The sequence below is a fragment of the Schistocerca serialis genome, chromosome 6 (genome assembly GCF_023864345.2).
Source record: "Schistocerca serialis cubense isolate TAMUIC-IGC-003099 chromosome 6, iqSchSeri2.2, whole genome shotgun sequence".
In the NCBI taxonomy this organism is placed as follows: Eukaryota; Metazoa; Arthropoda; class Insecta; order Orthoptera; family Acrididae; genus Schistocerca; species Schistocerca serialis.
The window spans coordinates 86,551,720-86,623,808 of NC_064643.1; the positions used below are offsets into that span (position 1 = coordinate 86,551,720).

General features: G+C 42.1%; 1 protein-coding gene across 1 annotated transcript; it reads left to right on the top strand.

The window, feature by feature from the left end:
- Positions 1–20,200: 20,200 nt before the first annotated feature.
- Positions 20,201–45,595, top strand: LOC126484099 (UDP-glycosyltransferase UGT5-like). Its single transcript, XM_050107475.1, has 3 exons — positions 20,201–20,377; positions 39,501–39,720; positions 45,092–45,595. Exons 1-3 carry the CDS (start codon positions 20,215–20,217, stop codon positions 45,381–45,383), a joined length of 675 nt encoding a protein of 224 aa, XP_049963432.1. The 5' UTR covers positions 20,201–20,214; the 3' UTR covers positions 45,384–45,595.
- Positions 45,596–72,089: the final 26,494 nt, after the last annotated feature.

Consider the following 72,089-nt stretch of genomic DNA (forward strand, 5'->3'; position numbering starts at 1 on the left):
CCACTGTTCACTCACCAATTACCTGAAGAAAGACGCGTCAGCTGATTTTCTCGTTGAAATCTACAACTTGCGTTCTGGTTTGTGAAGAATTCCTTGAGGTATGAGCATTCCAGTGAGTGTTTTTACGTAACCCTTTGTAGTATCGAGCCAACTGTGAATCCTGGAGCGTGCTGCTAAATCGTGATGAGAAGCTATCAGCTGTTGTGGATATAAGTTCGTCTGTTCAGCTATTTTGCACAAAGCATTATCCACCAAACGTTTAAAACAAGTAAACACATCACATTGTTTTTAGAGGCAGACCTGTACCACTCCTACCACTCCTTCAAATAGTGCCCACAAAGTGAACTAGCACTCACAAATGCGACAGGTACCGTTTGCTGCAGTAGTGTCTCGTCATCAGGTGTTTCTCAAGCGATGTCACTTTCACTAGCCTCAACGGCCGAAGTGGCCGAGCGGTTCTAGGCGCTGCAGTCTGGAACCGCAAGACCGCTACGGTCGCAGGTTCGAATCCTGCCTCGGGCATGGATGTTTGTGATGTCCTTAGGTTAGTTAGGTTTAACTAGTTCTAAGTTCTAGGGGACTAATGACCTCAGCAGTTAAGTCCCACAGTGCTCAGAGCCACTAGCCTCAACAGCCACATCTTGAAAGCTTTCAGAAGTCTAACTGAAATTATTGCCACTTTCTAAAAGCAGCTGCTCTTTCCTAATCTGAAAACGACTTCTTTTCGCTACTGCAAAAGATCAATCACGAACGCGGCGGTAAAAGCAGACGAAAAAGGCGTGCTCTTACGGTTGCATCATAGGGCGCATGCTGTCGACGCGCGCTTGAGTGGAAAGATAGGTAGCCCCGAATATGCTGTGTTGCCTGGAGAGAGTTGCCATATAGTGGACGAACCTAATCTAGTACCACGGTGTACCGGTAACTCGTCATTCCCACTAGCTGCTAGCTACAGCACGCAGCGGACGGATATATCCGTCCAACTTAAGGTCAATTAGCAGGGTGTGGATGAATATATCCGTCAAGCTTACTTAAAGGGTTGAAACGAAGGGGCTAACAGATGGTATAAAAATGAAATTCGGATAAAACCTAAACTGGCCAAGCCGGGCTGTACACTAGTAACGAATCGAGAAACTGGTAACCAAGAAGAGCCTTACTACGTCACAAGCAGCAAGCTGGTTGAGCGGCAGCAGGTGAGGCAGTACAAACCGCTGTGCATGATGTTTACACACGGCGTCAGAGTCGATGGGCACAAAACCGACGCTGTAGAGAGTGCAAATGGCGGAGGGCGGCTGTACATGTGCTAAACTACTTTAGAAAATAAGTCAAAAGATTGTTGTTGTTGTGGTCTTCAGTCCAGAGACTGGTTTCATGCAGCTCTCCATGCTACTCTATCCTGTGCAAGATTCTTCAGTCCGCAGCTCGTGGTCGTGCGGTAGCGTTCTCGCTTCCCGCGCCCGGGTTCCCGGGTTCGATTCCCGGCGGAGTCAGGGATTTTCTCTGCCTCGTGATGACTGGGTGTTGTGAGCTGTCATTAGGTTAGTTAGGTTTAAGTAGTTGTACGTTCTAGGGGACTGATGACCATAGATGTTAAGTCCCATAGTGCTCAGAGCCATTTGAACCATTTTGAACCAAGCTTCTTCATCTACCAGTACCTACTGCAACCTACATACTTCTGAATCTGCTTTGTGTATTCATCGCTTGGTCTCCCTCTACGATTTTTACCCTCCTGGCTGCCCTCCAATATTAAATTGGTGATCCCTTGATGCCTCAGAATATGTCCTACCAACCGATCCCTTCTTCTAGTCAAGTTGTGCCACAAATTCCACTTCTCCCCAATTTTATTCAATACCTCTTCATTATTTATTTGATCTACCCATCGATCTTCAGCATTCTTCTGTAGCACCACATTTCGAAAGCTTCTGTTCTCTACTTATCGTCCATGTTTCACTTCCATACATGGCTACACTCCATACAAATACTTTCAGAAATGACTTCCTGACACTTAAATCTATACTCGATGTTAACAAATATCTCTTCTTCAGAAACGCTTTCCTTGCCATTGCCAGTCTACATTTTATATCCTCTCTACTTCGACCATCATTAGTTATTTCGCTCCCCAAATAGCAAAACTCCTTTACTACTTTAAGTGTCTGATTTCCTAATCTTATTCCCTCAGCGTCAACGGACTTAATTCGACTACATTTCATTAACCTCGTTTTGCTTTTGTTGATGTTCAACTTATATCCTTGTTTCAAGACACTGTCCTTCCTTTCAGCTGCTCTTCCAGGTCCTTTGCTGTCTCTGACAGGATTACAATGTCATCGGAGAATCTCAAAGTTTTAATTCCTTCTCCATAGATTTTAATTCCCACTACGAATTTTTCTTTTGTTTCCTTTACTGCTTGCTCAATATACAGATTGAATAACGTTGGGGAGAGGCTACAACACTGTCTCACTCCCTTCCCAACCACTGCTTCCCTGTCATGCCCCTCAACTGCCATTTGGTTGTTGTACAAATTGTAAATAGCCTTCCGCTCCCTGTATTTTACCGCTGCCACCTTTAGAATTTGAAAGAGAGTATTCCAGTCAACATTGCCAAAAGCTTTCTCTAAGTCTACAAATGCTAGAAACGTGGGTTTGCTTTTCCTTAAGCTATTTTCTAAGATAAGTCATAGGTTCAGTACTGCCTCACATGTTACAGCATTTCTAAGGAATCCAAACTGATCTTCCGCGGCGTCTGTAAAGAATTCGTGTTAGTATTTTGCAGCCGTGGCTTATTAAACTGATAGTTCGGTATTTATCACACCTGTCAACATCTGCTTTTTTTGGGATTGGAATTATTATATTCTTCTTGAAGTCTGGTAAAAAGTTTAAATCCCATTAAAAAGTGTGGAAACTGCACAATTAAAAAGCAACGTATTAATAAAACCTGAGAGCAAACACAAATTCCCTGCTACACAAATACAATTTATACAATACTGAAAGTAGTTAGTTAAAATGTAAAATATTAATAAAGCCCGAGTGGTAGTACAAATTCCTTCTTTCACAACTACAATCCCATATAGTGGACAAACGCAACGGGCTAGTCTGAGAAAGTAAGGTTTCTTTCCGATAAAAAATAGTGGCCACCCGTTTGGACGAGCGGTTCTAGCCGCTACAGTCTGAAACCGCGCGACCACTACGGTCACAGGTTCGAATCCTGCCTCGGGCATGGAAGTGTGTGACGTCCTTAGGTTAGTTAGGTTTAAGTAGTTCTAAGTTCTACGGGACTGATGACCTCATAAGTTAAGTCCCATAGTGCTCAGAGCCATTTGAACTATCTGAAAAAATAGTGGGCTATAGGACCAATGGCACTATGTTTGAACACTCAAAATTTTCCAAAATATCTTTGTGTCGCAGATGTGTCAGCGCATTCAATGTGGAATCAGGGTATCTTTTTAGAGTACGGTAAATCTCGAACTCTTCTAAAATATTCAGGGTGTTGCTTTTGCTTTCGAAATGTAGTACCTGCACGAATGGCCATTAAAATTGCTACACCACGAAGATGACGTGCTACAGACGCGAAATTTAACCGACAGGAAGAAGATGCTGTGATATGCAAAGGATTAGCTTTTCAGAGCATTCACACAAGGCTGGCGTCGGTGGCGACACCTACAACGTGCTGACATGAGGAAAGTTTCCAAACGATTTCTCATACCCAAACAGCAGTTGACCGGCGTTGTCTGCCGGCCGCAGTGGCCCTGCGGTTCTAGGCGCTTCCGTCTGGATCCGCGCGACCGCTACGGTCGCAGGTTCGAATTCTGCCTCAGGCATGGATGTGTGTGATGTCCTTGGGTTAGTTAGGTTTAAGTAGTTCTAAGTTCTAGGGTACTGATGACCTTCGAAGTTAAGTCCCATAGTGCTCAGAGCCATTTTGCGTTGCCTGGTGAAGCGTTTTTGAGATGCCGCGTGTAAGGAGGAGAAATGCGTACCATCACGTTTCCGACTTTGATAAAGGTCGGATTGTAGCCTATTGCGATTGCGGTTTATCGTATCGCGACACTGCTGCTCGCGTTGGTCGAGATCCAATGACTGTTAGCAGAGTATGCAATCGGTGGGTTCAGGAGGGTAATACGGAACGCCGTGCTGGATCCAACGGCCTCGTATCACCAGCAGTCGAGATGACAGGCATCTTATCCGCATGGCTGTAACGGATCGTGCAGCCACGTCTCGATCCCTGAGTCAACCGATGGGGACGTTTGTAAGACAACAACCATCTGCACGAACAGTTCGACGACGTTTGCAGCAGCATGGAGTATCTGCTCGGAGACCATGGCTGCGGTTACCCTTGACGCTCCATCACAGACAGGAGCGCCTGCGATGATGTTCTCAACGACGAACCCGGGTGCACGAATAGCAAAACGTTATTTTTTCGGATGAATCCAGATTCTGTTTACAGCATCATGATGGTCGCATCCGTGTTTGGCAGCATCGCAGTGAACGCACATTGGAAGCGTGTATTCGTCATCGCCATATTGGCGTATCACCCGGCTGGATGGTATGGGGTGCCATTGGTTACACGTTCCGTCACCTCTTGTTCGCATTGACGGCACTTTGATCAGTGGACGTTACATTTCAGATGTGTTACGACCCGTGGCTCTACCTTTCTTTCGATCCGTGCGAAATCCTATATTTCAGCAGGATAATGCACGACCGCATGTTGCAGGTCCTGTACGGGCCTTTCTGGATACATAAAATGTTCAACTGCTGCCCTGGCCAGCACATTCTCCAGATCTCTCTCCAACTGAAAACGTTTGGTCAATGGTGGCCGAGCAACTGGCTCGTCACAATACGCCAGCCACTACTCTTGATGAACTGTGGTATCGTGTTGAAGCTGCATGGGCAGCTGTGCCTGTGCACGCCATCCAAGCTTCTTTTGAATCAATGCCCAGGAGTATGAAGACCGTTATTACGGCCAGAGGTGTTTGTTCTGGGTACTGATTTCTCAGGATCTATGCATCCAAATTGCGTGAAAATGTAATCAAATGTCAGTTCTAGTATAATATATTTGTCCAATGAATACCCAATTATCATCTGCATTTCTCATTGGTGTAGCAATTTTAATGGCCATTAGTGTATATAGTCTTTCGGATGTCGGTAATAAGGTGACCAGTTTCCCACTAATGTGTGCTTATCACCGACTTTGAACTGGAATCGTTGACGTGTTCTCTTAAACAGGTTGCTAAGTTTCTCCCCGTCTGATCTAAATATGTACCATTACATTAATCGCAATTTAAAATACCACGCTCACAGTTGTCTTGGTAGCATATCTGAGTGATTAACGTTGCAAGATCACAGGTTAATGTAAGCGTGAGATAAGCCATCGAAAATACGAAATTCTGGCACATTAAAAAACGTGCATCCATGGTGGTGTACAGGTGTGGCAAGCCAGTTTGTGCCACGAAGTACCGTTCCTATAGCAACCAGTGAGACTCTTACGCGACTGGTGCCAAATTTAAGTAGACATCATCTTTCAGGAGGTAGGGACCCGCCTACCAACTTTCGTTTACGTCGCACAACTCCTTCCTGTTGTGATTTTTTCTGTCAGCGTAGAAACTGTTGGGTAAAAAAAATGATTTTTGCGTTAGTTACATCTCCAAATTTTGGTAATCGTCATAGTTACCATCATATTTCGCATTTAAATAAGGCACTGCGCTAAATTCGAGAAATTTGCAATGAAAAATAGGGGTCACTATGATTTTGCATTTGGTGCACATTACATCACAACGTGGCTGCACATGACATTTAGCTGACGTATTTAATTTTTCTATAGTCTTGGGAGGATGTCTCCCCCATCATTCTCGAGAAATTGATTTTATGCAGCGAACCAAATTCCGATCGCGTGTGCCAGTGATAAAGCCAGAATTAAATATTCATAGTACCCCTCATATCTCATTACTGATCTGAGATACCAGAACGAGGTTTTAGCAAATGATGGCACGTAAAAAAGAGAGTATTTTGCCATGTGGATAATGTGTGGATAAAAAAATGGCTCTGAGCACTATGGGACTTAACACCTGTGGTCATCAGTCCCCTAGAACTTAGAACTACTTAAACCTAACTAACCTAAGGACATCACTCACATCCATGCCCGAGGCAGGATTCGAACCTGCGACCGTAGCAGTCGCGCGATTCCTGACTGAGCGCCTAGAGCCGCTAGACCACCGCGGCCGGCATGTGTGGATTTCTCTTATCTACGCAGTATAGCAGAAGCTGTGGTTTTTCATTTCTCTTTTTTCAATTTGCTATAAAATTGGAATTTTAAGCTCTGTTCTCGTGTATGCAGTAACGAATCAAAGTGTCCTCCTTTGGCAACTGAACAATTATTATTTTGCATTTATACCCAATCATACGTCACAACAGTTGTGGAGTTCTCAGTGATCTGTTTCGTTTCACTGTTCCTGAAATACATACAAACAGATTTTATGTGGCTTGTTGTTTCTTAAACTACATAGGTACGTAAAATTTATTTTAGAGTGTGTGTGCCCTGCAGCTGCCAAAGGAAATCGGCCACAGGTTTAAATTAGTACAATATGTCATCCGAAAACTTAAGGAAGTCTCAGCTGAATTTTCGTTTAGAATACAACATTTGTAATACATATCCCTATTAAAATCGTTTTTTTACTGTACGTGCTAAACGAGATTTTATTGTTATTAGTGGATTTAGAATGACCTGAGAATATCGGTAAAAATTTGTCAGGGTTTGGTTTGGAGAACTATTTGAAATGGTTTATTTGTAGATTTAATTGTGCATTTTAACAACGTTTACGTCTTGTCTTGCTCACTGTTGAATTATAGCTCTTGTTCTGTTGCTGTGGCTCGCACACAAATGTTTCACTGTACAATCTAGATGCTGACGCTTCTGACAGTCGTTTGTTCCACTGTTTTTTTAAGATTGACGGCTGTGAAATTTTAATTTGTTCCTATGTGTTTTATTTTGTTTTTGTGGTGTAAGCGTGTGTCCATTTATGTGTGTGTGTGTGTGTGTGTGTGTGTGTGTGTGTGTGTGCGTGTGTGTGAGAGAGAGAGAGAGAGAGAGAGAGAGAGAGAGAGAGAGAGCTGTGTACAGTAGAAATGTAATATAGCACTACCACAATGATGATGGCATTATCTGCTTGGCCAATTACACACATGACCAGACTCTACAGCTACGCAGTCATCAATACTGCCCACCCATGAAACCGAAACAGACAAAAAAGTACGTACATATCCTAGACATTACAACAAAAACAGAAACCACAAATAACAGCTGTCAGTATACAGAAAGCCTACACCAACCATTACGATAATTCAAACAGGTCAAAGCACCTTTCAACCCACAAACAGGCTAGCCTAAGATACCTTCTGCACAGACTATACAGAATTCAAGTGCACAAGGATACGCAATAAAACTATACATAATAAGATTGCCGCAGAAAACGGGCACAAAATAATCACAATAAACAAACTGAAGCAAAAAATTAAATCACAACTGGCACCAAACATGCAGAACAGTATTACACCAGTAAAAACCACACAAAAAAACCATACAACCGAGAAGATGAAGAAATCACAAACAACCGGTAAACGTGGTACACGCTGACATTTGACAAAAAGATAACACACAGAACAGGAAACATTACGAGAAGACAAGGAATTCGTGTGTACAGAACAAACAGTACACTGCAGAAAGGACTGAAAATACTCAACACCATCATAGATAAAATCAACGAGGCAGGTACGTCAGCAAAAGTCAAAAGACGGGGATTGACTACAGTATATAGTACTGAACACACGTGTAGAAATTTCAGAAAAGATACTCGGGACCCTTAAAAGCACTGAAAAACACATTTGGCAGGCACAGAAAAAAACACAGCCACAGCTCAGTAAAGTACAGCAATGGCAAGTCTAATAGGGACGGATGCCACGATTATACCGGAATGTGTACTTGAAAGGCTGTATTCTAAATGAAAATGCAATTCAGGCATGCCTATGTGTGCAAATGACATGGTGTATTTATTTAGACCTCTGGATGGTTTCTTTTGACAGGCCACACACAATGTAAAATAAGTCAAGTACATATGTATGCTCATGAACAACAAGATCTGATGTGACATATTTCCTGACCTATACAAAATCGGTGTGTTCGTTTCGCTGTTGCACTGCAAGCATGTTGCAACTCAATCGTTACTCTTTCGCATCTGTGCTAAAACTTGTTTAAACCAAAGAAGAAGCGTAGCCTATATTTCTAACAAGGGAATGATCAGTGCCACATATTGTGAAGAAAAAACTGCGGGTGTTGAAATGAATTGGCGATGAGGCTTTTGACATGTGGATCCGTTCATTTCGTATAAATTTGGGCTCCTCACACTAAGTACACGGCATAAATATCTTCCCCTCTTTCTTTGTGTAACAGCTCCGTTTTTACCAGTTGCTGGTTTTCTTAATTTTTAATTCCTGCAGGCGTGTCTATGCGAGGGTCGTTCAGTAAACAATGATACAAATTTATTTTTACAACCATTACTAAGTACTGGATACCTTCCTTTCGCTGGCCGGTGTGGCCGAGCGGTTTTAGGCGCTTCAGTCTGGAACTGCGCGACCGCTACGGTCGCAGGTTCGAATCCTGCCACGGGCGTGGATGTGTGTGATGTCCTTAGGTTAGTTAGGTTTAAGTAGTTCTAAGTTCTAGGGGACTGATGACTTCAAATGTTAAATCCCATAGTGCACAGAGCCATTTGAATCATTTGAACCTTCGTTTCAGACGCTTTAAATTTTATGTTTCTTCTGTACGTCTGCGAACATTCGAACAAGCCTTAGTCAACAACCAAAATGCCGTCTACGCAAGACACTCGTTACAAGCATCGTGATGTAACTGAGTTTTTGGTTGCGGAAAAATAAATATGGAGAAATCCACAGAAGTCCGTGTGCAGTGTATGGTAATTATGCAGTTGATTGTAGCAGTGTTGGGCGTCGGTTAGAGTGAGCTGAAGCGACAGGGAGCGCAGAAACTGAACTCCATGATCGTCCACGTTCTGGGCGTTCTGCCACAGCTATCGCTCCCGACATGTTGAGTCGCGTACTTGTCGATATTCTTTTAGATCTGCACATCACAACTCGACAACTGAGTCTACAGCTACCGGTGAAGAGTGGAATTTCGTGAAGGAAGAGTGAGACTCTTCAAAGGTGTGCTCCAGATGGGTTCCATGATTACTAACAACAGGACACTAGATTCAAAGAAGAGTGGTTTCGTCTGAACTGTTGGAGCAGTTTGACGCCATTGGGGCCTTTCTGTTATGCATTGTTATACAAGTAAAGAAACCTGCGGTCAACACTCTGAGCCGGAAACAGAAAGATGTCGCTGTTGTTCGACCTCCAATAGTCAGCAAAAACAGAAGAAACTCGAGGCAGCTTCCCTTGTTGCATAGTCATAATGACCGCCTTTTGGAATCGCGACGTTGTCATTCTAACGTATTCTAACCAAAAGGATCAGCCATTAATGTAAATGATTATGTTAAGTCTCTAAAACAGCTCAAGTATCGTTTCCGACACTTTCAGTCTGACGAGAACCCTAAAGAAATATGACTCCAACATGGCAATGCATACAGACACGTAAGTCTCAGAGCCTGGAAATGTATCACTAATATGATGTGAATATCATTTCCTCTTTCATCCCATAGCCCAGACCTGGCGCCATCAGATTGGGCCACTTAACCCTCGCAGTAACAAAAGGGAGGGGGTGGGGGGTGGGGGGGATGAAGTTACTGTATGCTCAGCTTTTGAAAATTTTCAAAAAAGTATTGATTGTTTCTAATGAATTGCTCTATAAGATTCCATAAATGTTTTAAAATTTTCAGTTAACATTAACACAAAAGTTTAAGTCTTAGTAGTAGATGTCACTTTCTGTGATGAATGTCATATTCAGTATTTTTCAGGTTCAGGCCCTTATTTACGCATTGGTATCTCTTTAAAAATATGTTGTGGGTGAAAGTCAACAACCATTAACGAAATCTGCATTTATAAAATTTTTTAGCCTGGGCATAAATTACCCTCGCTCTCCACGATAGTACGTGTTATTCAAAGTGTGTTGATATGTTAGTAGGAGCATGTTAAAAGATATTTTCACGTTGTGGACCGTACTTACACATCAGTACCTCTTCGGAAGGTATGTTGTTAATATAAGTTAGCAAAAATTCACGAATTTTACCTTTTTTAATTAGATTTGCCTGTTTGCAAAATGAACCCCCCCCCCCCACCCCACCCCACCACCCTGTTGGTAATGCGCGTTATGGAAACAGTGTTGTTATTGCAAGGATTAAGGATCCTTTACGTGGGACACACTTCGAACATAATGAGAACGCAACTCATGGAGTGAAAATATGAGTGAAAACACAGAACAAAAGCTTTTACTAACAGGCGATACTTTGTCTTACACAACTCTAGCGAAATGCCACAGAACTTGCTGGAGACTAGGCAGAAAAACAGTACATGTAAATAAGTTATGACTGATATCACAAAAATTTATCTCATAATAACAAATATGATGTGATACAAAAATTGTGGAGCATTATTTATTGATCGACACTCTGATGCAGTTCTGTGCTACATGTAGCTAATTCGTATTACTCTACCCTTTTCTTGTGTCGTGTATTAAACGCACCTACAGTAAAGTACTTCTGCATTGACCGCCCTGTACATTAAGCTACGAAAAGAATCCTCTTTATGAGCTTGTGAGTGGCATCACTTGTTAACAAGTGTAGCATCAATCGTTGTCACTTTCCTATAAATGCTAAAAGCATGTGCCACAAATTTTCCACGTGATGGGAACGATGCACTCACCACCATCTTGCACTCAACAAAATAAGAAAGAAAAGAAGACATGATCTGAAGAAAATGTGAAAATGGTCACTGTGATGTATTACAGAATAGCCTCGCAAAAGATAGTGACCATTTTTAAACCTCACAGCTTTAAAGCACCGTTCCACACGAATAAGTCAGATAGGTATGCGCTAAAACACGATGGTGGTGACAGTGTGAAGAAATTTGCAAAGTCTCAAGAGTATTCAATGCAATGCACATCATATGATGCAAAGCATGTAGGACGGACAGCAAGACAGTTTTCGGTGAGATACAAGCAACAGCATCCCGCTTTTTGACTGACGATTTGCGATAAGTGAGCAGTAGCTAACCATGCGCAGGAAACTGGCCACCTCTTATAGGAAAAATGGCGATGACTTAGATATCCTGCACCTGGAAAGAAACCAACATGATAGAAGATTTATAAATAGCTATGAATGAAAAAAATTCGACGAAGTTCTTAAAGTACAAATGAAAGATAAAGGAAAGCGACTTTTTAAGAACTTTTTACATTATTTTTAATGGAGGTACTTAGTTACATTTGATACCACGTTGGACGCACTGCGTGACTTGTGCAACGATACTGGTATCAGTGGCCACGTGAACATTCTTAAGCCACGTGCACACGGACCGTGAATCCGAACGTTGAGCGTGCGAGTGTCTGACGTCATAGGATGGAACAGCACGTTCGGGAGTCTTTCCGAACGTGCAGAGCAATAGCTGGCATGTCCGATATTCTGAGCGTGCGTCTGAGCGTTGGCCAATGAGATGGCACAACGCCACCTACGTCACAAGCACGCCGTCTCCCTTCAGTACAGAGGTGTGAGGCGCCATATTGGCATTCATTTCAAGCTTATACGTATATATGCCGTTTCTGAGCACCAGCAAATTGAGAATCACTGGAAAACCCGTTGTTAACTGTGTGATTCGTTCCAATAAAATAAAAAGAAACATCGTATTCGTGGCAAAAGAATTATTGGAACTTGCGTATTATGAGATGAGGCTATTTGAAGGCAGCGACACACTGAAGATCCACACAGAACGCATTGTCCTTGGTACAATTTGTTATAACTAAATTTCAGCTAGTAACATATCTACGATATGGTTTTATGCAAGGGTAACATACTATGATTAGTTAGAAGGGTTGTGTTGTTGGTTTAGCGCATTGAGTAATTGCCGGCACGGTAGCTCAGCGTGTTCGGTCAGAGAACCGGTTGGTCTCTGTAATAAAAAACTGAGTGGAAGGAACAACAAACGAACTTGGCCGGATGTCATGTGACGTCCAGAACGACAAAACATAAAGAACAAAATGCCTTCTATTGAAATGATAGTAGGAGCGGTGGTTCGCGTCTTGACTCGCCTAGATTTTATATCCTAACATTCTCGTTTTTATTAGGTTCTGATACTGTATTATTAGTTTAATATAAGTATATACTATAATATTTGATGTCATGTAAATATAGGTTCACCTTTTTCTGAGGGGTGACTTTGTTCGATTGGCTTAATCTACAGGACAGCTTGCGCTACTTGTATAAACATATTTTGCTCCTTTTTCTTTTACCCTTCGTAATTCACATGTTGCCAATATTCTGCTACTAGGTAGGAACAGTGATTATGTAAGACTGACCTTGGGGTTTTCCTAAAACGTGGGAATGACGAAATAATGTTTATCTTATGCGGAGAAGTAGTCCAAATTTGTATCTGACTGTTTGTAATGGAACTTTTATAAGCCTCTGTCCTTATTGATTGGACATGGTACTTTCCTTTTCGTGGACGATGGAGGAAATGTGCGTTTCAATAGAGCTAACGTGGGAATTTTACGCGCGCCCGCTAAGTAAACAGTGTGATTTAGGAACTAGAAACATCCGGCAACTGCCGCTGGAGTGCGTTGCGATCGCGTATACCACGTTGGGGCCCACGTACCGTATGCACAAGTCGCATCGTGGCTGAGCGATCAGCAGCACGTTGAACTTGGCACGCTCAACGTTAACGTTCGACAGCACGGTCCGTGTGCAGACGGCTTTAGGCTCACAGACGAGGTTCTGGACGTCCACACGGTACGCCGCGCGGGATTAGCCGAGCGGTAGAGGGCGCTGCAGTCATGGGCTGTGCGGCTGTTTCCGGCGGACGTTCGAGTCCTCCCTCGGGCATGGGTGTGTGTGTTTGTCCTTAGGATAATTTAGGTTATCGTCGTATTGTAAGGGCAAAAGTGGCAGATCGTACAGTTACTGAGCACAGATAGGAGGGCTTGTGAACCCATACGTGTCAACACGAACTCTTGCGGACCGATTATAAACAGTGGAATTGCAGGCACTCACACCTCTAGACCGTCTCCCATTCACGTCACAGCACAGACGCTCAGGTCTCGACCGGTGCCATCAGAGGATCACTTGGAATATGGAATTGAGCGCAGTGGTCTTCAGCGATGAATGCAGATTCTGCCTGCATGCAAGTGATGGTCGTTTGCGCGTACGACGTAGAGCTGGTGAGCGCTGTCTCCTAGAGTGCATGCGTCCAAGTCATATTGGCCCCAACCCAGGCCTTATGGGCTGGGGTGCTATAAGCTACAACTTTCATTCCCCTTTGGTGTTTCTGGGGGGACGGTAACCGGCGCTCGGTACTTGCAAAATGTTGTTAGACCTGTTCTTTTGCCCTTTTTGCAACAGGAAAGTGATGTGGGCTTCCAACAGGATAATGTCCTCTCACACACTACCTATGAAACTCAACGCGTTCTGCAAGTCGTGCTGCAACTTCCCTTGCCAGCACGATCTCCGGACTCTCTGGACTTGTCTCCAATCGAGAACGTGTGGGATATGGTGGGACGAGATACTCGAGCGGCTCGTGACCCGACAGCTCTCGCAGAACTATGTGAACAGGTGGAGTAGGCGTGGCGTAACGTATCCCAGTACAGTATACGCCATCCGTACGATCAATTGAATGCCAGAGTCAGCCCCTGCACTGCTGCCAGTGGTCACACCACGTACTAATATGGGTGTCTCAGCTTGGGTTGATACCTGGTACCTCAGAACCACTTCCGCTTTTGATCCGTAAATGTCATCGTTTCATGTATTCCTTATGCATTCTTGCAACGATAAATGTAATGGAAACGGTTTCTTTTACGAAGAACACACACCAGATGAATTTCGGCATACCATACAGCAAATAAGATCTTCGTGGTTCCATTACACTTTATTTATGTCTTACGTTTAGGTTGGTTGGTTGATTCGGAGGATGGGACCGCACAGCGAGGTCATCGCTCCCATAGGATTATTGAAGGTTGGTGGTCGTGTCCTCTCAAAGGAGCCATCCCGGCATTTGCCTGAAGCGATTTAGGGAAATCACGGATGGCCGAACGCGGCAACGCGGGTTTGAGCAATCGGCCTCCCGAATGCGAGTCCAGTGTGCTAACTACTACGCCACCTCGCTCGGTATCTTCTGATTAGTGCGCAGTTCATCAGATAAAATAGATGTACCATATAAGGCCTAGTTTTAAATAAGTAACACTGCTTGCATTTCTGAAAGTCTGAGCAGGACATGGAAGGTATCAGCACCTAATAAGCGTTCTGTTAGTGAGTACACGACGGCACTATTAACTCACTTTAGTTACTGCATTTGAGTGCTACATTGTACCAGATTCGACGGGTGTGACATTTCCATATATCTGGAGTAATTTGTAGGTAACCTAATACGTATAATTTACGCATTGAAGGGTCGTTTACTTGTCGTTATATTTTTGTAATTAAATTTACGGAATTATTGTTGGTCTGGAAGTAATCAGTAACTGAACGAGAAAAAGTAGTACGTCTCTAATAGGAGCGAAGGAAGGCAGCTAGTTTAATACATTTTTGTACTAATAAGAGTGATAAGCTTCTTTTATTTTTATGAGAATCAGATTATAGCGTCGCCTACCGTAATTAATTGTGGTTTATGTGAGATTTGGCTCCTGTGAACACACTGTTGACGAGAGATCATTACGAAGAGTAGATTTAACGACTCTAATATACGTCAGAGAAATAAATAAGCCAGAATCAATAGACCATTTGTTCCTCGTCTCAGAAAAAATGTCGTAGGTGTTAATAAGAAAGCTAAAAGGCGACGTATGTGGTACAAGATTTTATAGCGAGAGCGTTAGATGGCATAGTGGAAGCAACGAGGGTTAGAACTGTTACTAAGAATTTCCGAATCACTTGACGTACTTTATAGAATCACATTCAGAGTGGTAGCCGTGAACGGAAAGCGGGTAGAACTACCATATTAACTTCGCAACCATCGAGGAAACTTAAAAAAGATCAGTGTTCAGAATTAGCGAAATAAATAGTACTAAATCACCTTTCTGCATCTACATCAAGATGGTTACTCTGCAATTCACTATCAAGTTCTTGGCAGAGGCTTCATCGAAAAACCCTTCAAGCTATTTCTCTACCGTTCCAGCCGGAAAACGAACAAGCATCATCTCTGATATCTCTTATTCTATAATGATGATCATTTCTCCCCATGTAGATGGCCCCAACAAAATATTGTCACACTATAAAGGATAAAGTTAGCGCCGCAAATTTTATGAGAAGCTTCTGCTCCTACGAGAATCACCCTTGCTTCGATGACTACCACACCAATTTATGTATCTTCTCTTGGACGCACTATCCCCTATTTCGCAAATGGTACAAAACGAGCTGGCCTTATTTGAACTTTTACTATATCCTCCGTCAATCATATCTGATTGGGACCCCACACCGCACAGCAGTACTCCAGAAGAGGACGGACAAGTGTAGCGTAAGCAGTCTAGAGATCTGTCGCGTTTTCTAAGAGTTCAATCGGGTAATAGCAGTTTTTGGTTTGCTTCCTCCACTACATTGTCTACGTGATGGATACAACTTAAGTTATTCACAATTGTAATCCTTAAGTGTTTTGTTGAATATACAGCCTTTAGATATGTATGTTGTATCCTGCAACCGAAATTTAGGCGATTCCATTTAGTACTCATTTGGATAACTTCATACTTTTCGTTATTTAGAGTCAATTTTGACTTTCCGCACTATACAGATACTCTGTCTAAATCTTCTCATTTTGAGAGCCCTGAAGGGCGAACTGTTTAATTGTTTAAAACCTTTCAACAGCCATGACCGCATAAAATATTTTTTTTGTAAGACAACCGGTTTCAACGGACCATCTTCTGGTCTGTAACGTATTGCATACATGTGGAATATGTCTTATAAGTTAAGATGTAACATTTGATATAAAAGTTTTTGATTGGTATTATAAAAGCAAGAAGTGGGCCTATACATTTTTTACGTACCTTAAAATCTTTTTGTTGTAAAACATGTTCGTTTTACGCCCACATCAAATGTTTTAAATTTTTTGTTTTAGGTGTAAAACATGTGAGGTGGACGTAGAATGAACACGTTTTACAACAAAAAGATTTAAAGGTATGTAAATGTACAGGTCAGGTTACATCTTAACTTACGAGACATATTCCACGTGTATGCAATTTCTCACAGACCTGAAGAGGCAGCATAGCCTTTTGAAATCAGTTGTCTTAACTAAACCGAAAAAAAGTGTTTAATACGATCTGGCTGCTGAATGGTTTTTGTCTAAATAGTTTTTCAATTTGTCTTCATCATCTGATGACTTTATAAGACGGTAAATGACAGCATCATCTGCAAACAGTCTAAGATGGCTGCTCAGATTGTCTCCTAAATCGTATACGTAGATCAGAAACAGCACAGGACCTACAACACTTCCTTGCGGAACCCCAGATATTACTTCTGTTTCACGCGATGATTTCCCATTATTTACTGTGAACCCTGACTTGTCCAGTCGCGCAATTGAGAGGATACTCCAGAGGCACGCAATTTGATTAGAAGTCGCGTTTGAAGAACGGTGTCAAAAGCCATCTGGAAATCTAAAAATATGGAATCAATTTGGCGTATCCTGTCGATAGCACTCATTACTTCGTGAGAGTAAAGAGCTGGTGGTGTCTCACAAGAATGTTAGTTTCTGAGTCAGTGTTAATTGATTGTCAATAATTCGTTTTCTTCGAGGTAACTCATAATGTTCGGATACAGTACACGTTCAAAAATCCTTCCGCAATTCAACGTTACCGAAATGGGTCTGTTCTGTAGTTCAGCTGATTTCTTGCATTGCCTTTCTTTGATACTGGTGTGACTTACGTAGCTTTCCAGTCTTTAGGTTCGGATCTTTCGAAGAGCGAGCGGCTGTATATGACTGTTAAGTATGGATCTATTGTAATAGCAGACTCCACAAGGAACCTGACTGTTATAACGTCTGGACCGGAGGCCTTGCTATTATAAAGTTATTTAAGCTGCTTTGCTACACCGAGGATATCTACCTCGAAGTTATTCTTGCTGACAGTTGGTTTTGATCCGAATTCTGGTATATTTACTTAGTCTTCGTCAAAAAACTATGTTCAGTAACTCTGCTTTAGTGACACTGTCATCAACATCGCCACCATTGTTATCGCTCATTAATGGTATTGATTGCGCCTTTCCGCTGGTGTACTTTACATATGACCTGAATCTCTTCGAATTTTCTGCCAGATTTAGAGGCAGAGCTTCGTTGTGGAAAGTATTAAAAGGAAAGCGATGTAGGGATGAATGGGGTGGAAATTTACCGGCCTTTTCTTTAGATGACAGAAAAAGATTTAATGGCAACGTTTGTCAATTGGATTGAGTATTTTTCCAGACATAAGAGCACTCGCAAAAGCATCATAATTTTTGAGGGAGCTAAAGTGCGTCCGGACGCTAACATTGTTGTTGTTTCTAAAGATAAGAACACAATGCTCTGCTGCCTACCAAGCAATTGTAGACATGATGTTCAAACACTTGACAAGAGTGTTTTCAAATCGTTTTTTGTGATAATTATTTTATAAGCATTCCGATGCTGAAGTCGTCATAAGTCAGAAGAGTAGTACTGAAGTTAGACAAGTTGTGGGCCTAAGTATTAAATAAAGCTACATAACACTCCGGGACCTTAGGCGGCGGCCTAATGACGTCACGAACAGACCGTTGCGTAGATGCATACAGACAATTCGGGTTGCTGAGTTTGCTCTACTTCGTAGCTCTTTTCTGAGACGTTATAGTCTCTGAGGATTTCTCCAGCATTGGAGCACGAAACGTTACGCAGAAAAACATGTTTTGAACCACGTCCTAACACCTATAAAAGAAATATCACCTTAAAAGCAAGTACCGGCATTGAAAACCTCCATTGCACTTTTTCAAGCCATTTGAAGATGTTTGGAACTATGCTGTCCTAAATTACTGACAAATACAGGAGTCAAAACTATCATACCTTTGACGTTCTTTGAGCTGTTCGTAAGAGGCAGGCTGAGAACAATGAAAGTATAATTTTCCTTCCGGTTTGAAACGAATAGGGAACTATATGTGATGATGCAGTAGTTGGTAGTCCTCACGAAGTTATTGATGTAAAGTGAGGGAATCCTTCTGTCGTAACATTTAGAAAACACTGGCAATGAATAATGATGGAGCTAATAGCCTGTAAAAGATTTCAAGACTTTTTATTTACTCTATGCCTGTGTCAAAAAAACAGGACCATGACGCAAGGTTAGAAATACCGAGGGAGTAATTGTTTCGAAGTATTTGTTTGTGGAAAAAGGAACCCCTCAAAATATTAGTGGCTCAAAGCCAAAACCAGAACAGTGTGTTTACGAAAAAAACAAAACTTCTCATCCTAAAGGAACAAACTGCGTGGAAAACCAGTATGAGACTACTAGTATCCAAAAGAGAAAAGTAGCTCAGGAATTATGGTATTGCAAAGGGTATAGAAAGGATCAGGTCCTGTCATGCGGCTGAGCATGATGTACAACGGTGTGTCGATACAGAGTGTGGGTATATGTTCTGAATCGTTTATTTGTTCTAATTGCGAGGAAGTTGTGTAACGTGATAATTGTTCAATCCACTTGTAGTTTAACTGGAATTTTCATAATTCAATTTATATTTCTGTAAATTCCTTAACTTTTCACTTTTTAAAAGCAAGCAGCTTTGAATGCATCAATTTGAAGTAGGGAATCGTGGTCCGGAAATGACCGGTTCGAAAGCTATATGCGAAAATCGTGTATACGTGTACGGGCACTGTTGTTGCTAAGACTGTAGGTTAAGCAACTTCCAGAGATGAACCAAAACAAAAAAAGGAAAGTGTAGTAAAATGCATACATTAAGACCCCCATAGTTAATAGACTTTTAATTTTTACTTTTGTCCATACTACCTCCTGCAGAAATATAGAGGACAAAAACTAGCAGGAGAAGAGACATGTTTCACAGTATCGCCAGTGAACAAGGTTTTAAGGTGTGCGTTTTAAAGCCCCTACTTACCAAACTTCTTTTTCCTTCATTTGGTCCACCTTTGAAAGTTGCCTACCATACAATCTTAGCAACGACAGTATCGCTACATCTGATCCACTGTCAGAGGTATCAGACAAAGTTTCGCTTATAACTTACGACCCGGTCATTTCTATACCAGCGTCCCTCACCTCTGATTGATACATTTATCCTTCTGTATCATCCCTAAAAGTTTGAAACATCGTCACGGTATCATCCTGTAACGTGGCGAAGTATCCTAAGTCACTCAGCCATTAAAAGGAATTAAATTCATTTGTTTTAACTACATTCATTACATCAAGTGCAAAGAAAACGTACTCAAATTCACAAGAGAGAGAGAGAGAGATTCTCGAAGTATGTGGAGACTGTTGCAGAGAAGAATTTCTTATGAATGGTCGTTATAAAATTCAAGCACAGAATAAATGTACATCGTAGCATGTTGGTTAGTTATATCAAAGATAAAAATGAGAAATTACGATTGTAATTCAGTCAGACTGAAGCAATGGATTGGACTGTGTGACATGCTAAATGATTCAGATGGTACTCTCGTAAAGCAAATATTTGATTTCGACTCAAATGCAAAACAGGCTAAATGACATTTCTCTACGTAATGTATTACGTAGTAAGTTTGATATAGTAATTGATTTTTTTGTGCAGGGTATTTAAAACAAAAGTGTCCCGGGAGATATTTCACGCAGCGTAAGACAGACACCCCAACCGACATCGCCGGAACCCAGAGCAAATTATGTACGCTGGGTTGCCTATCGTGAGGCGCATGGAATACTTTCCGGGATCTTATTAGTTCACCCACTCTGTTCATTAGTAATTTATATGAAGTCACCACTGATCCACTAAAGTGCCAACACCCGCTGTGCTGTGGCGAGAGCTCGGCGCCTTCCCCACTCATCTTCGCGGCTGGGGCGTGTCTGCAGGATCTGAAGCAGTTCCTGGACGGCAGCCCGCAGGGCGTGGTGTACTTCAGCCTGGGCACCATGGTGCGGCCAGACACGTTCGCGCCGGAGAAGCTCCAGGCGTTGCTGGACGTCTTCGCCGAGCTGCCGCAGAGGGTGCTCTGGAAGGTGGACCCAACCAAGGTGCCGCGCCTGCCGCCCAACGTGATGGCCAGCAAGTGGATGCCGCAGAACGACGTCCCCAGTACGCCTCTGCTTGTCTCAACTCCGAGCCCATAGGCGGTGAAAACTGCTACGCTGCTATACACTTCACCTTTTTCAGTCATGAGAAACGCTGGAATGCAGTTTTAGTCCACTTCCTTGAAAATTTGGTTGTGGTTTTTAGACCGAGGACTAGATTGATGCAGTTCCTTGTGCTGCTCTATCCTACGGGAGCCCCTCCACCTTTGCGTAACTGTCGCTACCTACATCCATTTGAATCTGCTTTCTGATCTCATGCCTTGGATCCACTCTGCTTTATTCTCCACACTTTTTTCTGGTATATCTCACGCCTGAGAAACAACACGTTCCAAGTCCACAAGAGGAAGGTTTATTACAACAAAATAGGATATCAGCTAAACAAAAAACATTTGCTTACAATAATTAATACCAAACTCTCACAGACTTCTATCAGGCATTCACCTGGAAAAGTTACTTAAATATATTTAGTGTCTGTTCTTTCAGATAGACGACGCATATATATAATTAAGCCAAAGACGGCCAACGATTTCTTCATTGCGGGTGCATATCAGGCTCGGACGCTTTACGGGAATCGGCGAAATGACGCAAGCGATGAGCATAACGGGCAATGGGCGCTGCATTCTTCGTGTGTGGTTCAGTTGAGAATTTGGGACTGACGGAAGGTGAGCTAGGGAAGCCCCTAGCTCACCTTGTCAGTCATTCATGTATGACCTAAAGTTAATTAACACTAAGAGACGTAAAGACAAATTCAACGAAGTTACCCACTGGAGGGAAGTAGAGTGTACTCGGCAGCAACTGGCCGATGATACTTCTTGGAGGGGACGTTAGAGAGGTGCGAGGTCCCGCGTCCGTGGGTCCTACTGGTCTCTGACTGAAAGTATGGGTTTAGCTGGCACATCAGTTGGCTCACAGCATCGGCGGAGAACTGACGATGAGTGGAACTACAATGTTTCGTATAATTCGTCTTGATTTCAAAATATTTATTCACAAGACCGGTTTCGGTTCCTCTAGAACCATCTTCAGACCTGCAAATTTCGGTTACAGGAGTAACCTGTCCATACTCAGCAACCTTCACATGCTGCGTCACCGAAACCGGTCATGTGAATAAATATTTTGCAATCAAGACGGATTATAAGTAACATTGCATAAAAAAGAGATTGCGGTTTCCCTGCAGACATTATGTCTGTTTTTGCAGAGTGGAACTGCGCCGCGGTAAATAGCCTGTACGCGGAGCTATACTTCTACATTTATTTCCAAGCACGTGACTAGGCGTACTGAATTTGCTAATTTATGCGTGTCAATAGCGTTTTATACAAAATAGATAAAAAGAGAAAATCAGACTAAATATATAACATTAATACATACAAAGGAAATATAGATATAATTTGAAGCAATTAGAGCTATCCGAGGCACTTGTCACAGCGGTGGACAAGCTTTGAAAGACCTTCGTCGTAAAATTCTGCCGCGTGAGGCTTCAGCAAGTGAGTCACGCCCGCCTGGAGTTGCGCGTCGTCATCAAAGTGCTGCGTTGCAAGCCAGTTCTTCATCTAGGGAAACAAGTGGAAGTCGCTTGGTGCAAGATAGGGGCCGTAGAGCGGATGAGTGAAAATTTCCCATTTGAATGAATTAAGGAGTTCTTTAGTGCGGTTTGCCGTGTGAGTTCGGGAATTGTCGTGCAATACCAAAATTTTGGACGTCAGCTTTCCTCGGCGTTTGCTTTCAACTGCTCTTCGAAGGCTGTGCAAAGTTTGACAGTACCGGGCAGAATTTATAGTTGCTCCACGTTCGAGAAAATCAAAAAGAAGCACACCTTTCCTATCCTAAAACACTGCCGCCATCAACTTCCTTGCTGACAAGGTTTGCAAACATTTTCTTGGTTTTTAGGGGGATCTTGTGTGCCCCCACTCCATGGACTGTAATTTTGTCTCGCAATTGACGTGTTTCACTCACGTATCGTCACTGGTTACGATTCGATCCAGTAATGAATCACCATGTTTGTGGTAGGCTTCCAGAAATGTGAACGTTGCCCCCATTCGCTATTCTTTATGGTACTCTGTAAGCATTTTGGGCACCCATCGTGCACAAAATTTGTGGTAGCCTAGCTTCTGAGTGGCAATTTCAAACAACAAAGTCCGTGAAACTTGTGGAAAAGAAAGTGAAAGTTATTGTGAAGCGACGGTTTTCACGAATCGTATCATCAACTTTAGCGACAAAATCGTGTCACAATGCTCGGGCGTCCACTCTTCTCTTCATCATGAACGTTGGTTCGGCCATCACTCATTACCTTGTTTCTGTAGACTTTGCACAGTTCATGATAAATTTATATAGGTTTTAGGTTTTTTGCCAACAAAGACTACATCGCAAACCGCACCTCACAACTGGCGGGATTTTCGTTTGCAGCGCACATTTCAAATTCGAGTACCGAAAAAAACCAGACTCGCAGAGACGTTCCCGCTGTCACGGATGGACGCCGACTGAGCTGCCGAGCACGCACATACCAAAATATACGCGATCGGCGCGCGCCTAGCGGCGTCAGACGGAAACGTTCTCCACTGTCTGAATAGAGATAGTAGCGCCAGATCAACAGCATTGTTGACGCTATTGTGGCTGGCCTTTACTTTTAGACATCAAACAAGATTGGTGCTATGACGCTACCTCGGGGCAGAACGCTGTTTTGTATTCTCCATCTACTTTTCTTGCCATCTAGTTCGACATAAAATGTACGGTCTCGAAAGCGAATTTCTAGGAAGTCGGTAAAGTCAGGTTTTTTTCGTGAATTTTCTGAAAGATTTTTAAAAATATAGCCGTTATTTGATTGTAAAACAGGTTTTATTCCACAATTTAAATTTCACGGTATAGCCTTAGGCTATTTTCAGGTGTTACAAGTATCAAAAATCAAAATATCGTCGTTAATTGATACTATTCGTGCAACACGATATTGTGCTGCACAGTATCGTAAGCCGCGGAGATGTCCACCAGAATGCCCTCAAAATCATCCTCGATATTCTGTGTCAGATTGAGGATTTGCTCTATATAAAATCATTGTGCCAAATATTGTGGCATCAGTTGTGGTTCGGTGATAGGGCTGAGACGATTAAGCAACATTCTTCAGAAGATTTCATAAGAAAACAGCACAATAAAGGTATAGGGCTAAAGTTCTTTGGCAGCGCAAGCTGGCTTGCCGAGTTTCAGTACAGCGATGATAGTGGTCTGTGTCCAGATTTTAAGTTCAAAAATAGTTCAAATGGCTCTGAGCACTATGTAACTTTACAGCTGAGGTCATTAGTCCTCTAGAACGTAGAACTATTTGAACCTAACTAACCTAAGGACATCACACACACACCCATGCCCGAGGCAGGATTCGAACCTGCGACCATAGCGGTCGCGCGGTTTCAGATAAAATTTTAGGAATCTGCCGTCGTATTAGACAGTTATTATACAACTGCAGTAGCCAATCCATAGGCATAGGTCCAGAACACTTCGTCTGCTCCAGCAATAAATCGGCAAGTAGATCCCCAGAGAGCAGGACCTCTGGTAGCGGTATGATACTCGCCGCCGGCCCCAGTTCTGGAGGGCGACGCGTCGGAGGCGCGCACATGGGCGATGCTTCTGCGTCCGCACGATTCCCAGCCCATGAGGCGTATTGCTGGTATTTCATTACCAACTGACAATTCCTTGTTGTCTCATGGTGTGTTCTGTCAACAAAGCCTTACTCATAGTCATTATGTGCCATAAATTGATTTTTTTCCCAGTTACGTTCAGTACCTCCTCACTAGTTATTTAGGATACCCATCTAACCTTCATCATTCTTCTGTGGCACCACATTTCAAAACCTTGTGTTGTCTCTTGACTGAACTGCTTATCGTTCACCTTTCACTACCATTCAACGCTACGCTCCAGAAAAATATCTTTCCCGATAACAACGTCCTCCTGAGAACCAAATACATTTAGCCATACAGTACAGCTGCATGCTCTTGAAAAGTTTCTCGTTAGTTTCCACCATTCGCCAATGCTAGAGGGCCAGTTCAGTCAACCATCGAGATTGTTGCCTTACAGCTGCTGAAAAGGCTGCTGCCACTGTTCAGGAAACAGGTGGATGTCTGCCTCTCCACAGATATGTCGTGGCTGCACACTGCGGAAGGTTCCAAATGATTGGAAAACAGCACAGGTAGTTTCAGTTTTCAGGAAGGGTCGTGGAGCAGATGCGCAAAACTATAGGCCTATATCTCTGACGTCGATCTGTTGTAGAATTTTAGAACATGTTTTTTGCTCGCGTATCATGTAACTTCTGGAAACCCAGAATCTACTCTGTAGGAATCAACATGGATTCCGGAAACTGCGATCGTGTGAGACCCAACTCGCTTTATTTGTTCATGAGACACAGAAAATATTAGGTACAGGCTCCCAGGTAGATGCCATTTTCCTTGATTTCCGGAAGGCGTTCGATACAGTTGCGCACTGTCGCCTGATAAACAAAGTGAGAGCCTACGGAATATCAGACTAGCTGTGTGGCTGGATTGAAGAGTTTTTGGCAAACACAACACAGCACGGTGTTCTCAATGGAGAGACGTCTACAGACGTTAAAGCAACCTGTGGCGTGCCACAGGGGAGTGTTATGGGACCATTGCTTTTCACAATATATGTAAATGACATAGTAGATAGTGTCAGACGTTCCATGCGGCTTTTCGCGGATGATGCTGTAGTATACAGAGAAGTTGCAGCATTAGAAAATTGCAGCGAAATGCAGGAAGATCTGCAGTGGATAGGCACTTGGCGCAGGGAGTGGCAACTGACCCTTAACACAGACAAATGTAATGTATTGCGAATACATAGAAAGAAGGATCCTTTATTGTATGATTATCTGACAGCGGAACAAACACTGGTAGCAGTTACTTCTGTAAAACATCTGGGAGTGTGCGTACAGAACGATTTGAAGTGGAATGATCATATAAAATTAGTTGTTAGTAAGCCGGGTGCCAGGTTGAGATTCATTGGGAGAGTCCTTAGAAAATGTAGTCCATCAACAAAGGAGGTGGCTTACAAACCACTCGCTCGATCTATACTTGAGTATTGCTCATCAGTGTGGGATCCGTACAAGGTCGGGTTGACAGAGGAGATAGAGAAGATCCAAAGTAGAGCGGCGCGTTTCGTCACACGGCTATTTGGTAAGCGTGATTGCGTTACGGAGATGTTTAGCAAACTCAAGTGGCAGACTCTGCAAGAGAGGCGCTCTGCATCGCAGTATAGCTTGCCTTCCAAGTTTCTAGAGGGTGCGTTTCTGGATGAGGTATCGAATATATTGCTTCCCCCTACTTATACCTCTCGAGGAGGTCACGAATGTAAAATTAGAGAGATTTGAGAGCGCACAGAGGCTTTCCGGCAGTCGCTCTTCCCGCGAACCATACGCGACTGGAACAGGAAAGGGAGGTAATGACAGTGGCACGTAAAGTGCCCTCGTCCACACACCGTTGGTTCGCTTGCGGAGTATAAATGTAGATGTAGATGTAGTTGCGGTGACAAAAGTCAAGTAGTAAGCCCTCCTGCAGAAATACTGAGTCATACTATCTCTATAGACGTCCCCAATTACGAAAGAATAGCCGGTGCAGAAATTTGTGCACGAACTCACCTCTCCATTGTGTCCCACAATGTTCAATGGGATTCATGTTGGGGTGATCTGGGTTGGCCAAATCATTCACTCGAACTGTCGACAATGTTCTTCAAACAATTTCGACGAGTAGTGACCCAGTGACATGGCGCACAGTCATCCATAAAAATTCCATCGTTGTTTGGGGACATGAAGTCTGTGAGTCGCTACAGATGGTCACCAATTAACTACACATAACCGTTTCCAATCAATGACAGATTCAGTTGGACCAGAGGATCCAGTCCATTCCATGTAAACAGAGTTCACACCTTATGGAGCCACCACCAGCTTGCTCAGTGCCTTCTTGGCGACTTGGCTCCATGACTCCGTGGTTCCTGCGCCACACTCGAACCCCACCATCAATTCTTAATATCTGAATTTGGGACTCATCTGACCAGCCCACGATTTTTCAGTCTTCTATAATCCAATCGATATGATCACTAGCACAAGAGAGGCGCTGCAAGTTCAAATGGTTTAAATGGCTCTGAACACTGTGGGGCTTAACACCTGAGGTCATCGTTCCGCTAGAACTTAGAACTACTTAAACCTAACTAACCTAAGGACATCACACACATCCATGCCCAGGGCAGGATTCGAACCTGCGACCGTATGCAACCGAAGTCTTGGTGTTAGCAAAGGCACTCGAGTCGGTCGTCTGCTACCAAGGTGGGGTTAATGCCAGATTTCGGCGCATTTTCCTCACGCATACGCTCGTCGTACGTTCCATATTGACGTCTGCGGTAAGTTCACGGACAAGTCTACGGAAACGCCGCTGCCGTCGGTCACGTGCTGTCCGTGGTGAGAGGTAATGCCTGAAATTTGGTACACTCGGCTCTATCTTGACGCAGTGGATATTGGAGTATTGAATTTCGTACCGATTCCCGAAACTGAATGTCCCAGTCGTCTAGCTCGAAGTACCACTCCATGTTCGACGTCTGTTAATCCCAATCGTGCGACCATCACGTAGGGAACGTTTTCACATGAATCACTTCAGTGCAAATAACAATGCACTAGCCTTCTACACCCTGTGTACGGGATGCTTCTTCCACATGTATAAGTGCATATCGCTATCCCACGGCTTTCGTCATCTCAGTGTGCACAGGCCACCCAACTTGGCACGCTCCATGTTTCGTGGGGATGTTTGAAAATAGTGAATGAGAAATACCTTCGTCAAGTTATCTAAGTCCACCAACATACCCATCAATGAGTATCCCATTTTCATGATCTGGTGCCAATATTTTTCAACGATTACTGTAGAAAGTAAACGGGAAACGATAATTAATTGAAACTGTCAGCTGCCGACAGGTGTTTTTGACATACCTGGAAGGGGACAGCTGAAAACGTGTGCCCCGACGGGGACACGAACCCGGGATCTCCTGCTTACATGGCAGACGCTCTATCCATCTGAGCCACTGAGGACACAAATGAATAGCGCGACTGCAGGGACTTATCCCTTGCACGCTTCCCGTGAACAGTTCGAGAACAGTTACTATCTTCATATATAGTTAAATGGGTACCAGGCCATTGACCTTCAGCTGTGCGAGTGCGCACAGGTTGCCCGAACTCGTACGGGAATCGTCAACTTAAGTAGGCGCGAGTAACGAGTGGACAGGCTTTGCTGTTTCTCAATTGCTGAAAGCTGATGAGAATAGTTTCCCTCATATTTAAAATGTTTAAATCTGTGTGAATTCCTAAGGGACCAAACTAGACTTACACACTAGTTAAACTAATTTAAACTAACTTATACTAAGAACAACACATACACTCATGCCCTAGGGAGGACTCGAACCTCTGGCGGGAAAGGTCGCGCAGCCCGTGACATGACGCCTGAAACCGCGCGGCCACTCATATTTAAAAGTGTTGATTTGAATTAGTAAATGTCAATTTCGGAATTACTATCTAGGCGACGTCCCAAAAGGATTAGAAAGTTAATAAAAGTTTCAATTTCTAAATCTTAAACAAAAAGAGACAAATTAACATCGAATGAAATAACTCCTAACATCGACAAAATTACGAAGTGTTAAGGCTTTCGTGGCCACTCGCTAGCAAACTGCCTGTTGGCTTTCCTCACGGGTTCTTCGGCAGACGTTTGTTTGACGGTTTTTCTGACGTTTCGCCAGTTCGAATGGCTGGAATTCTGAAAACTTCACCCTCCATAGCTGGTGGTGGACTGGAGTGTAGGTCGTGGTCGCAGTTTATATGTATCTTGCGCGCCAGAGCGACTCTTTCTATGTAACGTGTGGTAGTCACAGAACCAAGTACTCGACGAAGTGACACAACGGAAAAAGATATGTTGAATGCGGCCTTTCTGCCATACATTCCCAGAGCGACTGAGGGTATCGGCCATGTATTGTGCAAACACTGCGTGAAGACTATTTATAAACCGACAAGAAATTAAAAGAGTGTCCGTGATCGGCAAAGGAGAAATGCCGGGAACATACCGCACGCCATGTACATGTTCAAAAGTCTGTGTTGATTTGACTGGACGACCAGTCAATGCCAGGATCACCGAACGTAAGCGACGTTGCAGGTTGCGGGAGGTGGAGAAATCGGCCGTGGCCGAGCACGCGCTGTTTGAGACCGACCACATAGTAAAATTTGCCGACACGGAAGTTCTTGCTGCAGAGAAGAGCTATCACACCTGTTTGCTCACGGAAGTTACGCAAACACACAAACATGACAGCAGCCTCAACATGAAAGAAGAAACCCTCAGGCGAACGGATCCTGGATTCCCGTGCTAGAGCGAAGGACCGTTGCAGGTAGCAAGGGGAGAACCACAACAGAAATGACCACGGAAAATCCCTTGGACGTTGGCGCAATCTGCGGCCACGAGCTCGACTCTTGCTCACCAACAACAGCCACTCTTGGTCAGCAATGGCAGGTGAAGTTTTAACAATGCCAAATACTCTTGCTGGCGAAGTATAAGCAGATTTAGACGAGACGTAAAGTCTACAACAAAGTTAATGAACTCGCTCAAGCCGACAATCTACTTCTGCTCATGGGCCACCAGGTTTCAGCCGCACTTTAGGTGCACGCCCTCACATGGTACTTCGTGAATGAGCCACGCTCCGTGGGCCAATGAGCCACATGCGGTTCGTGAACCGCGGACTGCCAACCACAATCCTAGCCAAATCGACAGAACGAAGATGATAAATTCAACACACTCTTTTCACTGTTTAACGTTCAGCAACATTCTTTTATTCTGTAATTTTAGTATTAACTGGTACATTATGAGATCTGTACTAACATGTATTTAATATTCATAATCATGTACTGTTGTTTCAGAACTTCTCTCCTTCCCTCCCCCCCTCCCTCTCCCCCCCCCCCTCTCTCCTCTCTCTATTTCTCTCCCTCGCCATATCTTTCTCTCTTTCTCTCTCTTGCCGGCCGAAGTGGCCGTGCGGTTCTAGGCGCTGCAGTCTGGAACCGCGAGACCGCTACGGTCTCAGGTTCGAATCCTGCCTCGGGCATGGATGTGTGTGATGTCCTTAGGTTAGTTATGTTTAACTAGTTCTAAGTTCTAGGGGACTAGTGAGCTCAGAGGTTGAGTCCCATAGTTAATAAAAAAAAATTTCTCTCTCTCTTTCTCTCTCTCTCTCTGTCTCTACCTCCAGTTTCCTCCGTCTATACGCTACCAGCCATGACTGTTGCTACACCACAAAGGAGTCACGCAAGAAAAGTCGAACTGGACGACCTTGCGTGCTACATGTTTGAATATGCAAATGATCAGTAGCTGCACGAAGTAGGTGAGAGTGACCTTGTCTACATTCTGCACGGAAGGAAACATTACGAAGCGGTTTTCGTATTCAGAAAATATTGTTTGCTTGCTAGAAGCTCGTGTTACGCCTCGTGTATGAAGGAGATGCGTCCACCAGCACGTGTTCGAATTCCACAGTGGCAGCGTCTGGACCTGTCGAGATTAAGAGCTATCGTTCCGCGATATTGCTGCTCTCGCTGATAGGGATCCGACTACATTCAAATTATCAGTCAATAAAACGGATAGAGACCCAAAATATTACGAAATAATCAGAGATTACGCAAGACCACCGACGCACAGACATACATTACTAGACTGGCTTTATCCTATAAAGTATCACTGGTGTCACCAAAGAATTAAAGTGTGGCGGCGAATGCAAAGGACGTGTAAATACCTGTTTATTTACCGATAAAACAGTCATCAAAATGGGGATAAACTGATATAACTACGTTACGTTTAGAGTTTTGACATAAGGTGTTTGGCTGTAATTTTTCGTACAGCAGACGGATGATACAAGGAAAGGAACATGTCTCAATGCAAGCATAACTAGAAATGGCTTACTATTTTTGTTTTTGTACTGTTTGTAACTGTGAATAAATACACTATAGTGTGTCTTATCTGAAATACCGGCAGTGCTGAAATAACTAGAAATGGCTTACTATTTTTGTTTTTGTACTGTTTGTAACTGTGAATAAATATACTATAGTGTGTCTTATCTGAAATACCGGCAGTGCTGAAATAATTTATAGATTTTTAAGGGGTTTAAGAAATCTAGTATTAACAGACGTAGCTCTATAGAAAGTGACGGCAATCTGAAAATTACATCTGATAACGAGTCAAATCTAGTACAATCAACCGTTATTACTCGAAGAACACTAATAGAGTGTAATTAAAATAAAGACACAGTGACGGAACCAACATAACGTATGGATGTCAAACCCATCAGAAGTATCTAAGAAATTAATGTTTCCTAGGTAGCATTTACTGGTAATGTTAGGGAATATTGTACCAGAATTATTGTACCGTTTACTTACAGATAACATGACGATTACTATTTTTCGACAGGCCTGTTGCAATGATTGAATCGATCTGACGTAGCAGCGTTTTTGGAATTGTAATTACAAATGTGGAGTCGATGGCAAGGAGAGCCATCTCAACGCCATGTAAGAACATAACGACCCCACGAGACTTGCGTACTGGGCCATGGAACTTCAACTACTTAACTACACGGCCTTTGAGAGTAATGATGGGACCAGCGGTATGCCATTATATGGTTGCCACACCATCACACTTCCCCCTCCATGCTTAACCACTGGAATCAAGCAATAAGGATAGTAGGCTTCTTTTAGCGCTCTCTAGACATAAACACGGCCCGATGTTGGAAGTAACGAAAACATTGACTCGTCGCACCATATGGTATGTTTCCACTGATCAACCGACCAGGATTTATGCTTCTGACATCATGTTTTACGCTGCTCGGTCACTAATGGTTTCGGTATAGCTGCTCGTCCATGAACATTCGCTTTATGGAGTTCTCGGCGGACAGTGTCGATAGATACTGGGTCTCGAAGATGGCTATTGAACTCTGCAATCACTTTAGCTACCGTAGTTTTGCGATGGTTTGACACAATTCGTGTTAGCGCACGACGATCTCTGACATCTGCTTTTCATTTGCGCCCACTGTTATGTTCACTCGATGATGTCTTTCCATGTTTTGTGCAGGTTGTCATGACTGTTGAAGAAGTTGCTCTTGAAACTTTCAATAAGTTGGGTGTCTCGGTTACTGATGCTCCAGCTAATCGGGCCTCCACAATCTGCCCTCTTTGAAACTTTGTTAGATCTTTCATTGTACGTCGACCTCGGCGTCTGAATACAAATACGAAGTGTGCACTACTCGTAGACAACTTGCACGAATGCCTAGTGCGCACTGAACTTGCACAGTCAAGCGCGACACATGCTTCACCTACGTTGTTGACCATCAAACACAACCATCCCATTACTACCACTGCTCACATTATTGTGCCTTCATAGAAAAACTAACACGAGTAGTTTACGGAGCAGGATTAATTTATGAGCAACAAGCTGTTACAGAAAGACAAAGCTAATGATGCGTCAGCTCCATTCAAACATTAATTGCAGACAAATAAGTTAGCCCCCATTTCATAGTGACAATAACAACCCCATAATACTGACAGGAAATATATGGCTTCAAATCGAACCCAACTCAGGACTATTCCAACACAGATTTCAGCGTGAACCTTTCAGCTACTCCCAGTCGTTCTGTATCCACACAGCACAATTTTATAATTTTGTACATAGGGCCCCATACACTCTTATTTGAAAATTTTCACTTAAGATCAGCAACTGCATTACTAAAATCTGAAACAAACAGTAGCATTACTAAAATTGAAAACCACATCTTCATACAATAATAAATTTAAAAGCACATTAATATACTCGTAGAATGTAAAGATCATCTACTATCACGTATGGTACAGTTCCACTTTAGCTGCCGTTACTTATTCGGACCTTTCCGTTTATTGTCCACACAGATAACAGGTAGATACTCTACGATATAGTTCCTGCTCCCCAGCAGGATACAGAAATATCAACGTCAGGTCCAATGACACAGTTAGCGTTAGGTTAGCGTTAGGTGAAAATGATTTGATATCGGGAAATTCACTATAACCCAGTTTAGTTTTTACATCACTGTGGACTTTATACTCACATCACAGCACATTTACTAATGCGATAGGTAAACAATTACCAATAACGTCTCATCGTTATGTGAGAGATACTTAGGGGGCGACAAGGCAAAAACCAACTGTGCCATCCATTGTGTTTGCGGTAAAACACAATGACAACAAGCAATGAGTAATGCAATTTCAGCACAGCCAATTCACTTACACATGGAATTGCTCACAAACACTACCACATAACAGTGCCTTGTATCAGGTCTTCTCTACCAGAGAACAAGACGTTGTTCTTACATGCCCCATTAACGGAAAGCAATATACCATCACGTCCATGTTGTACAGTCCTCATTCCTCTCTGAAGGCGGTGACTCAAAGTCTCCACAGATTTAATCACGGCAACCACTGCAAATTTCTTCGACAGTCACAGAAGAACGACTTCCGTAGCAACGACCTTCCCGGCTGCCGTCGCCATCCTCCCAGTGGTGCACGACATGCAGCCCTTCGACCACCACGAACCTATCGATAGGCAAAGACATGCAAAACGGCACAGTATGAGAGGACAGATAGGGTCGTCCAGTCGTGTCGCGAACTTAAAGTCGGGAAATGTTTGCAGAAAGGCGAGTAGATATCAACAGAGGCAGTGTGATGATATCCGAAGCACCACGGTGCGTTAGCATGGCGAACACTGTTGATGCTGCCCGGCACATTTATACGCTGTAGAGGGCTAGTCCATGTTACCCACAGTCGTCAGGCTTGGGAATTGGCGAAGATCTGTCAGACGCTCGAAAGCATAAAGAATATATGTATTAATCAGAAGTACACAGTGGTTTTCCCCAGTAAATCGGCACCTTACGCGTGCTTTTGGAGCACACACGCTTTGCAAGCTCGAAGTGGCAACTCTTGCGTCCCAAGTGGACTACGATCCCAGTAGTGCTACCAACAGGAAGGACGGTAGCATGCAGCTCTGTTAATTGATCTCCAGAACATTCTTGTTGAAGTCGAAGATCATTGCCCAGGTGTGGCAACCTCCAGCTGTGCTTGAAGTGTGTGTAGTTGTGCAGAGGAATGGTGCAGCCTCCCTTGAGGACAGAAATGCTGGCAGCATCGTGCCTGCTGCAGATACCAGGAAGAAATAGCTCACCCTCAAGATGACAGCTGGTTGGTGACAGTCTCAGTACCCCATCAGTCTCGGCTCAGTAGTACACACTACAGCTCTGCAACTCACAGCAGAAAACGTCCCGCCAACAGGACATGGTGCTTCAAGGAAGTCTAAATGCGACTAAAGTGCGCGTCATTTATGACGGCCGCAGAGTTTAGGTTCGTTCTGTGCATCTGACGTCACAAAACACAGTCAGCCAAAGAACAGAAAACGACGTTGCCAGAGCTTCACTGCAGTGCAGACCATGGACGAGTGTCTTCAGTTTTAGAAACGTTCAGTCATAAATAAAGTAATTGAACGAAAGCAATATCTTGATAGCAGACTTCTTTTATAGAAGTTTGGAAGAAGCATTCTTTATACCAATTGCTTCATATTCTATTAATTAATTAAACGAAACAAGCAATAACCCTCCTAATTCAGGCGATAGCAAGGAAAGGTGTTTGTATCATTCTCACGAACCGCTTTTTCGCAATAAAGAACGGCGGTAATTGTTTATTTCCTATTGTACTTCGATGAAACGTGAATAATTCATAGTCATGCCAACAGTGATTGTTGGTATTGCGCGTGATCCAGGAATTGGTATGAATGACGAGCTGTGTTAGCGTAAGGGTTAAGCTGTAGACGAGCTGCCTTAGTGTAAGGGTTAAGCTGTTTGACTGCTAAGCGAAAGGTTTTGAGTTCAAACCTTGTTAGGTGATCAATATTTTGTTTATTTAAAAACAATATCGAAGTGTCTTACTTCATGAATTTTATTCGTTTGAATGTAATTTTTTGAAATTTCTAGTTCTTTGCGTCTTCATTACAATCATAATAAGTTTTCGGTTTTTCTAATTTTGTCCTCCAATATTTCTTTACAGCAATTAAAAACAATGAAAAGGCACGCATAGCACGCATACAATATTCATGTTATCTGTTTTGTTTGTATATCTCCTCTTCTGCAGTCGCTCTTTTACTGTTCGTATTGAAATATATTCTTTGCGGCAGTATTAAAAGTATTATTTAGAGCAGAATTTCGGCTCGTACGTTGCCGAGCTACTTGATTGTCTGATGCAGTGTTTTCGTCAACTGATCTATGTTTTGGCAAGTATTTACTGTCCGTTGTGACAAACACAAATTTTTTGCGCATTGCGCCTCACTGACAATATATTTTAGTTTCTGTGTTTTATTACGTCCACAATTCAGTTTTGTGTAAAATCCCACACAGCGCGGAATCCGGAGAGCACGTCTCTGTAGCAGAGAAAGGGTTCATGCGGCCGTGGTGGCTTTATTTCATAAATTGCGAGCTCCCCCCTAAACCTGAGTTTCCTTACTATACTATGGCGCTGCTTCTCTTGGCGCTTGAGTCGTTTGCAACTGGCAACGCAGCAATATCCCGCGCCTGGGCGGGCATGCGCGAACCGCCAAGATAAAAGAATTGAACTATAGTCAAGCAGTGTCGACCAACAGAAGGCTCACCTGTTGACTGGACCTCTACAATTGAATAGAAATCCACAAGGACAGCAGTAGTGTCTATGGTGCGTGCGCTTGTGTGACCTGGTACAGTGAGGGAGCAATGATATCAGGCGTCCTGGCTTTCCCATTTGGTTAGCTCTATAGGTCGCTTCAGAATTTAAACTTTGCCTTTCAGATGTTTTTTCGCGTTGTGTCGGTAAATGAGTAGTTGCTCTTAAGATTGATCTGGGCTTTCTTGTGACACTCTGTGCATTCACCACTATGACGCTATCCTCCTGTTGCCAAGGTGTCGTGCTACATATACAAGTAAGTCACTTTTATGAAAAAGTATTTCTTGTTGTTGACATGTGCTATAGCGAATCGAAGCTCTCCCGGTGTATAAATAAAAAGAGAAGAATGTTATAGAAATACGTGTAGTACTATTAGTGACTTTCGTCAATTAGATTTCTCCTTATTCATCGTTTCTCCCTCAATGTAGTGGACTCCGCTCTTCTGGCTGCCAGTCTTCATGTGGCGCTATCTTGTTCTTCTTACGGCTGGAAACCCGCCATCTTGAGGTCAATATGAAGGGTATCTCCGCATCGTTGCTTTGGTCACCTGATACTTCGTTTACAGACGTCTTTCAGCCAAAACAAACGATTTGTTGTTGTTTCTTGATCTGCTCTAAGTGTGTGTCGATACCAATGAAGATGGTTTCCCCTTCGTTTTCAACCATAGGTACAATTCCATACCACCATGTAATTTCATCATTACTTCCATGATAATGAAATTCTTGAGCAGACATCCACCGAAGCTACTATGTTTCCACAACAGCAACACCATACTCTTCTTCTTTCGTTGAGGGCCGACATTGTGCACTGTATAAGGCAACTGGGAAGATTGTAAACTTTGGTCTGTTTGCATCTTCATATGCCAAGGCGCATGAATCATTGTCAACCCTTTAAATATATATTAGTTAGCTATTTCATTGCATGTTCGATACATGATTTGAATGACCTCTTTTATTGAAACAATATGTGATGAGTAAGTTTACAGGACATGTATACACTACTGGTATTAACACAATGAACACTTGGGGGGACGTTTTGTTTCTACTCGTGGAATTACACTTAAAGACAATATAGATTTTTGCTTATAAAGGATTTGATGGTGAAATACTGTTAATGAAGGTGGATTTGATAGTGATGTTAGTTAGTTAATTTAATTGACATTGGCTCTGAGGTGTGTACACATCACCCATAGCTCTCAAATGGATTATTTTAGTGGAATATTTAAGATAGCTTCAATGCAGATGAAATAGGTTGTAACATAATAGATGTATTGTGTCTAGGAAGAGATTCAAGACATAACTTATTAGCAAGGTACTTCACTTACACTGAAAATTTTTCTGCGCAAATCAGAATGTCTTGATTATAGATTTTATTGTACTGAGTTTTAGTTTATTTAATTATTTAAAAGAAATAGTTATATTGTATTATACTGTCTTACTATTTTTATATCATAGTTTATTGATAATGTAAGTGATTTATGAAATATTACATTAAATGTGTTAGAGTAGATTTAATTTGTTGTATCTTTTGTATCAAGATTTATCAAAATTTTAGCAAGTATTTTGCTTGACTCATTTTAGGATGATTTACAAATAACTTATAGTTTTTGTGTCATAATTATTGTTATTTGTAGAAATGATATGTTAATCGTGTCTAAGATATCTAGTTTATTAAGAAAAAATTTAATTTTTGAAAGTAGATATGTTTATACTTAATTTTTTAAATACAAATATTAACTTATTTATTTTTTGAGGGATAAGCTTTAAACTTAATAACCTATAATTCACTTATTTTAGAATATAACAGAAAGGTTTAAACCATCTATCCTTCACATTACACTTTAGTTTATTATTTTAGAATTTGATTCATTATTTAATTTAGGTGGTTTATTAAGATTTTAGATTTAATTTAATAAGCTTTGTAATACTGATAAAATTAGTGTATTTACTTGTATTGAATATCCACTGCTCTTAACGTGTTGTAAGGAACTAGGTAAAATCGATATCCACCAGTTTATAAAAAACATGTTCTTTTGATAATATTTCAAGCTTCGGCATGCTTCTTGAGTACTTTTTTAAAGATCCACAGTATTTTGACTATGCAAAGGTAGCTATTTCATCAGTCTCTTAATTAGTCAGTGGAATGAATGGCTTGATAAGAAGTCAATTGCTTCATAATAAATTTTTGAATGTAACTTTAAAGTAAAAAGGCTTAAATTTATCTTTAGGACGAAGAGACTCTATAGAGCTTAACATTTTACTTGTATATAGTTTTTGGTTGGTCTTTCTATATTCAATGATAATATTTTTCAGGTAACATGAAGAATAAATAACCTCTTCATTATTAAATCATTGATTTATATGTGTTATCATGATCGATAAGTTATGATAATAATCGTAAGTTACCTTATGGATAACAGCATATTTGTTTTCAAGAGCTCATACTGACAGATTCTTATATGATCTGAGTTAAGATTGGTGTGAGCCAGTTCGGTTTCTATCATAAGATTATTTATCCACATTCGTACGAAAGGACCATGTGGATAAAATATTTTTGTGTTACTGATTGATATTAATTGATTAATATTTGGGAGATTAATGTGTTGAATCTGGAACTCAGTTATGTAGATTTTTTCTAGTAATATTATTGATACTTATGACTTCCTTGTATTTATTTTAATTTTTCTTCTTTTAGTAAACTGCATTCTTCTGGAAATATGGTTTTAGGTTAGCTATAAAAATTTCTTTGCAACCTCCCAGACATTTTATGTTGCTGGCATACATGTTTATTGCTGGACATTGACCAGCTTTCTGAGGCATTGACACCTTCACTCCTGGATAATAAAGATCATTTTCCATAAAGTGCTGTCGGTATGGCTCTCACTATCCTTCCTAAACTGTGTTGGATTAATTATGATGAATGTAATTGTGGAATATATGGCACAGTTAAAATGCTTAGATACCTAAATGATGTCGATGGATGAACACCACACATTATTCTTAGTGCTCGCTTTTGTACAATCAGTACTTTACAAGCTATGTCACAAGATTAATTAGTGTGTTTCCGAGATCAGCAATTATGCAAAGAACAAAATTAGCTGAACTTTAATATTTCAAAAAGTTAGTAACATATTTCTTCCAGTTCAAGTTGCAATCAACATCTAAATCCAGAATTTTGGAGCATCCTACCATATTTACTGACTCCTGGTTGTATGCTACATCAGTTTTTGTATGACTGTATTGGCTGCACAGAATTGAATATAGTGTTTCTTTTTTTACAATTTGGAGAGAGTTACTTTTCTCAGAACGACTTAATAATTCTACTGTTGCTGTTCCTCCAGTGGGGTATTGTCTGCAAAAAGTATCTGTTTTTCTTGTTTAATGTTAAGTGGAAGACTGTTGACATATATAGGGTGATTTTTTCCACTGTGTACAAAGTCTAGGGATTGATCGATGAGATGGTACGGAACAAAAAAGGTCTAATGAACTTATGTCTGGAAATGCATGGTTACCATCCTAGAGACCATTTATTGAATCATACTCTGTCTCAGAAGTATCATGTATGGAGAGCCCACTGAGGTTGTGGAGACACTGGAGGAGCATATTCATGCTGCCCTTGACACTTTTGATGTGAATGTGTGAGACAGAATATGCTACAGCGAGTACATGTATGTATTGAGGCACATGGTAAACATTTTCAACACATGCTGTAACTGTGGCTGCGTAGTACAGTGCATATTAGGCCGTAGTCTCTGTAACAACGTCTGGAAAGAGCACAGAAAATAGGAACCGACGATATTTTGTTATTTATGGCTTTGATGAGTGAATGTATAAATAGCGTTCTCAGTCGAGCCACCTTCCTGGAATCTTAGCTGTGATACGCTAAGTAAATTTTTTGCTAATTGTTAGCCTACTCTTGTGTAAATTCCTTTCCCGAATTTTTTTGGAAAAAGCCGTCAGTAAGGAAACTGGGAGATAACTGTGTCTTTCTTGCCACCTTCCTATTGAAGAGGTTTAGAAATGGAATATTTCAAGGTGTCAGGAAAATTTTACTTTGCCAATGATGCATTACACGTCTTATTAAGGACATTATTTATGAAGTGTAAAGAAGTTTTCGTAATTCTGTTTGAAATTCTATCAACATCACATGAGCTTCTGGTTTTTTAGAGATTTATTAATTTCGGTGAAGGATGTTGCTGCTAGTTCCCCTTGCTTAAAGCTTTATGGAGTGACATTTTTAACATATTCTCTTGCTTCTCCAATTGCACTTTATAATATAAAACCACATTGTGTTATTAGATATAGAAAGTGTTTGTTAAAAGTCCTTGCAACTCGCTCCAGTTGGTCAGTGTACGTGTTCCCGCTTGCAGACCACCCGCACGCGCGCGTGTTCATCACGCACTCCGGCCTGATGGGCAGCCAGGAGGCGGTGGCGGCGGGCGTGCCCATGCTCGCCACGCCCATGTTCGGCGACCAGTTCCTCAACGCGGACCGCGTCGTGGCCGGCGGCAGCGGCCTCAAGCTGCTCTACCGAGACCTCAGCCGAGGGGCGCTGGCCGCCGCCCTCAACCAGCTGCTCAACGACCCGAGGTGAGCCGCCTCCAACCTGGCACGCCTTCACACTTCTCTGTAACGAAACGTTTTCTAATTCTGTACGAGTTTCCTGTTGCGAAAGTCGAGATAAGTAACACCGAGGGAACACAGAGCGAGACAAGTGATCGAACAGCGCCTAGAAAATGGGGCTTAAACGCTAACCATCCTCACAAATGCGATAACATTATGAGATCTGGATATCTACATACACCTCCATACACCCCAAGCCACCTAGCAGTCTGTGACGGATGACACTTCTGCTGCCACTGACTTTTCACTCCTTTCCTGTTCCAGTGACAGTCTGGAACCGTGCGACCGCAACGGTTGCAGGTTCGAATCCTGCCTCGGGCATGGATGTTTGTGATGCCCTTAGGTTAGTTTGGTTTAAGTAGTTCTAAGTTCTAGGGGACTGATGACCTCAGAAGTCCCATAGTGCTCAGAGCCTGTTCCAGTCGGGAATGTTGCCTGTGAAGAATGACAGTTCATAAATGCCCGTATGGCATGTAGTTGAATGATTTTCACGTCGTCATCATTTCGCGAGATGTATGTGGGAGGAAGCAGCACTCTCTCGGAATTTCAAATATAAACCTCTCCGAACTGTGCAACTCCTCCCTTGTAGCTTCTGCCACCTCAGTTTTTTGAGCATCTAAGTAATGCTCTCGGTCTATTAATCCAACTTGGTAAACCTCCAAGACTTAGGAACAATAGTCAAGAATCGGTAGAAGGAGAATTTCGTAAACCCGTTATTCAGTGGTACAACTACGTTTGAAATTCTTGCAATGAATGTCAACCTGCCATCCGTTCTTCTATGAGTTTGTTTTATGCGGTCATTTCACTTCAGATCGCTCCGAACGCTTACTCCTATGTATTTTTATGATACATGCTGGTCCCAGTGATGCATTGCTGGTGGAGTAATCGAGCGCTAGAGAATCTCTTCGTCTTTTTATGCGCAATAAGTTACATTCACTGACCTTCAGAGTCAACTGCCAGTCCTTGCACCATTTGTCAATGTTCTGCATGTCTTCCTGTATTTCACCACAATCGTCTGGAAGGGCAACGTTGATACAGACAACACCACCGCCCACAAACGGCCACTCCGACCGGCATCCATAGTTATCCAGTAGATCAGGGCTGGCCATGGCCTGCCAAACTGCACACGAGCCCAATGTGCCTGCTGTGTGCAGACTGACGACCGGCCTCTCTCGGGCTTTGTCTGGCACTTCTCAGCAGCACCCAGTAAAGCGCGACGCTTCATTTTGAATCGCGACTTTCTTCTGTCGGCACAGCTTTCTTCAGTTCGGTATAATCGTGGTTCCTTACCCTTTGCTATTTGTTTGCCTTTGCTGTTTGTTTGTGGCGTAAAAGAAGTTTACAGATCCAGTGGCTGTTTGCAGAAAATTGTCTATCGTCACAAACCTTTAAAAATGAACATGAACGATAGAGGATGAGTCTAAAAATTCTCTATACCTATTATGAGATACAGTTGAGGGACTGATGACCCTGTAGTTTTGTCCCTTTATACCCCAAACCAACCAACCACCCAACATACAGTTGCATAACCAACACGCACTGCAAATTTGCTGTGGAATTACATTAATAAATGCCAAAAGAATTTTAAGGTTTGCTTGATAATGAAAGTACAAAAAATTACAACGAATGATAGGATTCATTGTTCTGTGCAGGAAGAAGCACTTTGTGCTAAATTTGCAGGCATGGAGCATATGAAGGAATTGGTGGTACAAACTGTAAACTTTCTGAAGTCGCACATATTATTCCACTGTGAAGGAACTGGTGTGAGGATGTCACACTGTGCCGGAGACGTGTGACCACCTCGACAGAGGACAGTTGTAAGAAAAGATTGATCGATTCGATCAGATGCCTTGCTGAAGGTTAAGGATGCCAAAGCTGCACGCTAATGTTGATCTCGAAGTAGGCAATCAGGTCTCTGTAGCAGCAGTAGCTCAAGCTAGCTATGCCTGATAATAGGACACAGCATGAATGGCCATCCTCTAGAGTCAAGCTGCCGAAAGATGTATAAAAGTCTTCATGTCGCTATTTAGCAGGGTCAAGAAACGATAGTGTCTGATGTGTGGACCTCAATGGGGTTTGTGAATAGGGGCAATGGGATCTTGCAGGAAGATATCGGGGACCCTCACCAAGGGGGACATCAGTTCTCCACAGATAACGTGGGCGTTTAGGAATGTTGGAAAACACGTTAAAATTCGAGGGGGATGCTGGCAGTGTCAGGTGACCGTCTTGCAGCTCCCACTTGGATAGCATTGAGGACTTCGTCCTGTGTTAATGGTGCCTCCAATGCCAATGCCTCCTCCTCTGGTATTCTACTGAATGTGAGCCAAGAGACTTCTTCAGTAACAGCTTTGAATGGGAGTTGTCAGTGCACCACATAACGTACTGGACGTGAAGGGCACGTCCAATGCCCCAGCAGGTGCTGCCTGCCATCGTCATCAGTGAATCAAAGCTCAGAACCACCGTCAGTTGTCTGCTAGAAGGTGGTACATCAAAACAGTTTCCAAAAGCAAATGGTTATAACTGTGTGCTAGCACCACCATCCCTTCAAGGGATGGCCTCCTCCAAACTGCCAAGTCTCTACTATACGCCATCAAACAACATGGATGGATAAGCACTGCCGCAGCGACCACATGACTCTCAAGCCACCTCGATAAGCTGCCGACCGTTGGAAGACGCCAGTAGGGCCACATTCAGCTTCCAAATACCCCTTCCATGCCACATCCTCTGGTGGTCAAGTGTGAACGTGCAGACATACACTTCATGATCGTAAAAGCGTGACGGGGCAAATCTCAGCCAGTTGGGTTTCTACCACCAGCAAGCAAGAAGTATAAAAGCGACCAATGTGTGGTGTACTGCGTGAAACTGAGGCGGTCGTCTTGAACTTGTTCCGACGTGTCCACAAGTCGTAGACGGCTGACGATCCTGCCAAACTCTGTGCAAGGTGAATGTCGCAGCAGTTGATCGTTGGGGTGGAATTAAAATTACCATCCAGCACCAACGCATCATGCCGCCCTACAAAAAGAGGTAAGACTGCCGGCAGAAAGAAGGTGGAGCATTTCCTACTCTTCCCCGACCTCAAAGAGCATAGTTGTTAATAATTCGGACACAGAAGTGTGTGAAAGATATGCCCCTCGTATCCAGTAGATATTGGACGTCGACAGGTAATCCTTCATGGGTGAGGATCGCCACACCGCTACCGGTATCTGACTCATGGGAGACGAAAGGAATTTTCCGAAACTGGTCAACGAAACTACTGATATGCACTTCTTGTAAGAGAGCCACCTCTCAGTCCGCCACTCGAAGTGTATCGTTGAGCATCTCCAGTTTATTTATGGCAGGAGTGATGATGACAGACCGTAGATAGGCGATATGTCTGTTCCGGCATAGTCGAGACATGGGGTCAACCAGTGGCAGTCAGCCGGGGTAGACCGCAAAAGACAGTCCAAGCGTGGTGGTTACTTTGATGAAGATAGTGGGAGGTACACAGCTGGTGGAACGTGCCAACCCACGGAATACACAACGCATTCCAATTTCTCCACTACGTCGTCCGCCAAAGAAACAGAAGCAGCGCGTTGTCCAGTGGTAGACCCATCAAGACACTACCACGTGGCGGTGACCTCCATATGCGGTTTGCCAAAAGAGACTGCAGATGGTGGAGGAGAAAACGACACAGGCTGTGGGAAGACAAACCATTGAGGTAGGTGGAGAAAGAGTCGCGTTCAACAGCAGGTCCTCTGAGATAGATTCATTTTCTGACGGCAGTTCACCATCCCTTGAGGACATCCTGGGGATACAATAACCATCTGGCATAGGACTGCATTTCTTGTGCTTCATTTGTGACTTCTACATCCGAAATTGTTCCATATCAGAGTGCGACCGACCGCCGTCTGGCGCCACCCGAACGATAAAAAAAAGCAGAGGTTAGCTACGAACATCCCGACCAAACCAGCTTTAAATAAATAAATAAATAAATAAGCTGTAAACAAAACTGACTCTTCAGTGCAGGTCTTTGTCTGAAGCTAATCGACGGCCACCAGTGTCTCTCTTCAGGGCTCCAAAAGTATAGATGGTTCAAATGGCTCTGAGCACTATGGGACTCAACTGCTGTGGTCATAAGTCCCCTAGAACTTAGAACTAGTTAAACCTAACTAACCTAAGGACATCACACACATCCATGCCCGAGGCAGGATTCGAACCTGCGACCGTAGCGGTCGTGCGGTTCCAGACTGTAGCGCCTTTAACCGCTCGGCCACTCCGGCCGGCCCAAAAGTATAGAAATCGCGTGGGGTGTGAGAAAGGGCTTTCCAGCTTTCCATCGAGACTTCTGTTGCATATTCGAAAACAACCTTGGGGACACTTGGCCCGTCCACACCCTCCGTGCAGTCCCGATTTCTCCCCATGTGATATTTTGGAACCCTGAAGAACGTCCAACCCACGTTCAAAAATTTACTTCGGATGGAGAGTTGCATGCCTGTGTAATATGATGTTCCACACAGGCAACCGCAAATATTTTCACAAGTGAAAGGAAAACAGCCCTCGGTCACTATTTTTAACAAATTAGCCTAGTTGCAACACTGCTAGGAGTGTCTTCCTCAGAATTTAAGTCAAAAACTGGTCTATATTCTATAACATGGTCACAGAATTATGACTAAAATCGTATGATATGGTATAAGTACGGAATCATCGTAAAGGACTGGCAGTACTTATATGTCATTTATAAAATACTTAACCCTATCACACGTTTTTAGTCATAATTCTGTGACCATGTTATAGAATATAGACCATTCTTTGATTTAAATTCTGATGAAGACACTCCTAGCAGTGTTGAAACCAGGTTAATTTGTTAAAAATAGTGCACGAGGGCTGTTTTCCTTTCAACGGTCTCTGAACGTGCAGCCAGGTACAAAATTTCGCAAATACTTTTCTGTGAAGGCACTGAACTACTTGACTCAAACTAGGATAAATGAATTAAAGATATACGGCGATTTCAGTCAGATATTCAGATGAAAGTAAATCGAACAAAGTGAATCAGTAATATCTGTCAGCTTATCGTCTTATTTTCTGTCTTCTGAAAATAGGCGGCCAGTTTTATTTGCTTCGTATTGAAGAATTCCAGTTACCTATATGTTCGTTACATATAGGACTCTAAAGAAAGTCGTGAGGTTCATCGCAAGGTTCAAATACTGAACACGTATGGTTACCTGCTGTGCACAATTACGTAACTGCCTCTTAACTAGTGACGATAATTTGTTTTTAGGATCTGAGGAGTGGATAATTTCTCAAGTATTATGTTGTCAGATGTTGTTCTAGCTATGCTCTGTCCTTTCCTCTTTTACAGGTATTACGAGCGCGCCAAGCAGTTATCACAGCTGTTCCGGGACCGCCCCCGGCCGCCGCTGGAGGAGGCGGTGTACTGGGTGGAGTACGTCATCAGGCACCAGGGGGCGCCGCACCTGAGGTCCGCCGCCATGGACCTGGCCTGGTACCAGTACCTGCTGCTAGACGTCTCTGCCTTCGTAGTGGCCACGATGGCAGCGGCGCTGCTCGTACTGTACCTCGTCATTCGCAAAATATCGTCCTGCTTGGTGGGGGCCTCTTGCCCCGTGCCAAAGGGGAAGAAGAGGAACTGAGACGATCCACACCACAGCCCACGATAACAGTTAAATGTACCACCCACCGTCGCATCTTTGGATAGGCTGTATTTGGGACTGTCGTAGATATGTTAGCAGAGCTGTACAAAATAACTGTGTTAATTTATTTGAACCAGTTTCCGATGACATTCTGGAGCACTGCCAATAATATTATGAGATTGCCTGTAAAATACTTGATGCAGGTGTTTGACAGTGGGTCTAACATCTCACAGTGTCGATTGACTGATTTTCTATCCTCGTGTATTCTGTTATTAAAACACTTTTACGAGTAAAACAAATAAATCGTACTTGCTAGAAAAGTATCGGTCAGATGAAGCGCCACATACACGGAAATGATCTGTTGCCCAATTCTTGACACAAAAATAATGGTCCTGCTCGGATGACTAATGGAATGATTGTCGTAGTTTGTTAGTTACCGACTGCTTTATACCATTTATCCTTACCTTGTTCTATGACATCGTTAATCAAAGTATAACTGGGATCCATACTGTTGAAAGGGGATATGAGTGCTAAGCCAAAAATGAATTGTTACTTAAATTGAGCAGAAGCATGCAAAGAAAATGCTGCAGAGCAGGCAGAATTGCTTGCAAAGTAGAAAATTGTTTTCAACAAGTACACACACCAGAAATTAAACTAAAAATACACGAAGACGTGAGGGCGTTATGAAGCAAGGAAGTAGAAATTGCTCATTTATTTTGTTGTTAAACGTTGGCAACGTAAACTAATTGCTATAGTTCATCTTACCAGGAAGGCTACGTTCCAGTTTGGTTTACAAAACAGTCAGAAATGCAGTCCAAGAGGTGAGAGTATAACTTTATATTTTCTATTTATAACAAAAGGCGTAGTGGATCAGCATAATCTCTAAAGATTGCATAAGTTATATGGAACTTGGAGAAGCATTCTACAAAATTATTGGTCAAAAGGTAATCAGCTGATGGTAAAATCATCACTCTTAACAGCATCCAAGAAAGTGCTTCTGACAGGAAAACTTTCCCACAAGTACATTTTATTACACAAGCAACTCCAAGTTTTGAGACAATAGGCGCTACAGGAAACCACGTGATCTCTGGAGGTTTCATAGTTGGTATAGCTTTGATGAAAGATAGTGAATGAGGGACCCAGTTCATATTAGCAGTGCACTGCCGTTTCTGCCTAAAACGCTGATGCAGTATAAGTATGATACAATTTCGCGTGTCATATTGTACTGACATCAGCACCTGCACTTCCATATGTCCAAGGCCATACCAGAATTCATGACATCTGGCCACTTGAGAAGGTGGAAACCACGCAAACGGAAGGGGGGATGAGTGACCGTGTTTCAGTATCAGCATTTTATCTCGAAGACCGTTCCAGGATTCACAACGTCAGTATCATCGCCTCTGGTCACATGCCAAGGCCATGAAATATTCTAGCCGTGGTATACTGGAACGAGTAGATACCATGTCTCTCTTTAAACAATTAAGAAGGATCACTTGTATATAAAATATAAATTATGGATTAGGAATTAATATTAGCTGAAAATGAGATTTTTGTTAAATGTAAAAATACTGAAAACCCGAAATAAAATCAAGTCCTGTTGCACATTCTGCTTGCTCCTGTCACGAACAGGTGATTGCACTGCAGAAGAGGTGTGCTTACTGCCACCAGCATTGTTTAATAGAAGATATTTGATCTTTGTATACGATTTCTTACTACGTCCAATAATTTGCTCCATTGCCAAAAAACGCAACGGAGTCGTAAATTAATTATTTTTCACATTTAAGATATTGAAAAAAACTCTAAAAGTCTTCAAAATACGTTGGCAGTCCGAAAAGTGAGATGTTTATACTGTTTGTTGAGGTCAATACACAAAAAGCTCTAAGACTCAAGTCAGTCAATATGATGTCACATACGCCTACAATGTAAAAGAAATCATGAGTTCGTTTCCACGTAAAAACGTGTTCGCCAAATGAGTGTCCAAAATTCTAAATTATGAACCCAGTGTTAGACTTCCACGTCTAATAACAGTTGACAATCGATAATGTAGGATTAATATTTCATCGTCGTGAAAGTAACCTGGCCAAGCTTATAATTGCAGAAAAATACGTATTAGATAAAATGCTAGGCTAAGCGGGTAAATACACAGACCAAATGTAACTAATTAGACCTACTCTTGATGAATTCTTGACAGTAGTTACAACACACCCCCAAATTAAATATTTCCGCATTTAAAGTGTTCCCAAGCACCGTTTTAGGAGAACCAAAGAGAATGCATCATGTTATTCAGCGGGAAAAATGTAAAGTAAGCTACTCACTGCCAATTATTGGTATTATTATTACAAATAAAGCAGGTCTACTGAAGGCTATGCGCAATAAGAACACATTAGATGGTAAAACACAAAAGAGTAATAAATTAATTATTTCCCACCTCTAAGATATCGGAAAAAGTTTAAAATGTCTGCAAATTATGTAGGCAGCGCAAAAAGTACGATGTTTACATTGCAAGTTGAGGTTAATAACCGAAAAAAACGCTGTAAGATGCAAATCAATGAGTGTGACACCACATACCAATTAAGCCTTCTCTTGATATTGCTCACAACACACCTTCAAAGTATATATTCGCGGATTTAAATTGTTCTCTGCGCCATTTTAGGAGGCCCAGCAGAGATACGTTATTCGCAATTGAAATTTAACCTATGATATTGATTGAAAATTACTGCTATTATTATAAATGACACAGGCCTACTGAAGGCTACATTGAAAACATCAGTTTGCACTGAAAAAGCTCTCCTAAATCTTTTACAGTATTTGTCCCGTGTTGTTGCTCACAATATCCTAAAAGTAGGTCAGCTACGTGAAGAGTACGATGTTGCCGTTGCAGCGCTGTATAAATACGTAAAATGTGTATTCAGTCTATGCAGTTTCATTTGCGAAAACTATGGGTCACGAAAATAACAACTGTAACCAACTAACCACACACAGCACAATCGTCTTCTTACAGAAGGTTGGAATAGTCTCCTTTTATTACTAAATCTCATCTAACTTGCACTGCTTAGAAACACACGACCAAAGACGGAAATAGTGAGAGATGCGACATCTCCTAAGATGTGTCAGAGCTGACATCTCAGAAAATAACTACATCTCGAACTTTGCAACCACAAAGTAGATATTGCCACGTCCAAATTGTCTATAGAGTTATTAAAATACTTGTTTATAGTAATATCAGCAAAATCGCGACGAAAATTCGATTCCGTACGCTTTGCAAGTACAATCAGCCAGCCATCAAAGACGCAAGACATTGTATGACCACCCTGCGCTGCTTCGAGTGCTAAGCAAATGCCACAACAAGGAGTAAAGTGACTTTATTCTCTGTAACATGCAGGTCTGTAGATGTAAATGTGGAAGTAGCCGTGTTCAACAGGAAACTACGTTAGACATTCTACCAATCCATGATGCCACCTCAGCGGAAATACAGGGTGATTCAAAAAGAATACCACAACTTTAAAAATGTATATTTAATGAAAGAAACATAATATAGCCTTCAGTTATACATCATTACAAAGAGTATTTAAAAAGGGTTTTTTTCACTCAAAAACAAGTTCAGAGATGTTCAATATGGCCCCCTCCAGACACTCGAGCAATATCAACCCGATGTTCCAACTCGTTCCACACTCTCTGTACCATATCAGGCGTAACAGTTTGGATAGCTGCTGTTATTTCTCGTTTCAAATCATCAATGGTGGCTGGGAGAGGTGGCCGAAACACCATATCCGTAACATACCCCCATAAGAAAAATCGCAGGGGGTAAGATCAGGGCTTCTTGGAGGCCAGTGATGAAGTGCTCTGTCACGGGCTGCCTGGCGGCCTATCCATCGCCTCGGGTAGTTGACCTTTTTCGTAGGACTCTCCATACAGTTGATTGTGGAATTTGCAGCTCTCTGCGAGTCGATTTTCCTGGGCTGCGAACAAATGCTTGCTGGATGCGTGCTACATTTTCATCACTCGTTCTCGGCCGTCCAGAACTTTTTCCTTGGCACAGACACCCATTCTCTGTAAACTGTTTATAACAACGTTTAATACACAACCTATCAGGAGGTTTAACACCATACTTCGTTCGAAATGCACGCTGAACAACTATCGTCGATTCACTTCTGCCGTACTCAATAACACAAAAAGCTTTCTGTTGAGCGGTCTCCATCTTAGGATCATCTGACGCTGACGCCTAGTCAACAGCGCCTCAAGCGAACAAATGTACAACTAAATGAAACTTTATAGCTCCCTTAATTCGCCGACAGATAGTGCTTAGCTCTGCCTTTTGTCATTGCAGAGTTTTAAATTCCTAAAGTTGTGGTATTCTTTTTGAATCAATACAATGAGCCATTAAAGACGCAAGACATTGTATGACCACCCTCCATTGCTTCGAGTGCTAAGCAAATGCCACAACAAGGAGTACAGTAACCTTATTCTCTGTAACATGCAGATGTGTAGATGTAGATGTCGAAGTAGCTGTGTTGTAAAATTTAATTGGTCTCAACACGAAACGACGTTAGACATCCTACCGATCCATGACGCCACCTCAGCGGAAATACACTGAGGTGACAAAGGACATGGAGCACCTCCGAGAATCATGTCGGACCTCCTTCTTCCCGGCATACTGCAGCAACTCGAGGTATCAAAGACTCAGCAAATTATTGGGGTTCCCCTGCAGAAATACTGAGCTACGCTGCCTCTACAGCCACCCATAACTGCGAAAGTGTTGCCGGTGCAGGACTTTGTGCACAAATTGATCAGTCGATTACTTTCCATAAATGTTCAGGGATTCATATCTGGGGACCTAGGTGTCCAAATCATGCGCTCGAACTGTCCAGAATGTTCTTCAAATCAGTTATGAACAACTATGACCCAGTTACAAGCGCATTGCGATCCATAAAAACTCCATCGTTGTTTTGGTACATGCAGTCCATGGACAACACAGATCCATGACTTTTATGGGGTCTACGCCACACTCGCTCGCTACCATCAGCTCCTTTCCACTGAAATTGAGACTCATCTGACCAGTCCACGGTTTTCTAGTCATCTAGGGTCCAACCGCTATGGTCACGAGCCTAGGAGAAGTGCCTCAGGCGTTGTCTCATTGTTACCAAAGTCACTCACATCTGTCGTCTGCTGCACAGCCCATTAACGTTTAATTTCGTCACACTAACAGATACGCTCGTCGTACGTCCCGCATTGATTTCTGCGGTTACCTTACGCGGTGTTGTTGCTTGTCCGTTATTAGTGAAGACTCTACGCAAACGCCACTGATCCTGGTCGTTAAGTGAAAGCCGTCTGCCACTGCGTGATCCACGGTGAGAGGTAACGCCTGTAATTTGGTATCCTTGGCTCGCTCTTGACGCTGTGGATCTCAGAATTGTGAATTCCCTAACGATTTCCATAATGGAATGTCCCATGAGTCTAGCTCCAACTACCGTTCCACATTCAAAGTCTGGTAATTCTCATCGTGCAACCCTAATCACGACGGGAAGCTTTTCACATGAATTACCTGAGTACGAAAGACAGCTCCACCAATGCACTGCTCTTTTTTACCTTGTGTACGTTATACTACTACCATCTTTCATTTTATTTTATTTACACATCAAGTTCCGTAGGAACAAATTGAGGAGCAAGTCTCCAAGATCATGGAACGTGTCGGTACATGAAGTTATAAAACAAAAGTAATAACAGATTAAAATAAATGTTTATCAACCGGAAAAAAGTCACTCCATAAGTTTAAGTAAACACAATCAACAATACAACAAGAATCAGCTTAATTTTTCAGGAAAGTCCTCGACACAATAGGAAGAGTGACCCACGAGGAAACTTTGCAGTTTAGATTTGAAAGCATGTGGATTACTGCTGAGATTTTTCAATTCGAGTGCTAGCTTATTGAAAATGGATACACACCTTTCTGCACAAGAGTTAAGGAAGTCCGATCCAAATGCAGGTTTGATTTCTGCCGAGTATTAACCGAGTGAAAGCTGCTTCTTTTTGGGAATAAGCTGATATTGTTAACAAGAAGTGACAGTAAGGAATATATATATATTGAGAGGCCAATGTCAAAATACCCAGACTCGTGAACAGGGGTCAACAAGAGGTTCATGAACTTACACCACTTATTGCCCGAACCGCCCGTTTCTGAGCCAAAAATACCCATTTAGAATGGGAAGAGTTACCCCAAAATGTAATACCATACGACATAAGCGAATGAAAGTAAGCAAAGTCGACTAATTTTCGTGTCGGACGGTCATTCACTTCATATACCGTTTCAATAGTAAAAATGGCAGTATTAACTCTTTGAACAATATCCTGAACGTGAGCTTTCCACGACAGCTTACTATCAATCTGAACACTTAGAAATTTGAACTGTTAAGTTTCACTAATCTCATGCCCGTTCTGTGAAATTAAAAGGTCAGGTTTTGTTGAATCGTGTATTAAAAACAGTAAAAACTGAGTCTCACTCTGATTTAGCGTTATTTTATTTTCCACAAGCCATGAGCTTAGGTCATGTAGTGCACTATTTGAAACCGAGCCCATGTTGCATACAGCATCCTTTACTACCAAGCTAGTGTCATCAGCAAACAGAAATATTTTAGACTTACCCTTAATACTAGAGGACATATCATTTATATAAATAAGGAACAGGAGTGGCTCCAACACTGATCCCTGCAGCATCCCACACTTGACTGTACCCTACTCAGACCCCACATCACAGCCATTACCAACATTGTGAATGATGACCTTCTGCTGTCTGCTGCTAAAGAAGTGAACCAATTGTGAGCTACTCCCCGTATTCTGTAATGGTCCAACTTCTGGAGCCATATTTCGTGATCATCACAATCAAATGCCTTAGTTAAATCAAAAAATATGCCAAGCGTTCGAAACCTTTTGTTTAACCCTTGCAGTACCTCACAGAGAAAAAATAATATACCAGTTTAACTTGTTAAACGACTTATAAAGCCGAACTGTACATTTGATAGCAAATGATATGATATAAAATGATCAATTATCCTTACATACACAGCCTTTCCAATAACTTTTGCAAACACTGATGGCATAGAAATCTGTCTATCTGCATATCACTATCCCATGACCTTTTTTTTTTCATTTCAGTGTATACGCTTAATACAGGCTCTCAACCACTGCGTTCATTTTTGGATTTCCAGAAAGCAAAGCTTAAAGCAAAAGGCTGGAAATATTACATGATACCTCAACACTGCAGTGCGACAGCATGACAGTACCTGTTTGCAGAGACGAAGATATCGACGTCGTAATACACAGAAAACAGAGATGAAATAATGTGGTCGCAGCAGCAGTAGCGTTAAGGAATTAACAATAATTCCCGAAGTGATGTAATTATATTCCATAACACAGTAGTTGAAAAGACAGATGAAAGTCACTGTTTACATGCCTAAACACTCTTGCACAGAGACCAAACACGCGATCCAGTCTGTAGTGGCCTCCAGCTTGGTAGTACCATTTTCTGCAAACAAGGAAGACGAAAAGGTTTCCCGTCGTCACATATCTGGATACTTCATAAAATCTGCAAGTTATTTAGCAAAAATATTGACCACTGCTGCACTTACGATTTGGCATAAAAAATAATATTATATATATTTTCCTAGACAGTTGGACGTCATCAACTTTAAACAGTGAATCCTTTCCATGTTATCGTATAGTACAACCCTAAGTGTCGTTGTATATGCGAGATGTCACCTAAAAGCCAATATAGCGCTCCATATATTTGGAGTGTAGTTTCATGAACAAATAACAGTCTGAACCATGGCAGCACAAGGGGCTTGCAGTACTAGCAGAACCAATGGAGTCACAGAACGGAAGTGCAGGAAACACATTACCGGACTGGGTGCTTGAATGCAATGGGTTCCACCCGTCATAACCGAGTGGCAGTTAATTGTCAACTGATATCCAGTTCTCATGTCTTGTAAACGATTTGACTGCAGCTTTTAGCAATCATCAAAGATCTAACACCGTGCTCTTACACCATGCTATTCGATGATTCACCTACAACTGTACTGCAAGTACTGCAGAAATGGAAAGTGCTAATGATGTGCAGTTTTCACGCAATGGGTTGGTAGTCAAGAGCTCGTTTTGTTAGCCAAAAAACTGACACTTTTTGAAGTGGAACAAAGATTATTGACATTACCAAACTAAAAAGTAGGGTATTAGAATGTCAGTGGTGTTTGTTGCAGGATTCTAGTGCGAGCCGTTTCTAAGACATCGTATTCTGAAAAGTTCCCACTCAGTTACTTTTACAACACCTTTGGGAGCACACACTTAGGAACAACACAAGTGCATACGCAAGTTACGTAGATTCTGACCAGTAACGAGACAACTTTCCATCACCAGGTTCTTTCAAAACAACCATCGGCAGCGGCAATACAGACTTCCAGTCTGGTATGGAACGACTGCTGCACACGTACTAGCATTTCAGCAGAGACATCAGAGCAGGCTGCGCAAATAGTCGTTGCTTATCATCGGTTGTAGGTAATATGTCCTTGTCGACAATATATTTCGGATTTCCCCAGAGAAAAAGGTCTACAGGCGTCAAATCCAGGGAACAGGCCTGCCAACAGACAGGTCCTCTGCGTCCTATCCAACGATTTGGATATAATCATGAAGACATGTTGTAGCATTTCGTGCGCTATGGGCTGGACAGTCATCCTGTTGATGCCACAGGTTCCTCTCGATGTGGAGGAACATGTTCTAACATCTGTGGTAAATGGTCTATTAGGAGGCTGCGATACTTGTGTGTGTCCAGTGTTCCGTTTATGAAAAACAGGCCTTTGAGGTAATGGTTCACTATCCACATCACACGTTCATACTTCGTGGATGCTAACGTTCCAGCTAAAAATGCCAACGGGAATTGTCAACAGACCAATACTGCATGTTTTGGCAGTTTCCATGGCCGCGACTGGTGAATGTGGCTCCATCACTAACCGAGAAAAATGGCACATCTACAGTATCCTGCCTTAATGCCCATTTACAGAAGTTAACACTATTTTCATAATCGTTTTCATGCAGCTGTTGATGGAGAGAGATGTGATACTGATGGAGCCTACGTCAAAGGAGATTGCATAGACACTTTACTGACTCACATGACTTCCTCATTCGATTGCACAGGAGCTAATGTGTAGATCAACTGCAACAGCAGCAAGAACGTTAACTTCCTCTCTTCTGTCGTCACTTATTTCCCTATTTTGCGTTTTCTAGCTATTACACTACCAGTTTTAGGGAAATGGTTGAAGTAGTTGATAAATAATTGCGGAGATGGTTGACATGTATTGGGGGTATCTTCCCGCATACTCTGTACAAGAGCGAACTGCATTCTTGCCACATTCTCCATACACCATGGGCACTGGATTTTCCTGCATTGGTAAATCCCATCGTCCACTCACGACCTAGTGTTTGAACTGTCATACATTGACTAGCAAGTCGCAGTGCACTTAAGGAACACACAAGCAAACTATGAGCAAATATAAGATTGTGCCTAGCAACTACGCAGGTTAAATGGCGCACACAAGTGCCAGTGTGGAAACTATGCAGAATACAATATTTCATAAACGATTCACACTAGAATCCTGCAACAAACATCACTGACATTCCAAACTACCCGCTTTTAGTTTTTTAATGTCAATAGCCATAGTTCAATTTAAAAAAGTGTTTGTTTCCACAAAAAATCTACTTCATAAATATTGTTATAATCTGTTTATTGTCTAACAATGTGAGCCCCTGACTATCAAACCAATCTCTGAAAAATGCATGTCAATAGCTCTTTCCATTTCCACAGCATTTGCAGGTCAAGTTTTGGTGATCAACTGTGATCCACTGTGTGTGTGTGTGTGTGTGTGTGTGTGTGTGTGTGTGTGCATGTTAATATATCAGTTTAGTATGCCTGCCAGTTTATGTCACATAAGTAGTATGTGTTGGTGGTCATGTAAATATAAACAAATACATTCTGCAATACACAGCTGTGTTAGTATATTTTTTAGAGATCTCCTTAGCTATGCAATTGTGTAATTGAAATCTCAATATCAGATGAACATTGCTTGATCATTAATGGCAGTTGTGTATACATAGGATATGTGTCCATTTAACCTCATAGGCTTTTGTGTGTGATTTACTTATGCACTGAAGAGAGGGGGTCAAAGATTGTTCAATGAAGCATTTAAGACATTGTAAAGATTTACCAGTAGTTCATTAGTTGATTGTCATTACTGCATAAATGTGAACATTAGACAAAAATTAGATTTAGTATCCACTTTAATATACAGTAATATATTACTCTGTTACTGTTAACATATCTAATGGTAACAGGGAGTCCAGTAGGTCACTGTATTTTGATTCTGTATACACACAGTTAGGAACTATAGAAGTTTATTGACTTTTGATTGTTTAGTGACTATGATTTTGTAGCTACGTTGCATTTTACCTTTTTTCTTGTGTGCTGCATGTGGCTTTAGTAAGCTAAATACACTGCAGAAGTGCTGTATTAAAATCAGGAGAAGCTTTGGTCTCCACAATACTGTCAGTGCTACAGTCTGTCTATCGCGATTTGGTACTCAGTCACATACAAATCGCGGGATGTACCTTTACGTTATCCTGTTGCATTGTTATTCATCGACCTTTTTTGCAGAATATACTATGATATCATTAATTAATGCAAATGCATCGTTGATTCAGACACTATTGTAACTCATGAATCTGCAATGTAAAGCATCATTAACAGTAGTTCTATCAAGTTTTTCGTAGCTGGAGCGTAATGCTCGCTTGGAGATGACATCTCGCATATACAGCGAAACCTAAGGTTATACTATACAATAAGACAGATGGGACTGAGTGGTTAATGATCTGCAGCTGTTGGGCGATGTTATTGGTAACCACCTTATAGGTTTTATAAAGTATCCAGACATGTGCCTAAAGGAAACTTTTTACATCTTAATTGCCTAAAGAACATAGTAGTATAGGCTGCAGACCTGTACAGAATGTATCATGTGTTTCATCCCGGTACAAGGCATCTTAAGTATCTACACAATGAGTAATAAATTTTTCAACTACTCTGTTACCATAATATTAACATGTGAGCGCGAATATGAATGTACCGATTTTTAATATTAACTGTAGAAGGATGCAAGTGATCCTTATATCACTTGTTTAGGCGCTGGTCAACACAATTACATTGTGCTGTATTTAATAATGAGGCTTATTTTGCTACCAGTTTTGGTCTTAAACCACCTTCAAAGGCAGAAAACTCATCGCAGATTTATCACATGTCATACATGCTTTGACATACGGTACTTCTGAAAACCATAATTGCCAATATAAGTGAAAAAACGCAGTAAGATTACAGTACGATGGCTCACTCACGAAAGGACAACATGTGCTGTATCCCGATTGAATTGTTAGGCCCGCGTCCTAATGTGTCAGCTGTTATCAGACATGGAAATCTAGCATTGGGGTACATACCTTAGAACTTTGGGAACTAATTTGCCGAACCAGTGTATATGCGAAACTTAAACTCACACTTACTTTTACATTGCAAACATACCCAACCATTACAGTAATTGATTTGAGTCTTAAAACGTTTTTTCATGTATTTTTCATACTTCGTGTGCTTTCTATCTATTTTATAGACATTTTAGAATTTTTCAATGTCTTAGATGTGGAAAATAATTAATTTACGACTCTGTTGTGTTTTGCCACCATAGATCTGACTGCAAACTACTGTTATTTTACATAGCCTTTAGCAGGCCTGTGTAATTTGTAGTAATAGCAATAATTAGCAATCAATGGCATAGCAGCTTTTCTAGTGAATACCACAATGCATTATCTTTAGCTTAAGGACAATTTAAATGTTGTAATATTTAATTATAACTTGTGTTGTGATGTATATTAGTTACGTTCAGCCTGTCTGCTTGCCTGCTTAGAGTAGTATTTTGAGTTAACATAGTTTTTTGTGGAGTTACAAGTCTCGTCAGGTTTGTTTCTGACGTCAGATTATTAAGTCTACATTTTGAAATTCAAGTCTTATTAATGATATAATCTAAATAGGGGTACATACTTCAGAGTATTGGACACTAATTTGGCAAACACTTATATATGTGGAAGTTAACTCATGCTTTCTTTCATATTGTAGATATATGTGACGTCACATTGAATGATTTGAATCTTACAGAGCTTTTCCGTATTTTAACCTCAACAAGCAATCTAAACATTGCACTTCTCACGCTGACGTAATTTGCAAACGTTTTAGAATGTTTCCAGTATCCTTATTAAATTACGACTTTGTTGAATTTCTTAACTGTGTGGAAATCTGTTGGTGGCAGTAAGAAACGATCAAACGTCCCTCAATTATACAGTGCAGCCAACTGCCGACGGCAGTAAATACTTGTTTCCCATAGTTAAGCAATCTGATTCTGACTGGAGCAAGCAAGATGTGAAGCAGGAGTTGTTTTTCGTGTTTTCAAATTTCACTGGATGGTGTAAAACTCATTGACAACACAGAATAATTCCTAATTCTTTACTTATATTTTATAATTAAATGTTAGTTTTTATCTGTTTGTAGAGAAATTTAATATCTTCCGTTCCAGTATTCCACGTTGAATAGCCTCAAATGAAATTTGCCAGCGTGGCTGAAGAGCCAGTCCTTACACGAGTTTTTGCCAGTCAGCAATCCAAACATAACTGACAAATTATTTGGAAAATCAAATATTGTATCGTACTCGGCTGCTGTTTGGGGGCAGTTGAGGAGTGGGGGCACTTCCCTCCATGGCTTTAGCATGTGGGCAGATGTGATGATGCTGATGTCATGGTTCCTGGAATGGCCTTGGAGATCAGGAAGTGCTGATGTTGATATGACATGATTGTGTCCCACTTCGTTCACGTACACTCACTGGCCTTGGCACGTAGTCACATATCATTATTCCTGGTATAGTCTTGGAAATAATGGTGCTGATGCTGATGGATTACTGGATGATAGATGTGCATATGGATGTCCAGGCGTGGTATTCCGCTGAGTGCTTTAGCTGACCCCCTAACTTCCATCTCGGAAAACCAGGCCGGTACAGCTCTCATGGTGGATTCAAGAAACTATATGGTGTTTTATGAACTCCGCGTTATCATGCCGTTTTGGTGAAGACTGGTCTCTTTAACGTCAGAGGCAACTATGGGGGTTACGACAGTTCAATACACAGCACTCCACCGCATTTAATGGCGGGATACCACAGATCATTAACAATCTGCTCAGTTTCCACAACAGGAAAGTATGCCCTTAGAAACCCAACAGGGTTGCGGTTCCCTCCCACTCCATCCTAGTGCACGAGATTCGCTCCTCGGTCACAGTCCCTGAGTATTCTTTCTAACTGTGGTATGGTGTCACTGACCTCATGTCCTTCACTAGAGGGAACTGCCGCTAGCCACAGGATCGTTGCTGTTACTAATACTAGTTACTACAACTAGATGACGATGATGATGAAGTTGCTTGCAGGGTTGATCAGAGAGATATGTGCTGTACCTTGCGAGACCAGTGAGGATGAAAAGGAGGAGGAGGAGATGCTGCAGTACTGGGCTTGTGCGAGCAACCCCACAGTGGCTGCTGCTGCTACAGCCCTGACCTGCCTGCCAGATTGAGGGTGGCCCATGGAGGCCAGAACAGTGCTGATGTGGCGCAGCAGGGGCAGCAGCGGCTATGGTGGTCGTGGTGGTGGCGGCAGCAGCCACAGCTTCCCGCACAGTGACCAGAGGAGCCCTTGCCAGCGAGGTATACCTCACTGGGCACCACTTCGGCGAAGCAGGCTTCATTGCCGCCGGTACCCGCGCCACGGCATATTGCAGGAATTTTTCCCCTCATGCAGCCGCTGTCGAAGAGAGAGGGAATGACGAAAACTAAGTATGACATTCCATACATCACCAGCTGCTGCTGCAGCTGCAGCTGCTGCAAGATAAGAGAGAATGGAGATTATTACAATTAGTAAATATAATGAGAACATGTTTATAAATCACCTATCTCGTTCTCTCTTCTTAGCATCTCGCTCTGTCTCCTTAACATCTCGTTCAGATCATCCAACGCCTCCTCATGACAATGAAGTTCTATCTCAAATCTCCTCCACTCACTGTGGCATTTCGTCCTCACCTGAATTGCGCAGAGGCATTTGTCCACCTCACTGATATCACCTAAAACCACAAATTAACTTTTTTACTAATAAAAACATACATACACACACACACACACACACACACACAAACTACGAGAAAACACATACCTCTCCCTGTTCCTCTTATTCTGCCAAGAAATTGTCTACAATATAACAAAATTTATGCACCATATTACATATACACTACTGGCCATTAAAACTGCTACACCACGAAAATGACGTGCTGCATACGCGAAATTTAACCGACAGGAAAAAGATGCTCTGATATGCAAATGATTAGCTTTTCAGAGCATTCACACAAGGTTGCGCCGGTGGCGACACCTACAACGTGCTGACACGAGGAAAGTGTACAACCGATTTCTCATACACAAACAGCAGTTGACCGGCGTTGCCTGGTGAAACGTTGTTGTGATGCCTCGTGTAAGGAGGATAAATGCGTACCATCACATTTCCGACTTTGATGAAGGTCGGATTGCAGCCTATCGCGATTGTGGTTTATCGTATCGCGACATTGCTGCTCGCGTTGGTCGTGATCCAATGACTGTTAGCAGAATATGGAATCGGTGCGTTCAGGAGGGTAATACGGAGCGCCGTACTGGATCCCAATGGCCTCGTATCACTAGAAATCGAGATGACAGGCATCTTATCCGCATGGCTGTAGCGGCTCGCGCAGCCACTTCTCGATCCATGAGTCAACAGATGGGGACGTTTGTAAGAAAACAACCATCTGCACGAACAGTTCGACGACGTTTGCAGCAGCATGGACAAACAGCTCGGAGACAATGGCTGCGGTTACCCTTGACGCTGCACCACAGACAGAAGCGCGTGCGATGGTGTACTCAACGACGAACCTGGGTGCACGAGTGGCAAAACGTTATTTTTTCGGATGAATCCAGGTTCTGTTTACAGCATCATGATGGTCGCATCCGTGTTTGGCGACATCGCGGTGAACGCACATTGGAAGCGTGTATCGTCATAGCCGTACTGGCGTATCACCCAGCGTGATGGTATGGGGTGCCATTGGTTACACGTCTCGGTCACCTCTTGTTCTCATTGACGGCACTTTGAACAGTGGACGTTACATTTCAGATGTGTTACGATCCGTGCCTCTACCCTTCATTCGATCCCTGCGAAACCCTACATTTCAGCAGGATAATGCACGACCGCGTGTTGCAGGTCCTGTACGGGCCTTTCTGGATACAGAAAATGTTCGACTGCTGCCCTGGCCAGCACATTCTCCAGATCTCTCACCAATTGAAAAAGTCTGGTCAGTGGTGGCCGAGCAACTGGCTCGTCACAATACGCCAGTCACTACTCTTGATGAACTGTGGTATCGTGTTGAAGCTGCATGGGCAGCTGTACCTGTACACGCCATCCAAGCTCTGACTCAATGCCCAGGCGCATCAAAGCCGTTATTACGGCCAGAGGTGGTTGTTCTAGGTACTGTTTTCTCAAGATCTATGCACCCAAATTGCGTGAAAATGTAGTCACATGTCAGTTCTAGTATAATATATTTGTCCAATGAATACCCGTTTATGATCTGCATTTCTTCTTGGTGTAGCAATTTTAATGGCCAGTAGTGTACAATAACATTTTTGTCAAGCAGCAACATATTACACATACACATCACTACTGAGGAGAGAAATATGTATACTATTTATTGGGCTGATGTTGCTGCTGATTGAATATGTACTTGTATTCAATACTACGAAATTCTTAGTGAAAAAGTTGCAGTTATCGATTTTTATGTTCGAAATCATGTACACCAGCAAAGACTCGCAGACTGACTTCTAAATAACAGCAGAATATTATATATATATATATATATATATATATATATATATATATATATATATAAGAATATATATACTACTTTCAATGCTTTTGCTGTTGTTGCTGCCACTGAAGCCTCTCCACCTCCAACTCATCCACTATTTGGAGGACTCATACTGAAACAATAAGATGAAATGTATTTAATATAGCTACTATGAAGCTCGTAGTGGTATAAAAAGTTACAGTTGCTGATTAGCTTAGCATGTAATTCCCATTTCCTCAGGCATTTTTCGCCACTGGTGTTGCCACTGCTATTGCCTGATGGCACTGCAGCACACCTCATGTTGGTACAGAGAAGATGACGACGAACCAAACAGAGTAGTAACACACGATGGAGGAATTAAATGAAACTGACCAGACCGTGAATGATAGCAGAATGAGGCCACGGTAGGAAGGGGTAGGCTATATAGACTCAAGCTCTGCCCGCTAATTTGGTGGGAACCAATAAGATCGCAGTATTCGGCGATACCTTGGTCGACATGTTTGGATGGGTTGGTTCACACATGCACACATAGAAGTAGCCACTTGAGGTGACAAAGGCCGTCACCACACACAGAAAAAACTCTGGCTGTGGGTTGATGTGGCTACGAGAACGTCATAAAAAATGAGCACGTTATTCTGAGACACCATGGTCTGCTCGTCTGGACTGGCTGGACGGAATTCTGCCATGCATTTGCACACTACAGGATGTCGACACTTGAGACGTGCTAATTCCAGGAGACAGCTGGCACGTGAGCACGCAATGTCCTGGCTGGCACAGCTCATGGCACATCTGCCCTATTGTCTATCCAAAGACATGACTGGAAGATTTTTAACAGTTGCATGGGGGCTTAATTATTTATAGTGAGAATATTTTTGGTAGCTGTATGTCCGATTACGCTGTGTCTCGTAAACGGTTGGCCCTGACTAGTATTATTACGCTATCTGACTGCAAAGAACAACAACAAAGAATGAAATGAAAATTTTCGTTAACACAATTAATTAATTAAGTCCCCAGCAACTATGAAACCTACGAAACCAAAGCACAAGTATAACTGTTCTGTATGTGGAAGTATGACTCGACGCACATCTGGCACGGTTCTTGTTTCCACAAGACAAGAATTTTTAAATATCATTTATACTGATGTAATGAAAAAATAGAAATATTATAATTGCGTAAGAAAACCAGAATTACACTCTAATACAAGAACACACGCCAGATGCTTTGTTGACTGAACCTGTAATGACGCATTATTTAAGAGACTGAAATAATGAGGAAAAAAAGAAACGGAGTTTGTTACCTCATTTGTATTGATGAAAATCACTCTAATCCTTACAATATATCTCCACACCGACTCTCTACTACCACATCTCAACAAGACTCTTCAGTATCACATCTCAGCAAGCACTCCCTGCTACGAGTTCTTAACAAGCACAGACTACCACGAATCCTCGACAGGCACTGACTACTACGAGTCCTCGACAAGCACTGTCTACTACGAGCTCTCCCCAAGCACTGTGGAGGCGGCTTAATAATACTCTTTGGCGCAATCTCTGGCGCAGTGGCTCAGTGTAGCCACCTTTCATATGCCCCTCCTCCACAGGCCAGAATTTGATGGTATTTTTGCCAGCATTGGTGGTGAAAATACCACCAAATTCGTCCACAAAAATACAGACAAAAATAAAAGATAATATCAATACCTAAATATCACATAATTAGTTAAAATTTTGGCTTTGCAATGACCTTTCAATAACCTAATATATAAAATACAGTAGGCAATACAAATTCTTTCATACATGTGGCTTTACATAAGAGTTCACACAATACACAAAAAATCAGTTTATACAAAAAAAAACACCAACAGGTGACATCTTTTCAGTAGAAGCAATCCATCAGTGGCACCCAGCAATGTTGAGTAGGTGCAGACAGCAAGAAGTAATATAATTTCAGTAGAAACAGTTCTAACAGTGGCACCCAGTAGTGTTGAATAGGTACACACAGCAACAAGTGACATTATTTCAGTAGAAGCAGTCCATCAGTTGCACCTAGCAATGATGAGCAGGTGCAGACAGCAACAAGTCACATTATTTCAGTAAAAGCAGTTCATTAGTGGCACCCAGCAATGTTGAATAGGTGCAGACACCAACAAGTGACATTATTTCAGTAGAAGCAATCCATCAGTGGCACCCAGCAATGTTGAGTAGGTGCAGACAGCAAGAAGTAACATCATTTCAGTAGAAACAGTTCTAACAGTGGCACCCAGCAGTGTTGAGGAGGTGCAGACACCGACAAGTGACATCATTTCCATAGAAGTAGCTCCATCTGTGCACCCAGTAATGTTGAGCAGGTACACACAGCAACAAGTCACATTATTTCAGTAAAAAACAGTCCATCAGTGGCACCCAGTAATGTTGAGCAGGTACACACAGCAACAAGTGACATTATTTCAGTAGAAGCAGTTCATCAGTGGCACCCAGTAATGTTGAGCAGGTGCAGACACCAACAAGTGACATCTTCTCAGTTGAAGCAATTCCATCAGTGGCACCCAGCAATGTTGAACAGGTACAGACACCAACAAGTGACATCATTTCAGTAGAAGCAGTTCCATTAGTGGCACCCAGTAAAGTTGAGCAGGTGCAGACACCAACGAGTGAGATTATGTCAGTAGAAGCAGTCCATCAGTGGCACCCAGCAACAGTCAACAGGTGCAAACACCAACAAGAGACATCATTTCAATAAAAGCAGTCCATCAGTTGCACCTAGCAATGATGAGTAGCTCCAGAGAGCAGTCCATAATATTCACTATCACTGATCACACTGTTCATCAGAGTTTATTAGCAGAAATTAAACATGTCCTAGTGGCACCAATCATGTAGAAAAAGTACAAGTAACAGTCCATAATATTCACTATCACTAATCAGACAGTTCAGGCATGAACAATAGTTTGAATGCACATACAAATGCTTTTACACTAAACATACAAATCATAACAACACACAAATGATGTCAGATAATTGTCATATTAACTATTACAAATACACAAATATCAGTAAACCTATAATATTTATGGGTGTCAGTGCAAGCCACTACAAACAAATAAAATAATATTTAGGAGATAGGTGGGTAGGATTAGGAAAGGAAAACACACAAGACACACTCACTCATCTTTCATCCACATTAAGTACTACTGTGTAATTGAATAGTGTTAACTGTGTAAATGCAATTCTGTCAAAATTTGATGTTCATCATGTGTATCAAGTAGTAGTGGCAGCAATGTATAACAGTCAATAATAGTTAAGTCAACGTCATAGTCATCATGTCAAGACCAATATTTGGCAAGCCAGATCAAATGTACTGTTGCTGGACAACTGTCAGTGAGCCAAGATATGCAAATACTTCCTCTCTTCAAAAAAAAAGTATATACTGCTTAGTGATTTAACAAAGTGTGTGTATAGACTATCTTCCTTCTACTTTAGTGTTCTAGTCTGCTATCTTCATCCTCCTTGTTCCATAAGACCAACAAAAAAAAAAAATGCTCCTCACTTACTTTACCTCTTATACACCAAAACGCCAATAATCATTAGCATCACATAATCTCAATACTTCAATAATACCTCTTACGTCGATACATATAAATCTTATCATCAATATCATTTACCTTACCTCTTGTCCACAAAAACTCCAATAATCATCAACTTCATATAATCTCAATACCTCAATAATACCTCTTCAATACGTCGACACACATAAAGCTTATCGTCAATATCATTTCACTTCCATAACAACTCTTTCCTCTAGTCAGTCTCCTCGAACAAGTACAGATAAAATCCTAGTGCAAACTTCAGTTCATCCCATACAATCCGAAGACACATTGTCAACACACAACCTCTGTGTAATCCATCTGACCCAAATCTTCTACTCATTATGAATTATAAACAAAGAAATGCATACATGACCTCTAACAGACTTAGTTCGAATAACTCTCAGTAATTAAGTACGATTACGGAGTGTGAATGATCATAATACGAGGGCAGTTCAATAAGTAATGCAACACATTTTTTTTCTCGGCCAATTTTGGTTGAAAAAAACCGGAAATTTCTTGCGGAATATTTTCAAACATTCCCGCTTCGTCTCGTATAGTTTCATTGACTTCCGACAGGTGGCAGCGCTGTACGGAGCTGTTAAAATGGCGTCTGTAACGGATGTGCGTTGCAAACAACGGGCAGTGATCGAGTTTCTTTTGGCGGAAAACCAGGGCATCTCAGATATTCATAGGCGCTTGCAGAATGTCTACGGTGATCTGGCAGTGGACAAAAGCACGGTGAGTCGTTGGGCAAAGCATGTGTCATCATCGCCGCAAGGTCAAGCAAGACTGTCTGATCTCCCGCGTGCGGGCCGGCCGTGCACAGCTGTGACTCCTGCAATGGCGGAGCGTGCGAACACACTCGTTCGAGATGATCGACGGATCACCATCAAACAACTCAGTGCTCAACTTGACATCTCTGTTGGTAGTGCTGTCACAATTGTTCACCAGTTGGGATATTCAAAGGTTTGTTCCCGCTGGGTCCCTCGTTGTCTAACCGAACACCATAAAGAGCAAAGGAGAACCATCTGTGCGGAATTGCTTGCTCATCATGTGGCTGAGGGTGACAATTTCTTGTCAAAGATTGTTACAGGCGATGAAACATGGGTTCATCACTTCGAACCTGAAACAAAACGGCAATCAACGGAGTGGCGCCACACCCACTCCCCTACCAAGAAAAAGTTTAAAGCCATACCCTCAGCCGGTAAAGTCATGGTTACAGTCTTCTGGGACGCTGAAGGGGTTATTCTGTTCGAAGTCCTTCCCCATGGTCAAACGATCAACTCTGAAGTGTATTGTGCTACTCTTCAGAAATTGAAGAAACGACTTCAGCGTGTTCATAGGCACAAAAATCTGAACGAACTTCTCCTTCTTCATGACAACGCAAGACCTCACACAAGTCTTCGCACCCGAGAGGAGCTCACAAAACTTCAGTGGACTGTTGTTCCTCATGCACCCTACAGCCCAGATCTCGCACCGTCGGATTTCCATATGTTTGGCCCAATGAAGGACGCAATCCGTGGGAGGCACTACGCGGATGATGAAGAAGTTATTGATGCAGTACGACGTTGGCTCCGAAATCGACCAGTGGAATGGTACCGTGCAGGCATACAGGCCCTCATTTCAAGGTGGCGTAAGGCCGTAGCATTGAATGGAGATTACGTTGAAAAATAGTGTTGTGTAGCTAAAAGATTGGGGAATAACCTGGTGTATTTCAATGCTGAATAAAACAACCCCTGTTTCAGAAAAAAAATGTGTTGCATTATTTATTGAACTGCCCTCGTATTTCGCAGTGTGTACACCACTTCAAGAATTATGGCAGAAGCAAACATGTGGAGTATTTTTTGTGTGAAGTGTCACTTCCTATTTCAATTGCTCACGAAAAATGCAGTGTAATGACTGTCAATGGTCTAAACCTAGTTTTGGTATGTCATGTCGTTAGCTTCCTTCCTATTAGCATACATTTATACAGCTTTCATAAAACCTCCAGCTCATGTGACTTCTATGAAGTTTCTTGTACTAATGTCGTTTATGTCGAATTATAGCAGTTCATTTTCCTATCTTAAAAATATAAGGCACTGAGCGTAAGCAAAACATGCAATAGCGAGTAAATATACCAGTAGTGAACAGAATGTCAACAAGTGGATCCAGCACAATTCTTACAACGAGGCTCTGCCAAGCGAACAATCTATAATTAATGCAATAGTATGACCTAAACTCTATGTTTATACACAGTATATCAGCATTTCTATATACCAAATTAAAGAGTAGTTGTGACGACAAACAGAAATGTATAAATATGCAATCCATACGCATAGCAGTAAACATATATCTTGCGTAATAGACAGGTCATTAGCATCATATCAGCATAAGCAAATAAATGTTCATATGTAATCTTAATAAGTAAACATGAAGGCGCAAGCAGATAAATCACAAAGTATAACTTACATACATAATCACAGTCAGCACAATTAATCAGGTTACAATTATAATTTAAATAAATGAGCACAGCAGGCATATAATAAAAAAATATGACATCAGTGAAAAAGCATAGCAGCCAAGCGATGCATAATATACACAAGTTACAACCCAGTTCATTAATAATCATTGTCAAAATCAGTTAACGTACGCAAGCACGTCGCTTCACAAGTAATTTCATAGAACATGAAATTTAGCACAAAGTATGAATCACGTAATCGCGAGCAGCAAATTACGTCTAAAGTACGTACCTAAGTGGAAATATGTTACCTGAGAAATGAACTCAATTAATAGTTACCTTTTTAGTTTATTAGTTTCTTCTTCGAAATTACATTCTTCCTGAAAATTTCTCGATAGCAAGTCGTCTTAACGTCGAACACGCACAGAATTTACCTGAAGTTCTTAAATATTTTATACAACCGTATCCTGAAAAATACTGAATGTTAATAACATAATTCATCAAGTCACTATAGCTTTATACTGAATTTAGTCGGAGAAATTAAGCTGTGTATTTGTTTAAGGCTGTCAGTGCATTCGCACTGAGCGCTCGATCAGCTGTAGGCGCGTGACGTAGGAAGCAATTCAAATGGCTCTGAGCACTATGGGACTTAACATCTATGGTCATCAGTCCCCTAGAACTTAGAACTACTTAAACCTACCTAACCTAAGGACAGCACACAACACCCAGCCATCACGAGGCAGAGAAAATCCCTGACCCCGCCGGGAATCGAACCCGGGAACCCGGGCGTGGGAAGCGAGAACGCTACCGCACGACCACGAGATGCGGGCAGGAAGCAATTGTTTGCGGTCAACGACTGCCCTGTGCGGCGCGCAGACTTGACTGTTGCTTTGAGTATGTGTCGCCGCCAAAACACAGCGCGGTATCCTTGTACTCTCCGCATGTTTACATGTAGCTGTTAGTTTATCACAAGTATGTCATTCTACAAAAATTTTTCAAAAGTATACCATTCCACAAAAATTTTAACGTTTGATATGTGATGTATTCCTTTAGAGCGCCGAGATTTAAGAGTTTCTACTTCGACAGTGTTATCATGAATAATTTTGCGAATTCTATATGGACCGTTATAAAGCAGAAAAAATTTGCGACACAAGCCTTTTCCTTTGTGAGATAGACGATGAGACTTAATTAACACCTTTTGACCAACTGACAAAATTTTTAAACGACCAGGATGTTTAGCTGATTTCTCTCTTCTAGCAGCCGCAGATGCAATATTTTGTAGAGCCAGGTTGACAACTTCAGAATGCCGCAGTTTCCGTGAAGGCGGAAAAGGAACGATTTCAGATATGCGATTTGTCAGTGCTTTGTTTTTTAATATCAATATAGGCGGTAAAGAAGTTGAATCATTAGGGAGTTCATTCAGAATGTCTTGAAAAATATGAAGATACTGATCCCAAGTTCTGTGATTCTGATGACAATAAAGACGACACAATTTATTGATTTCCTTCATCCATCTTTCTGAAGCGTTAGATTGATGGTGATAAAGTGAAATGAAAATTGGTTTGATTTTACGACGCCGTAGAGTACGAAGCCAAATTTTAGAACGAAACTGTGATCCATTATCTGATATAACCTTATCAACATGACCAACTTCTTTAAGAAAATGGTTAATGAAAGCATTAGATACTGAACGAGCTGTTGCTTTGCGTAAAGGTGTAAAACACACATATTTTGATGTCAACTCCACTGCTACGAAAATGTACGCAAAACCATTAGTAGATCGAACCACTGGACCGAACAAATCGACTGCAGCCATCTCCTTTAATTTCGCTGGAATGATAGGAAACAACGGTGCTCTGTGAGAAATTGTTGGTGGTTTAGCCTTTTGACATAATTTGCATTTGGCAAGAACAGATCGAATACGTTTTTCCATATTACTGAAGTAGCAATTTTCTCGTAATTTGTGAAAGCATTTTCTGGGTCCAAAGTGTGCATAACTGAAATGCGTATACCAAATCAGCTTATTAACCCACTCATCAGGAATACAAACTAACCAAACAGAGTTGTCGACCGATTTTCGTTTAAAAAGAATGTCGTTGCGAACTAAATAATGCTGTCTAATCGCTACGCTTTCCTTTCTCCTCCACTTCTCCTTAATGTCCTTCCAGATTGGATCCTTATTTTGCTCCTTAGCGATGTCCTGGAGCGAAGACGAAATAAAGTTCTCAAACGCAACACCTTGAATATACGAGGGCAGTTCAATAAGTAATGCAACACATTTTTTTTCTGAAACAGGGGTTGTTTTATTCAGCATTGAAATACACCAGGTTATTCCCCAATCTTTTAGCTACACAACACTATTTTTCAACGTAATCTCCATTCAATGCTACGGCCTTACGCCACCTTGAAATGAGGGCCTGTATGCCTGCACGGTACCATTCCACTGGTCGATGTCGGAGCCAACGTCGTACTGCATCAATAACTTCTTCATCATCCGCGTAGTGCCACCCACGGATTGCGTCCTTCATTGGGCCAAACATATGGAAATCCGACGGTGCGAGATCTGGGCTGTAGGGTGCATGAGGAAGAACAGTCCACTGAAGTTTTGTGAGCTCCTCTTGGGTGCGAAGACTTGTGTGAGGTCTTGCGATGTCATGAAGAAGGAGAAGTTCGTTCAGATTTTTGTGCCTACGAACACGCTGAAGTCGTTTCTTCAATTTCTGAAGAGTAGCACAATACACTTCAGAGTTGATCGTTTGACCATGGGGAAGGACATCGAACAGAATAGCCGCTTCAGCGTCCCAGAAGACTGTAACCATGACTTTACCGGCTGAGGGTATGGCTTTAAACTTTTTCTTGGTAGGGGAGTGGATGTGGCGCCACTCCATTGATTGCCGTTTTGTTTCAGGTTCGAAGTGATGAACCCATGTTTCATCGCCTGTAACAATCTTTGACAAGAAATTGTCACCCTCAGCCACATGACGAGCAAGCAATTCCGCACAGATGGTTCTCCTTTGCTCTTTATGGTGTTCGGTTAGACAACGAGGGACCCAGCGGGAACAAACCTTTGAATATCCCAACTGGTGAACAATTGTGACAGCATTACCAACAGAGATGTCAAGTTGAGCACTGAGATGTTTGATGGTGATCCGTCGATCATCTCGAACGAGTGTGTTCGCACGCTCCGCCATTGCAGGAGTCACAGCTGTGCACGGCCGGCTCGCACGCGGGAGATCAGACAGTCTTGCTTGACCTTGCGGTGATGATGACACACGCTTTGCCCAACGACTCACCATGCTTTTGTCCACTGCCAGATCACCGTAGACATTCTGCAAGCGCCTATGAATATCTGAGATGCCCTGGTTTTCCGCCAAAAGAAACTCGATCACTGCCCGTTGTTTGCAACGCTAATCCGTTACAGACGCCATTTTAGCAGCTCCGTACAGCGCTGCCACCTGTCGGAAGTCAATGAAACTATACGAGACGAAGCGGGAATGTTTGAAAATATTCCACAAGAAATTTCCGGTTTTTTCAACCAAAATTGACCGAGAAAAAAAATGTGTTGCATTACTTATTGAACTGCCCTCGTACATCAAACAATAATTGTTTTCTTTGCAGTCCTCTTCAGCACTTTGTTTCAAACCCATAGGTGCACGTGATAAAGCATCAGCAACAATATTTGAAGAACCCTGTATGTAAACAATACTAAAATCAAACTCCTGTAGGTACAACGCCCATCGTGACAATCTGCCGTGAGTTAATTTTGTTGACATAAGAAATTCCATAGCTCGATGATCGGTATAAACCTCAGTATGCCTGCCATACAAAAATGTGCGAAATTTTGTGAAAGCCCAAACAACCGCCAAAGCTTCAAGTTCCGTAATCGAATAATTCTTTTCTGATTTAGAGAGAACACGACTTCCAAATGCAATAGTTTTCTGTACTACAACGCCGTTTTTTTCTGTCTCTTGAAATAAATGTGCACCTAGGCCCTTGTATGATGAGTCCGTCACCAAACAAAAATCTTTAGATAAATCCGGATGTGAAAGAAGTGGAGCAGCAACTAAAGCATCACGAAGTTGTTCAAATTCTGACTGAGCTTCCTCGTCCCAACACCAATTAGAATTCTTTCCAGATAGTTCACATAAACGAGGTGTGGCCAAATTGTCCAATCTAACAAAGCGTCTAAGAAAATTACAGACACCAAGGAAACTACGAACATCACGTTTTGTGGTAGGAACAGCATAACTACGAATAGCGTCTAATTTCTCTGGATCAGGAAGAATACCTTCTGTAGAAATAATGTGACCGAGAAATTTCACCTGTGAACGACCAAATTCAGATTTTTCCAAGTTCACAGTAATGCCAACTCTTGCAAAGATACGTAATAATGAATCCAAAATTTTGTTGTGCTCACTCCAAGAATGTTTAGCAATAAGAATATCGTCAACATATGAAGTAATATTGTCATGAAGATAAACAGGTAAAATTTCGTTTAAACTACGATACAGTAAGTCCAAACGGTAATTTCCGAAATCACTTTTGGGTAAATTAGTCATATCCGGTTAATGTTTACTTACTCTCTAGATAGATTGATAGTCGAAGAGTTGGTTTGACAGATGCAAAGAATAGTAAAAGAGTAGGCAGCGGTGCAGAAAACTAAAAG

Excerpts from the sequence above, each read along its gene's own strand:
- LOC126484099 (XM_050107475.1), top strand. The coding sequence starts at position 20,215 with ATGGTGCGGCCAGACACGTTCGCGCCGGAGAAGCTCCAGGCGTTGCTG. Across the intron at positions 20,378-39,500 it reads GCCGCAGAACGACGTCCCCA|ACCACCCGCACGCGCGCGTG; the intron begins GTACGCCTCTGC and ends TCCCGCTTGCAG. Across the intron at positions 39,721-45,091 it reads CAGCTGCTCAACGACCCGAG|GTATTACGAGCGCGCCAAGC; the intron begins GTGAGCCGCCTC and ends CCTCTTTTACAG.